General features: G+C 45.3%; 2 protein-coding genes, 1 long non-coding RNA gene and 1 pseudogene across 10 annotated transcripts in view; 3 read left to right on the forward strand and 1 right to left on the reverse strand.

Annotated features, from left to right (window-relative positions):
- LOC104679660 overlaps positions 1-6697 on the forward strand; it is a 16317-nt gene extending 9620 nt beyond the window's left edge. The window contains exons 2-3 of the long non-coding RNA XR_750353.2: positions 22-152; positions 6271-6697. This is a non-coding gene — a long non-coding RNA (uncharacterized LOC104679660). The remainder of the gene's footprint in view (positions 1-21; positions 153-6270) is intronic.
- Positions 6698-10089: 3392 nt separating this feature from the next.
- ERLIN2 (ER lipid raft associated 2) lies at positions 10090-31349 on the forward strand. Of its 7 annotated transcripts, none has more exons than XM_010385307.2 (12): positions 10111-10243; positions 11469-11590; positions 13865-13946; positions 15292-15338; positions 17882-17943; positions 18098-18223; positions 23087-23160; positions 23324-23382; positions 23946-24037; positions 25186-25275; positions 27001-27080; positions 27482-31289. In XM_010385307.2, exons 1-12 carry the CDS (start codon positions 10136-10138, stop codon positions 27680-27682), a joined length of 1143 nt encoding a protein of 380 aa, XP_010383609.2. In that variant the 5' UTR covers positions 10111-10135; the 3' UTR covers positions 27683-31289. The 7 variants fall into 7 exon arrangements, with proteins under 7 accessions (XP_010383610.2, XP_010383609.2, XP_030793432.1 ...); XM_030937569.1 differs by having other exon boundaries at positions 10199-10989; positions 27482-31349; XM_030937568.1 differs by having other exon boundaries at positions 10199-10572; positions 27482-31349.
- On the reverse strand, positions 20077-21585 carry LOC104679659 (annotated as a pseudogene). The gene has a single exon (XR_750352.2). The product of XR_750352.2 is annotated as a UPF0428 protein CXorf56 pseudogene (transcript).
- Positions 31350-36003: 4654 nt separating the features above from the next.
- PLPBP (pyridoxal phosphate binding protein) lies at positions 36004-58566 on the forward strand. The gene is made up of 8 exons (XM_010385305.2): positions 36004-36599; positions 39156-39263; positions 39341-39376; positions 39910-39985; positions 51976-52110; positions 54894-55036; positions 55818-55916; positions 57639-58566. Exons 1-8 carry the CDS (start codon positions 36396-36398, stop codon positions 57768-57770), a joined length of 933 nt encoding a protein of 310 aa, XP_010383607.2. The 5' UTR covers positions 36004-36395; the 3' UTR covers positions 57771-58566.
- Positions 58567-70796: the final 12230 nt, after the last annotated feature.

The raw sequence follows: 70796 nt of genomic DNA on the forward strand, positions 1-70796 counted from the left end.
TTTCATTTTCTTGCTCCCCAGTCTCTGTGCCCGGAATCACTGTCTGCCAGTCTCTGGCCAACCTGTAGCCTCTCCGTGCTGAAAACAACCCCCTAAAAAAGCCAAGGGGGAAGGACCCAGCACACAGCCGCGAACCACAGATACACTAAGAGGTAACTCTAAACTCCAGAGCTGGGCCCAGGAGGAGGGGAAGGGTGGAGGGGGGATGAGGTTTTTCCACTTCCATTCGCAACTGTCAGGCGGGTGATTAATGACCAACAGGTTTGGAATCGCCTCTATTGCCAGATCAGTATTGTTGCCCATGACAGCTAATGAGGTTGGACAGGCTTCTCCACACTGAGCTTTACGGGCCCGCTCCCTCCCCTGCAGAGCTCACAAGCCCTGCCAGCTTTTGTACACTGGAATGTTCAAGCCCCACCCCCCTTCATTCCTCCAACACCACCTCCCCCCAACTCTCTGAACCACCATCTCACCCCAGAATCTTGCCCATCCACCAAGGAAGCTGGGTAGTGAGGCTGCAAGCCCCAGCCTGCTCAGAGATACCCATCTGTTACACCCACACCCCCAAAAGCCCCTTTCCCATTCCCACTCAAGTTTGAGCAATGGGGCTGGAAGGAAGGAAAAAGAATGAAAGCGAACATTTCGGCCCTTGGGTTTAAGATGACAGAAGGATCTCTGAACACTTGCTTTGGACAGTCTGGCCAGCAAGTTTAACAAGGCCATTCCACAGCCAGCTGTAAAATTCAAGAAGTATTTTATACACTCACGGCTTCAATCTGGCAGATGTGCTAAGGGGGTGAGGATGGAGGAATGAGAGAACTTGGGAAAGGTGATTTAATAATAGTTAATAATGATTTTTAACCAACCACCTTACGCCTAGATACACAAAGCCAGGTGTCAGTGCAGAAATCAACGTGGTCCTAGGTCTAAGGGTAAGGAAATACTGGCTTTGTTTTCTGCTCTCTTACAAATAATATTTACCTTTGTGCTAGTTGACATCTTGATATGGTTAAGCACATGTTTGCCTGTGGTTTAATATTTGAAGGAATTGGAGCAACATAATAAGCAAACAGCATAAAAAGGCCAGAAAGACCCCCTCAGCTTAAAAATCTATTACTTTTCAGTGTGATATAAATGTATTTTGCTTCTGCTCAGAGCAATTTCCTAGTTTACTCTTATTAAACCAGAAGACGGCTTAGCAGAGTTCTTGATTTATGAAACACATACTAGATTCATTAAAACCTTAAAAGATTTAATACATTTTATCAAGACATTAAATCTGTGCAGGCTTTTTAAATTAAATACCTGCCATATTTCATCCCCCACACCCTGCACACTTACTTAAGAACACTAAAATGTGGACTGACAAACATTATGGGTGTTTCAGGCCTGATTTCTAAGTGGCAGTAAAGTCCTCCCCTCCAGGATTTATAGCCTGGCTTCTCCCCAGGTCTGGTCTTCCAAAGAACAACTGACTCTCCTCTTTAGAATTTGGTTGGGTAGGATGAGCTGAGATGTCGATCACACACACACACACACACAAACACACACACACTTCTTCCTCTCCCATTACAAAGCCAACGTTCCTATTCTCATGGGTTCTCTAGGACCCCACCCTTCAACACCACTCACCCATCTTCTTTCTTCTTCCAGAACTCCTTTTGGCCTCTGCTTCCATGCAGACATACTCCTACCATCTCCTTCTCTCCCTCCCCTACTCCCCTGACTCTTAGCCCATACAGAACTGCATCCATGTAACACCTGCCACACTTTGGGAAGCAAAGCTTGCCCTCTTATTCTTTTATTCTTTTTTTTTTTTTTTTTTTTTTTTTTTTTGAGACGGAGTCTCGCTCTGTCGCCCAGGCTGGAGTGCAGTGGTGCAATCTTGGCTCACTGCAACCTCCGCCTCCCAGGTTCACGCCATTCTCCTGCCTCAGCCTCCCGAGTAGCTGGGACTACAGGTGCCCGCCACCGTGCCCGGCTAATTTTTTTGTATTTTTAGTAGAGACGGGGTTTCACCGTGTTAGCCAGGATGGTCTCGATCTCCTGACCTTGTGATCCGCCCGCCTCAGCCTCCCAAAGTGCTGGGATTACAGGCGTGAGCCACTGCGCCCGGCCTGCCCTCTTATTCTTAATCCCCTCCTTTTTAAGTCTATCCACACCACAGTGGTTCTCAGCTAGGGGCAAATTTGTCTCACGCACACACGACTGGGGACATTTGGCAATGCCTGAAGACATATTTGGTTGTCACAATGAGGTGGGGGTGTTGCTACCAGCATCTAGGGATAGAGGCCAGAGAATCTGTTAAATGTCCTACAATGCACAAGCCAGCCCCTCTACTCCACAGCGTGGAAAAAAGAGAGAAAGAGAAAGAGAAAAAGAAAGAATGAAAGAAAAGAAGGAAGGGCCAGGCACGGTGGCTCACACCTATGATCTCCGCACTTTGGAAGGCCAAGGCAGGAGGATTGCTCAAGGCCAGGAGTTTGAGACCTGTCCTGGATAACACAGTGAGACCTCATCTCTACAGAAATACAGCCGGGCATGGTGGCGTGCATCTGTAATCCTAGCTACTCAGGAGGCCGAGACAGGATGATCACTTGAGCCGAGGAGTTCAAGGCTGCAGTGAGCTACGATTGTGTCACTGCACTCCAGCCTGAGTGACAGAGTCCCTGGATCTCAACTAAGTAAATAAAATAAAAGAGAGAGGGGGAATGAAGAAAGCGAGGGAGGGAGCAAGAGAGAGGGAGGAAGGAAAGAAGGAAGGGAGGGAGGAAGGGAGGGAGGAAGGGAGGGAGGGAGACTGTATCTAGAACCTTACCAGGCATAAGTGGTCTTCTCAACTCTCCTTCATTGCTTTCACACTTAGGATTGTGGCTCATAGATAATAGTTGTTTCAATAAATATTTACAGAGTCAAACTAAATCTCTGTCCTAACACACTGACATTTTCCAAAATCAGAAATGTAAGGGAAAAAAATACTGGATTTACAATCAGTTGATCTGCCTGTGACCTTGAGGAATCGTTGAAGCCCTCTCTCCTGTGTGTCCTTATCTGTGAAGTGGAGTTGTGGTGCTATTACCTTCATGGACTATTACGAGCATTCAATGAGCTGGTGTAACTGACAGCGCTTTTACATTCTAAAAGGTCATGGGATGTTTATTATTTTTGTTGACAAACACTTATTGAGTGCTTATTGTATGCCAGGAATTATGTTAGACCTTCGGGGGTGGGACGGGTACAAAAATGAATAGACAAAGCTCCTGCCCTCGCAGATCTTACAGTCTTGTAAGAAGCACAGACAAAAACTAGAATGTTTCAGTGTATTATAATCAGTGCTGTATGACAAGAATGCACAGGATATTGTGGACACAGATAAGATACACTTAGAAGGGTCTTCAAAGATGAATAAGGCCGGACATGGTGGCTCATGTCTGTAATCCCAGCACTTTGGGAGACCTAGGTGGCTGGATCACTTGAGGTCAAGAGCTCGAGACCAGACTGGCCAACATGGTGTAAACCCCGTCTCTACTAAAAATACAAAAATTAGGCAGGCATGGTGGCACACGCCTGTAATCCCAGCTACCCGGGGTGCTGAGGCAGGAAAATCGCGTGAACCCAGGAGGTGGAGGTTGCAGTGAGCCGAGATTGCACCACTACATTCCAGCCTGGTCTGGGCGACAGAGGGAAAAAAAAAAGAAAAAGAAAAAGAAAAAAGAAAGAAAGATAGATGAATAAGAGCTGGTCTAGCAAAATTTAAAAAAGACTGCAGAATAAGATCATAAAAGCTGCAGGTATAGGTAGGGGATCACATCATTAAAAATCTTATATGAAAAGTTAAGAGGATTTGAACTTTTTTCTATAGGAAACCTATTATGGTGTTTTTAAGCAGAAAAGGTATCCATCAAAGAACACATGGGGTACACTGTAGACAACACACTGATTTAAGGGCAAATGGAAGGTGGGGGTGAGGAGATGGCTAACATTAGATTATTACAATAATCCAGGTGATAAAGCCCTGAACTGCCTGGAGAGGAAAGTACAGGGTCAAGGAATAATTACGATGGATGGGACAGATTAAAGACAGTGGCTGAGTGTCTAGCCTGGATGGTTGAGTGAATGGTGGCGTCTTTAGTGGGAGGAAGATATTTGAAGGGAACTATGAGTTCCGTTTTAGAGATGATCCGTTTCTCCCTGTCCAAAATCCAAAAAAATGGTATTCTAGTATGTAGCTTGTGGTTATCAATATGCATTTAGGAGCATCACCAGTGACCACATAATTAGAATACGGAGAACACAAGAGGCCTTCCAGAAAGAGAAGATAGAGAAAAGAAGAGCAGTAGGGGCCGGGCACAGTGGCTCACCCCTGTAATCCCAGCACTTTGAGAGGTCGAGGTGGGTGGATCACTTGAGGTCAGGCGTTCAAGACCAGCCTGGCCAACAAGGCAAAATCTCATCTCTACTAAAAATACAAAAATTAGCCGGGCATGGTGGTTGACACCTGTAATTCCAGCTACTCAGGAGACTGAGGCAGGAGAATCACTTGAACCCAGGAGGCAGAGGTTGCAGTGAGCTGAGATTGCCCCCTTGTACTCCAGCTTGGGTGACAAGAGCAAAACCGTCACAAAAAAAAAAAAAAAGAAAAGAAAGAAGAACAGTAGGTCAAGGACAGAGTTCTGAGGAATAGTTGAAGATGAGTTCAAGCAGAGATTAAAAATAGGAACACTCAGACAAGTAGACAGAAACCCAGGAGGGAGGGAATCATTCACAGAGGCCAAGAGAGGAAGAGTCTAAGAATTCAGGGAACCAATCAACAGCACCACGTGCATCAGAGAAAGCGACTGAAGGGTTAAGAACAAGGGAATGGAAAGTGAGGAAGTAATGACATCAAGTGTAGACTACTTTTTCAAGAAACTTTGCTCAAAGAGAAGGAGACAAATCAGGTAAGAACTAGAGGCTTACATAGGATCAACGGAGAGGCTTAGAGGGAAGGGCGTGGAGAAATTGCACAAGATTATAGGCTGTGGCTAAAGAACTGGTAGAAAGAGGAGATAATTAAAGGCTCTAGGTCCCTGAGGAGAGAGGAGGGATGAGATTAAGAAACCAGGTGAAAAAAGATTGGCCTAGAATAAACATGGGTTACCTTATCCTCTGAGACTCACACCGCTGTATACAAGGTTTCTTTTATGTATAGCAAAAAAGAAGTCTATCAATGACATGGAGAGATGTGTAGATAAGTATATGTAGATAAAATTTCATACAATCTTTAAAAAAAAATTCCTAATGTTACTATAAATTCAGAGTTGGAGGGTTAGAGATGTCAAAGGAAAGGTCATCCCAGGCACATCAGGCCAAGCCAAAATGCAACTGCCAGGCTTGTTGGAACACAATCTCAGGGTCACAGGCTACTCTTCTCATCATCCTCCAAATGCAGTAGGAACCTTAGCCAAGCCCCCCTTCTGGAGACTTCTTCTCCTTAGACTTCTCTACAAGTAAAATAATTGGGTTGGATTAAAATCATAGGCAATAACCTATCTGTCTATCAACAGGTGAGTGGATAAACAAATTGTTGTATAGCTATACAACGAAACACTACACAGCAATAAAAAGGAATGAACTCTTGATAAACTCAACAACATGGATGAATCTCAAAATAATTATTCTGTGTTTCCAAAAAAGCCAGACCCTCCCCCCCTAAAAAGGGTACATACTGTACAATTCCATGCATATAAAACTCTACAAAATGCACACTAGAGTGGCAAAAGCAGATCAGTGGTCTTTTGAGAATCGAAAAGGGGGTGTCCCAAAGGGGTGTAAGAGGGAGAAATTACAAAGAGGCATGAGGAAATTTGGAGCCATGATGCATGTGTTCATCATACTGATTGTGGTAATGGCTTCACAGGTGTTTGCAAGTCAAAACTAAATTGTAGACTTTATGAACAGTTTATTATATGTGGATTATATCTCAATAAAGCTGTAAAAACATGTAATCACAAAATGACCTTTAGCTGACTTTGAACTCAATTTTTTTCCTGATGGCTCTTTGATCCCTTTACCCAATTGCCTTGAAGAAACATCATTGGCCCCAGGCAAATATGCTTTTGTTCTCAGAAGGCACCAATCCTGGGTTTTTGCAATTGAAAAAAAAGAAAAGAGGAAAAATTTCTGAGCCCCCTTAATAAGTAAGATACAGTTCATTCCTCTTCCCATAAGCTCACCAAAATCTTACTGGAATCAAACATTCTAAAAGATTATTTCTATTCCGTGTTTTAGAGCCTAAAGTAAAAAAGATAAACTTTAAATCAAACAGAAACTTTTTCCAGCAACTTCCACTCTTGTGATACTGAACTGAACTGAAGCAAAAGATTTTAAGAGTTGCCTGAATCCTTTGGAGTTAACCTGGTTATTGACTTAAAAAGTCTAATTGTGAAATTGACTTAAAAATCCCTAATTGTGAAAGAAGGGGTCTCTTCTCTCTTTGGAATGACATTCTCACTAACAATTTTCTTGATAAGAGGACCCAACAAACAGCAATAGAAATAGAAAACTATGGATTGCTAGGTGAGAGTATTTTTTAACCTGCTTCAACCTACAACTGCAAAATGAACTGGCCCAATTTAATTAGAAAAGTCTCACAATTTCTGACCACTGATCTACATTCCTGAAAGGTTCCATGTGAAATAAATGTGGTGTGTGTGTGTGTGTGTGTGTGTGTGTGTGAAATTGAATCATTTTCTAACTCATTCAGTATAAAAAAGAAGTAGACTTGGGATCATTTGAACTCTGCCTTTGCAATTTATCATCTTCGTGATCTTAGACAATCTCTTAATTTCTCTAAGCTTCACCTTTCTCCTCTAAAATGGAGTTGAACTCAAAGGGCTGACCTAAAGATTACATAAAATAAGAAAAAGTAAGGTACTGGGGCTGATACATAGACCGTATTCAATAAAGCTTTATGAAATCTGTATTGTAAATATCCATTGAGGTATAATTTCAGAAGCCTTTCTCTCTTCTTCTGATAAGCCTTCATTTGGTTATTATTTAATACCATACAACTTAAAGTTTATCATTCTCTCGCCCTGTGTCACATTAATAATCTGCAATAATAAGCCACAAACATGCAAGAACACATTAAGGGAATTTGCTATTTAAAACAGCAACAGCTAATACTTGGTGAACACTTAAAATGTACCAAATGTTGTGTATGCTTTTCACAACAGTCCTATAAGTTTCATACTGTTGTTACTTTTTTTTTTTTTTTTTTTTTTTTTTTTTTTTTTTTTTGAGACGGAGTCTCGCTCTGTCACCCAGGCTGGAGTGCTATGGCCGGATCTCAGCTCACTGCAAGCTCCGCCTCCCGGGTTCACGCCATTCTCCTGTCTCAGCCTCCCGAGTAGCTGGGACTACAGGCGCCGCCACGTCGCCCGGCTAGTTTTTTGTATTTTTTAGTAGAGACGGGGTTTCACCGTGTTAGCCAGGATGGTCTCGATCTCCTGACCTCGTGATCCGCCCGTCTCAGCCTCCCAAAGTGCTGGGATTACAGGCTTGAGCCACCGCGCCCGGCCTGTTGTTACTTTAATTTTACAGATGAAGAAACTAAGGCACAGATAATTTTTCCAATGTTACAGAACTAATAAGAGGCAGGCTCCAGGATTTAAACAAGGCAGGCTGACTGTGGAGTATCTGAGCTAAATCACTATACTGCAAGATTTTTAAAAAAATAAAATTTTAGCCAGGCGCGGTGGTTCACGCCTGTAATCCCAGCACTTTGGGAGCCCAAGGCATGTGGGTCACTTGATGTCAGGAGTTCAAGACCAGCCTGACCAACATGGTGAAACCCCATCTCTACTAAAAATACAAAAATTAGCCAGTCATGGTGGCATGCGTCTGCGGTCCCAGCTACTCGGCAGGCTGAGGCAGGAGAATCGCTTGAACCCGGGAGGCAAAGGTTGCAGAGCTGAGATCGTGCCATTGCACTCCAGCCTGGGTGACAGAGCGAGACAAAGAAGGAAGGAAGGAAGGAAGGAAGGAAGGAAGGAAGGAAGGAAGGAAGGGAGGGAGGGAGGGAGGGAGGGAGGGAGGGAGGGAGGGAGGGAGAGGGGGAGGGAAAGAAATTGTAAACATTTTTGTTAAACAAATCATGACAAATCCATCTGGTGGGTAACATAAAAATCACAGGTCTCTTAAGAAAGAGATTTTCAGAAGTACTAGATCATCATGTACTCGTACATCATGAAGTCTACCCCGCCACCTTTAGGCAGGTCCACAACTAAATAACTCAGGCCTGGTAAAATGACTCCTAAGAACAAAATCCCAAAACTTCTACCCACAATTCACTCCAAAGTTTAATATGAGGAAATTTTTATTATTTTTAATTGACACATAATAATAGTACATATTTATGGGAAGGGGAGGGGAGCCAGGGGTTGCCAGAGGTTGGTTAAAGGAAATTCTTAAATTACAAGTAATTCAAATACTTGATGCTGCAGGCTAGCCCCCATTTCATGGGTTAATGAACCCTAATATTTCCATTTTTCTTACTCAACTATCAAACATGTATTAAGTATGCCCAGCTGAGTTATATCACTGAACATGGTGAGAAAAAACTCAAGTTCTGATAGGATTGATCAAGAGATTGGCCAGCTGTGTCTGTTTGGAGTGAGGGATGCAGGAACAGAGTAGGGAGAGGAAAGTCTTCATTTATGGAGATGGGCACAGAGCTCCCAGACAGCACCATGTAACCCTCGTATGGGCTTCACTATGTAATGCTGAAACATCCCAACACCCAGAGCAAACCCAGGAAAGGTAAACGGGCCAATCCCAAGCAGGCATGCCTGGAAAAACCACACTTCCCTTTTCCTGAGTCTTAAATCTGTCTAACACCACCGGCTTGCCATCTTCCCGGTGTAAAAGTTTTTCTTTTACTGAAGGCTATAATTAAGTGGACTCTTTCTCTTCTGCAAACAAAATACTAATAACTTTAGTGGCTGAATTAGAAATGCCCCAATGTGATGCTGGTGAGTAGGGCAGGTTGAGGAAAACGTGAGGCCCTCAGCCTAGGAGACACAAAGTCTGGATTCCAGGCCTGGTCCCACGTTGCCTTCAGTCTGTATTTACTGGGCACCTAAGCCCCGGGGGTGTGGAAGGAAAGTCAGTCTCTGCTCTCCCGGGAACACACAGTTTATCTGCAAGACGAAGTGCACAAGCCCCTGTGCACTGTGGCAGGAGTTAAAAAAGCAGTGAACTCAAGATATTAAGCAAACACAAAGGAAGCTTTCCTTGGCTTTTACCCTTGAACCTCGCTGAACTTCTTAGATTCCGTTCACTAAAATTAGAATAATTCCTTGTTAATATACTTTGTGGTGTTGCAGGGTCGCAATGGCCAAAGCTCCCAGAAAAATATAAAGAACTCAAGGTAGGCATTTTTGATTAGTGAGGTAATGATGCTAATCTGTACACTGAAAAGATTGTTTCATTTCAGCTGTGCTCTAGGAAAACAAACAGTTACAACTCGCTAGTAGTTTATCAAGGCGGAAAAAAAAAAAAGGTAGCGCATGGTGGCTCACGCCTGTAATCTCAGCAGTTTGGGAGGCCGAGGCAGGAGGACTGCTTGAAGCTAGAGTTTGAGACCAGACATACCGAGACCTTGTCTTTACTAAAAATAAAATTATCAAGTGTCCTGGCGCGCACCAGTTGTCCCAGCTACTCAAGAGGCTGAGATGGGAGGATCGCTTGAGCCCAGTAGTTCGAGGCTGTAGTGAGCTATGATCGTGCCACTGCACTCCAGCCTGGGCAAAAGAGCGAGACCCTGTCTCTAAAAAAAAACAAAACGAACCAGGTTCGGCCTAATGCAGAGGGAAATCAGGAGCAATCCCCAAAGCCAACGCCTTGGAAAAGGACGCCCTGGGTCTCAGTACTCCGGGTCACGCGCGTCCTGCCGCTCCCTCTCGGGGCGCTCCCACCTACACCGCCCTCATCCCCAGCCCCAGGCCGGATACCCGAGACAGAGGTCCAGGACCGCAAGGACCAAGTCGCGGGCGATCCCTGGCGGCCAGCTGCGGCCATTGACCGCTGGAAGCGCGAGGGGCGGGGCGCAGAGCGAGCGCGGGGCGGGGGTGTGGTCTTCTCGCGTGAACTGATGGCGTCACCGAAGCGACGGCCCAGAAGGAAGTCGCGTGCTGAGGGGTGTGACGGTTTTCTTGCTCGTGGGCTCGGACGAGTACGGAGCGCCTGCAGGGACAGCCTGGTACGCGGCCCCCGCCCCTTCGTGCGCGCGCTGGGCCTAGCTGCAGCTCCGGGTCGGGGCTGACCCGTAACCCTCGGGAGCCTCAGTCCCAGCAGCTTCTCTCCCTCCGCCGGCCCGCTCCTGGAGAGACACAGAAACCCTTTTCTGTCGCGTCCCCTCCTTGAGAGCCGCAGGGGGACGGAGCGGAGGCTATTGGAGCCGCAGCCCCAGCCCAGGGCGCTTGACCCTCTCTTGGAACGGGGCGGGGAAGGGGCGCGGGTGACTTCGGGGAGGGAAGGGCACTGGCAGGAAAGGACGCAACTGCAGATCGGTAGCTGGAGGCCGCCACGGTAAAATAAGCGCCTCGCAGATGTCCGCGCCCGGGTTAAGTTAGACCTGGGAGGCAGAATCCACGCCCTGCGTTCACGGGCCCACGCACGCACAGCTAAACTTTGCAGTCGCCGTAGTTCCAGATCATTCAGTGTTCAGGATTCAACTCCTCCGCGTCCTGGTGTCTGAACGCGGTTGGACCCAGGAGCCAAGAAGCTCGCAGTTTGGGACATTGCCTTTCTCTCTGACCACGGGCTTGGGGATCTGTCAGGTGCAAAGTGCCAAAGTATGTCGGGGGGAGTGTGGCTTCAGGCTTGTTCAGAGCCCTGTCCTGTTTAGGGCCAAAGGAATAACTGAGAAGGTGGATGCGAGGCCAGCGAATCCTACCTTGAAACTCGGCTCGCCTGCTGGCTCTGCCACTCCAGCATCTGAAAGGAGTAAATAATGGTTTCCCTTGAAACTGCAGGCAATTAGGAGTGGGAGGCTCTGACCAGAATTACATAGCCACAACTGCCTGTCATTTGGCATCCTCTGTAATTTGGGCCAAAGTACTGCAGCTGCCTCTCTTCCCTACTACTAGTATGAAAGATTCAGTGACAGCACATTCGTGTTCACAGGAAGACAAGGCTGTGTTCTGATCCCTACCCAGCTGGCACGGGTTCTCCCTTGAGCAACGGCTATATCCGGAGCCAGTGCTTCCTCAGTGCGGTGGGGGCCCTGATTTCACAGTTGAGGAAAGGGGAACGTTGACTGAGAACGAGGAGGAAGCGAGTTGTAGATCTAGCCTTGTGTTCACACGACACCAGACTGAATATGAGTCACTCGCAGGGAGCTCAGCTTGGTGAGGTCCTCTCGCTGTTGCGGCCTTTTCTTCTGCACGTTGGACCACACACATTTTCCCGTGTCTTTTCCGTAGGATAAAGGCTCACTGATGGCTCAGTTGGGAGCAGTTGTGGCTGTGGCTTCCAGTTTCTTGTGTGCATCGCTCTTCTCAGCTGTGCACAAGATAGAAGAGGGACATATTGGGGTATATTACAGGTAAGGCAGAGACAGGGAGAAGTCGGCAACTTCTGTTAAATAGCTCCCTTTCCTGGTCACTGCTTTCCTAGCAGATACTGCTGAACATCTCTTTATATTTCCTTGAATAGGGGAGCCTTTTCAGATTGAGCTTTTTATGTCAGTAACCATGGGAAAGAGAATACACACACACACACATATATGTAAATTTAAAACTTCGCTTAGTAGTCCAAGATGATGCCATGGGTGGTGATTAATAAATGTTTATATAGATTTAGAGGCAAAATCTAAAGGAAACTGGTGCTCCTCACAGATCATCCCTAAAATACTGTTTTCTCCTACATCCGTCTGGCAGTCTTAGCTCTACACTGCTAGGTTACCTTTACAAAAGCCAGCTGAGTCCCAGTTCTTGATGGCAACTTGAGAAGGTAGCCTACTCTGCTAATTTAGGATACTCTTTTGAAATTAACATTTCAGCCAGCCTGGGTAACATAGTGAGACCCTATCTCTAAAAAATAAAAAAAATTAATTAGCCGACTACGTGTCACACACACGTAGTCCTAGTTACTCAGGAGGCTAAGGTGAGAGGATCACATGAGCCCAGGAGATTGAGACCAGCCTGAGCAACATAGTGAGCCCATCTCTACAAAAAGTAAAAAATTAGCCGAGCATGGTGGCATGTGCCTGTAATCCCCATTATTGGAGAGGCTGAGGTGGGAGGATCACTTGAGCCCAGGAGTTTGAGGCTGCAGTGAGCTATGATCACACCACTGCACTCCAGCCTGGGTGACAGAGCAAAGCCCTGTCTCTAAAACTAAATTAAAATAATATTAACATTTCACGAAAAATGAAAGAGCCTGCAGGTTGACTTATGTCAGTCAAAGCAAGCCTTAGGATAGTGGTTCCTACAATAAATTTAGGAGGCCATTATATCACTGTTTGTTTTATTGGCTTTTTTTAATTCTTTGCATAATATAAAGCAAAGCACTTATAAGTCAGGTTGCTTTCTTTTTAGTAATCTCCATGACCAAGTTTTTTGCTTTATGTCTTTGTGAACTCTTCTTATATGTGCTGTTGTGATGCTTGTTTCTGGATTACTAACAGCAAGTTCTAAAACTCTGGAATTCCTCTCTCCTTTAATTCTTTCTCCCCATGATCTGCTTACATGTTCCCCAAAAAGGCTTTTAACTTTATCATTTACATATAACTTGATTAGAAAGGTAACTCTATTGCCAAGACATATATTTCAATTACTTATAAAGTACTTCAAATTATTCTTTTGGTTGGTCATGTCAGTGGACTCTAGCATTAGTGCAGGTAGTTGATAACCATATTACTGGACTTAACTGCCCTAATGGATTGTCACAAGCCCAACAGATATGACAAAGTAAAACAGACTTCATCTTCTTTTTTTTTTTCTGAGACTCAGTCTTGCTCTGTTGCCCAGGCTAGAGTGCAGTGGCAAGATATCGGCTCACTGCAACCTCCGCCTCCTGGGTTCAAGCAATTCTCTGCCTCAGCCTCCCAAGTAGCTGGGATTACAGGCACCTGCCACCATGCCTGGCTAATTTTTGTATTTTTAGTAGAGACGGGGTTTCACCATGTTGGCCAGCCTGGCCTTGAACTCCTGACCTCCTAATCCACCCACCTCAGCCTCCCAAAGATTACAGGCGTGAGCCGCCGTGCCTGGCCAGACTTCCTGTTATCTAAGTATACCCATGGATTCCGCTGTCTTTTTTTTTTTTTTTTTTTTTTTAAGACAGAGTCTCACTTTGTTGCCTAAGCTGGAGTGCAGTGGCACAATTATGGCTCACTACAGCCTCAACCTCCCAGGCTCAAGCAGTTCTTACAACTCAGCCTCCCAAATAGCTGGGACTATAGGCATATAACCACCACACTCAGCTAATTTTTTCCTTTTCTTTTTTTGTAGAGACAGAGTCTCACTGTTTGAGACAGGTTGGTCTCAAACTCCTGAGCTTGTGCAATCCTCTCACCTCAGCCCCCCAAAGCGCTGGGACTGCACTAGCGGATTCTGCTGTCTTTATTCCATTTAGCCTGTGTGCCTGTTTTTCTCATTGCAAAAGCATGAACAGTGGTTTTATGTTTTACCATCAGGCTTCCTAGAATATTAGGATCTAGCTGAGAGGAAGAAAGGGATCTGTGGCCATGGCTCCAGCACATGTCACTCTCTATTATGTGTTTATAGGGCTGAAGGGAAAGTTGACCCTCCTGATATTGATCTAATAGAGCCTTCTTACCAAACTGAAGCTGCCTCTCTCTCCCCCTCCTCTGCAGAGGCGGTGCCCTGCTGACTTCGACCAGCGGCCCTGGTTTCCATCTCATGCTGCCTTTCATCACATCATATAAGTCTGTGCAGGTATGCTTGTCCTCTGTGGTATGATTGGATGACTGCAAATTTGGGATGTTAACTAATGCATGATTTGAAATTATTTAGCCATTGGATGAGTAAAATGCCATTCTAGAGAACGATATAAGGATAATTTATATATATATATGTTTTATATATAAATATATTTTTTATATGTTTTATATATAAATATATTTTTAATATATGATATATAGAGAGAGAGAGAGAAAGAGAGAGAGGCTGGGGAGTATTCCTTCAAGATAAAGCCAGAGAAGAACCTGTTTTGAGTATATGGAAGGAAAAGTCAGGGTGTATGTGTGTATGTTTTAAATCACAAACTACCATGTTAGATGGAAAGAAAATGTAGTAATTTTGCTGATTCTTATTTGAATTCAGAAATACGAACATAATTTTTGCAGTGAGTGGGGAGGAGTTGAACTAAGTGAGGGGAGGTGACATCTAAAATAGGAATGAGGTTAGTTGTGGCAGATCTAAGTTAGATTCGCCATCTCTGAAGTATGTCCAGCCAAGAAGAATAACAAGATTTTACACTTTACACTGATGCAGGAGAATGTCTTGGGATACCTGCTAGGCATTTTCCCTGTAAGTTTCATGTACTGTTTACCAGGCTTTGTGGCGTTCAAAGTGCATTCAGGTACATTGTCTCATTTGAGTCTTGTAGTAATCCTGAGAATGGGCTGGGCAGCTGTTAGGGTCTGAGACAGGTTAAGTAAGTAATCTGCTGTTTCAAAATTAGTACAGTAGCCCTCCCCCTTATCCACTATTTCACTTTCCACAGGCTCAGTTACCCACCATAAACCATGGTCTGAAAACAGGTGACTAGAGTACAATAAGATATTTTGAGAAAGAGACCACCTTCAAATAACTTTTATGACGGTATATTGTTATAATTGTTCTATTTATTATTGATCACTTACTGTATCTAATTTATAAATTAAACTTTATCATAGATATGTACTATAGGGTTTGGTACTCTTCCCAGTTTCAAGCATCCACTGGGGGTCTTGGAACATATCCCCGAGGATAGACGGTGCCTACCATAAATAGAAGAGGTAGAAGCAAGCATAAGTCTTAAGGTGCCCAATCCAGTGTCGTCTTCACTAAACCATTATTACTCAGCTTCTTCGTGTGGTGGTTTACTTACAGCTGGGGTAGGGGCCTTTGCTTGGCTTAGCAACCCTGTGAGGAAGGAGGATTAGGTGGGGTAATCATGTTTAATGAAGGCAATGCTCAACCCAAATGGTTATTCCAGGACAAAGGCATGTAGGATTCTGAAACGTAAGTTACTTTGTCACTGCCCATCTCTAGCACTTTATGTTTCCTCTGTTTCCAGACCACACTCCAGACAGATGAGGTGAAGAATGTACCTTGTGGGACTAGGTAAGGTACCCAGAATAAAGCTTTTAAGCCCAAATAAGTCAGAGAAAAGGCTATCTGGCTGGCTGCAGGAAGAGACAGTGAAAAGGGAGGCACCCTTTCTTGGTTAATTCCCTGTCTCGTAGCTCCCTATATTGATTTGACCAGGTGGTGGAGTGCAGTAGAAGAAATCACAGAAGGTTCGGGAGGGGCTAGAATGCCGTATGTAATAAGGAGTTTGCACTTATTCTATTATAAGTGAGGATTGGCCAGGCGCAGTGGCTCACACCTGTAATCCCAGCACTTTGGGAGGCCGAGGCAGGCGGATCACGAGGTCAGGAGATCGAGACCATCCTAGCCAACATGGTGAAACCCCGTCTCCACTAAAATACAAACATTTAGCCAGGTGTGGTGGTACATGCATGTAGTCCCAGCTACTAGGGAGGCTGAGGCAGGGGAATCACTTGAACCTGGGAGGCAGAGATTGCAGTGAGCCAAGATCATGCAGTTGCACTCCAGCCTGGCGATAGAGCAAGACTCTGTCTTTTAAAAAAAAAAAAAAAAAAAAAAAGAAGTGAGGATCACTATTCACAATAACAAAGACATGGAATCAACCCAAATGCCCATCAACGATAGACAGGATAAAGAAAATGTGATACATATACACTATGGAATACTATGCAGCCATAAAAGGGAACAAAATCATGTCCTTTGCAGGGACATGGATGGAGCTGGAAGTCATTATCCTCAGCAAACTAACGCAGGAACAGAAAACCAAACACCACATGTTCTCACTTATAAGTGGGAGCTGAATGATGAGAACACATAGACACATGGAGGGCAACAACACACACTGGGGCCTGTCAGTGGATAGGAGGTGGAGAGAGGGAGAACATCAGGAAGAATAGCTAATGGATGCTGAGCTTAATACTTAGGTAATGGGATGATCTGAGCAGCAAAACACCATGGCACACATTTACCTATGTAACAAACCTGCACATCCTGCACATGTACCTGTGAACTTAAACGTAGGAAAAAAAAATAAAATTTTAATGTTAAAAACAAAAAAAAGAAGTGAGGACGCACAAAGGTTTTTAGCAGATAAATGACCTGATACAAGAAGATAACTTTTGCATAACTAAGGAGAATGTCATAAAGTTAGGGGAGACCTTCAGGGCAAAGAGATCCGAAGAGAACACTACTACAGCGGTCCCACTGGAAAGCAAAGAGAGTTTAAACTGGGATAGAGTAACAAAGAATACCACAGAGAAACACTCTGACAAATCCGGAATTGGAACATCCCACAAGATCGCAGGCCTGATCTCTTCACAAAGTGGTCGTATTTAGAGGGATGCTGGATTGAACAGAGACTTACAAGAGACATAAACAGAAGCAAGGGTGAGCGTTGATTAAAAGCTTGTTCAAAATTAACAGCTATAAAAGATACAACGGGAACTGTGAGTCTACTCAGGCTGCCATGACAGAGGACCACACACCAAGGGACTAAAATAATAGATATTGTCTCACCATTCTGAAGGCCCAAAGTCCAAGATCAGGGTAATAGCAGGGGTAGTTTTGGTGAGACCTCTCTTCCTGGCTTGCAGGTGACCACCTTTTTGTCATGTCCTCACAAGGCCTTTCCTCTGTGTATGCAAGAAGAGAGAAAAAGGTCTCTGGTGGATACCAGACCTGCTGGATCAAGCCCACCCTTATAACCTGTTTAACCTTAATTACCTTCTTAAAGGTCTAATCTCCAAATACAGTCACATTGGGGGTTAGGTCTTCAACATATGAATCCGGGGACGAGGCATACACAGGTCAGTCCATAACACAAACTGTTCGGGAAATCTGAATAGGGACTGGGTATTAGGTGATATTACAGAATTACTGCTAATTTTCTTAGGCTTGGGAATGATATAATGAGTGTGTAGGAGAATGATCATTTTAGACCGTGCTCGCCAAAGTAAAGGAATAAAGTATCCTAACTGCAGCTTACTTTGAAATGTTCAGAAAAAAAAAAAAAGGTCAATAAATAAGGTAAAATGTTATCAGTGTTGAATTCAGGTGTCTGGATATGGATGTTAGTTGTACTATTCTTTCAGCTTCTCTATGTTTGAAATCTTTTTATAATAAATATTTGAGGGCAAAGGGAGTGTGACACTAAAGTAATAGTGAAGACAGTTTAAGAAACATTGACCATAACATTCCATAGTAACCTTGTAAGTTCTAAAAACTTCACCTTGACCCTCCTTAGTCTTTTCTGTGCAACTGATTAATCAAAAGGCATTGCTGATTCCAAAGATATGAGTTACTCTTTCATACTGTTCCCCAAAAGTCTCACTCGTGTCTTTGTAGAGATGTTCCTAGGCAGTGTGATTTCTCAGGAGAGTATGTTGTTGCCATGAGCCCTGCAGAACCTCCTGTTTGGAGATCCAAGCTGCCTTACAACCTCCCGTGAACTCTTCTACTCCTTTTCTGCCAAGCCCACATCTTACACCATCACCCTGGGGGACTGCACCATATCCCAGAGCTTCCCAGTGACTTCTTGTCCATTCTCCCTCCAATAGTGGTGGTGTGATGATCTACTTTGACAGAATTGAAGTGGTGAACTTCCTGGTCCCGAACGCAGGTACGTCTTAACAGTTTATTCCCACCACCAGCTCACTTTCCCCAGCATGCCACTCCCGTGTCTGTTGTAGCACCTCGGAAAAGGAGAGCTGCTGTGTCTGAGGGCATTTTGAGTCTTGCCTTTTCTTATGCCAAGCCCTCTCCTTCCCTCTCAGTGTATGATATAGTGAAGAACTATACTGCCGACTATGACAAGGCCCTCATCTTCAACAAGATCCACCACGAACTGAACCAGTTCTGCAGTGTGCACACACTTCAAGAGGTCTACATTGAGCTGTTTGGTAAGAAAGTCTCTCTTGAGCGTGCCATGCTTAAGCAGGGTTCCTGGAACCCCATTTGTCTCCACTGCCTAATGCCTGGCTGCCTGCACGGTGTGATGGGCACTTAGGGACAGGAAATGTTAAAGAATCTCGTGCTCAGGAGCTGGTCACAAAGGAGTTCCTGGAGAGTGCTGATGGCAACGCAACAAGATCCTTAGAGGGCTGGAACTTTGGGCACAGGGATCATAGTGGAATAGAGTATTCACTTCTGGCCTCAATCAGACGCTGGAGTGGAAATGTGTTTCCACTGTCCCTAAACTGTCATTCAGTAATGAAGACAAGATCCATTCTAGAAGAACTGCAGAGATTTTCCAGCCCAGCATCCTCATTTTAAGATGAGGGTACCATGACCCAAAGCAAGAAAGTCACAGAGCCAGGTGCCAGTTAGTAGTGGAGCTGAAATAGGAGCCTTCCTCTCCTGGCTCTTCAGCATTCCTCTCACCATGCCACACTGAATGGAGGGCCCCCAGGAATGGATGATGAAAAAGACATGATTCATAATTCTAGAAGTGAGATGAGAACCATAGTTCCTTCCAGTTCCCAGAACCTTTGTGATTATTATTTTTTTACTCTGTACCTGTAGCGACAAATAGAAAAATACTTTAAACAAAAAGACTCCAGGTGCCTAAGTAGAAATGTTTTGTCCTTTTTACCTTTTTCAAAGTGAAGGCAACCTGACTTAGCAGCAAAGGAAGGACACAGTTGGGTAACTGTTAAAACTTGTTTGCAGTCAAGTATTCTGTTTAAACTCACTGCCAGAAATTCTCTACTAGCCAATGCCAAAAGTAAATGAATTTTTAACCAACAGTATAACTGCTCTTGACACTAGGACTGGAAAATGATTTTTCCCAGGAATCTTCATAAAAGGGACCCTGAGCGAGAACATTTTTCAGAGCAGACAGGAGGAATCATCCACATCGCCAACAATCATAATTAAGCAAACCACCTTTTGCACCATTTAAGATTTAGGAAATCATCCAAATTACTTTTAATGTTTCTGCAGTAGAAAATGAATCTAAATTCATTTTATAGGGTTTGTAGTCTTTTATCGGTTTGGGATTCAGTGTGCTTTTAAGAAAAAGTTGGTAAATTTGCCATTGATTTTTTTTTTAACCTCAAACTAATAGAATTGTATAAAATATTAATTCTCTCTAGCCATTGTCTTAGGGCTTGTGCCATTACATGAACATTTCAAAGCACTGAAACAAAAGACAAAGGATCCCCAATGTCCCTGAAGAGAAAATTAAAATACAAAGTTGTTTTTCATTAGAAAACTTACTTTCTTACAGCTAAACTTGGTAGCTTAGTGAAGTACAGCTGCTTGTATGGAGAAGCTGGGGAAATATATTTGCTTTGAAACTTTTTTTTATTTTTACATCTCAGTCTTGCTAGCAGGCACTACTTGGCTTAGAATCTGTCATATCCATAAAGGAAGAGCTCATGTTTCTAGTCCTGGCCCTTCAACTCAGAAGGTTCTTCTATACTTTCCTTCTCTCAGGACTCTCCTGGCCCAGACTTTAAACATGAAGCTGCATAATTTTCATCACTTCTTACTCTGCTGCATCCTCTTTGCCCATGTTATTAAAGTATTATCTAATACTTACTCAGAAGTTTACCTGAAGAACCTCTTTGTGTGTTCTTAGTAATACAACTTTTTTCCCTATCCCAACACCTTTTAATACAGTTGGATAAAAACATGGATACAAACACGTGGATACAGGTATCACTGAAGCAGTCTGACATAAAATAATATCTATATATACAACACTCCTCTGCAAATAGCAAATGTAAAGTAAAAGATACCCAACAGATCATTTTGTTTACCTCACTATCATTTATTTATTAATCTATAACATCTCCCTCCCATGTGTCCATGCAAGGAAGCAGTACTAGCTGTCCGACTAGAGGGTAGCTCCTTTGGGTTACCTATTGAGACCCCATTTTCATTCGGATCTCAGCTGTCCTACCCCCTCACTGCAATCTGGCTTTTCCTTCTTTGAGTATAAAGTCTGAAATGGGATGGCTCACCTATAGCTTCAGTGTGTGAAGTAAAGAAAGCAGATTCTGGCTTTTAATGGGTCTCCTCTGATAGAAAGATTCAAACCACAGCCAATTCCAAGAACCCTTCTAAGAACAGAGACAGAGTCACTTCAAAGGATCTGACTTGCTATACCTAAATATAATTCATGCTGCTTTTCTCTATGACACACCATAATATTTTGTCCAAAAATCTTGAAACATATTATTAACTTTGAAGAAAGAATAAAACCAGCCACTTTAGAGACTGGAGACACTCAAGCACTGATCTATTCATAAAGTTTCTACACAGCTGAATAAGTTTGCATCAAATGGACAAAAAAAAATAGTACAGAAAACCTAAATAGAGAAAATAGAAAAAAAAGAAAAATATAGAGAAAATTCATCTCCTAGAAAGCAGGTCAAATGCACTCAGTTAAAAGACCTCACTGCATGTAGGAGAATCAGTGGGAAACAACATAAAGCCTTCTGCTAATACATAAATAGGAACCAGTCTATGTAATCAAGAAATTAGTTTGTCTCCTGATCTAAATGCTTGCCTCCAGTCTAGGGCTCAGAAAAAAGCCTGGTTATTTGAACTGGTTGTCAATCAAGGTCCCCTTCATTTTCGCTTTCTTGGCTTCCCGTTCAGCCAGCTCTTGCAGTCGTCTCTTGCTCATGCCTTTGCGCTCCAGCTGTTTTTCAATCACTTTGGCATTCTGTGCATACGAGTCAGCAACTTCCCTAGCCTCAATCTCCTCTTCCTCTTCATCAATGGTAGACACAGTGACAGAACTGAACTTGCCCATGTCTTTGGTCCGTTTGGTCATCATCACCTTCTTAGGAGGCTCTTGTTTCTGAGTATATATGTTCGTTTTCCCAAAGCCCTGGCCAAACTTGACTACTGTTCCATCCACAATGAAGGTAACGGGAGCATTCTTCGGCTGGAATTGGTAGAAGAGCGGCAGTCCACACTTTGCACATTTCTTTCTGTACTGTCGTTCAGTGCCTCCAGGTCTCCGCAGATACATAGTCTCTTCATCTTCTATGTTACAAAACTTATGGGCATGTTTGGCAGCATCAATCACACGGGACCGGTCCCGGGGCCTCATAGGCAATTTCTCTAACTGACAGTCCAGCACTAGGACCATCTGGCCGCACAAACAGTAGTACACATGGAGGGGCTTCTCACCATCGTCATATTCCTCCCGGTCCCGAGTGTCAGAGCAGACTACTGACCGAGACACTACTTTCGGCATGGTTTCCAAGAGCAACCTGAAAACACTACGCCAAGAAGAGGGTCGCGCCGAAATGACGTCACGAGCGCGCCGTTCGCCTTTTCCCTGCGGCTACCTTAATAATATAACTTAAATGGCATTTATCAACATTTCCATAACATATGAACATCAGTATTATTACTAAAACACCTTGAAAAGTATTTCTTTCACATTTGCCCGGTTAGCTACTAGCCCAGGGCCACAGGCTTCCACCTTGACTGAGATACAATTTGGTCTGATGAATGACGTTATTAGCTCATGGAGGACACGGGCCATTTAAAGTTTGATTGGTATTCTACTTAAAATTACTTAAAATGTGAAATGTAATATTTAGTTCTAGTTGTTAAATTGGTTGACCCCTAGCAGGTGGGAGGTGCCGACTTGATGGCATTTCTCCTTCGGTGCTCAGGCTTGTGAGAGCACATCCTATACGTAGAAACGTTACCGTCCCTTGTTTACTGATAGTACTGTCTTAAAATCCTAACAATCAAGGCCCGCCAATTAAACAAGCTTGTTATTTTTGCTACTAGCCAGCTTACATGGGCCTCCATTTTGGCATCAGTAAAAGGACGGAGACTTTCTCTTCTTCAGAGGCTATTGAGCGCAGGTGAGCACAAAAGGACCACTTAAAGCAGATGGCAGCTGACAGCAAAGGAGAGATGCGGTGTACAAGTCCCAGCCTGATTTCACTTGGTCTTTTTCTCTAAGCCCCTCTGGGATCTTATCAAGGATCTCATGGGCAGAAGGCAAGGAAGGGGATTCTAAAACCTGAGAAGCCCAGGCCAGAGAAGGCAGCTTTGGTGCTGCTTTTCTGAGATTACAGCTGGAAAGGAAGGCAGGGGGAGAGTCAGTTACAGCTGTTCCTACATTTGTCTGTGAAACAACTCATGTGGATTCCAGACAAAGAAATCAGGACCAACGCAAACAGCACATCAAAAGCCTGGGGCTCGTTTCCAGAACTGTACATTTTAATTTTCCCTTCCTGTTGTTTGATAGAGTTCCTAATAGAAACAGTCTTCCTTGGGGCTCTCCTTGATGTCAAAGTCTGTTTTTCTTTTAGAAACTTCTAAAATTACTAGATTTAATGTGCTCAGCTCTTTCCACAAAACCTAAATAACCATTCCACCTTCCTTCTTCATGGAAACTGAACCTTCCTTCTCTTTTGCTAGCTGTTGTCTAGGGAAAGGCTGCTGCCTCACGCAAGAAATGTGCTAGAATTGTTTGTTCTTTTTTTTTCTTTTTAAGCTCTCACCTGCTGTAGGGCATGGTTAGTATTTTCAGAACAAAGGTTGAGTTTTATCTTGAGGCACAGAAATAGGATGCCCTTGTGTTCGCCATGTAGAGGGCTGCCTACGTAGGCTGCTTCAGAAGTTGGGCAGGAGATCTTTAGATTTGTGGGCTTTGATAAGCACACTCCCTTGGGAGGGTACATTCTTGAGCTGGTGATTGAGCTTGCACTTTACCCTCATCCTGCCCTCCCTCATCTAGAAAGTGTAACAACTTCTTTTTCTCTGTCTTTTCTTTATTCCAGATCAGATTGATGAAAATCTCAAGCTGGCTTTGCAACAGGACCTGACCTCCATGGCCCCTGGGCTGGTCATTCAAGTAAGCATTGCTGCATGGGAGCAGCCCCTCTTCTCTCTGACACTGCATCCCTTCTCCCAAGGAATGTCCTTTTTGTGCAGGAAGATCAAGGCCCAGTGGGAACTGCGTGTGTCCCCTCACTACCCTCACTTTCCCATCAGCTGCTGTTTTAATCTCTCTCCAGGCTGTGCGGGTAACAAAGCCCAACATACCAGAGGCAATCCGCAGAAACTACGAGTTGATGTGAGTATACCCTCCGCCTGGGCTGTGACCACCACTGACTCCCACCTCCCACCTCCCACCTCATCCCATCCCAGAGGTAACTGAAGCTGCCAGGCTTCTCAGTTATCCCCTTGCTGGAGGATTTGCCACAGCCCACTGCACTGTAAGATTGGGCAGGCACGTCAGGGCCACCACTGGGGCTCCCTGCCTGTGATTGAGAACGGCAGGATAAGCCCTGTAGAGCAGCGATGTTTTGAAAAGGGCCAAGGGGCCTTGTTTGTGTTCAGTGACTCATGCCCAAGGGGTAGACAGGAGCAAGAGACCAGTAAGCGGACAGGCAGGTGTATTTTACTAAATTATGTTTTATTTCCCACAAATTAGTTACTTGGGAGGAGAAGAGCTATGTTACTGTAAGCTTTTACAGATCAGCTTTTACCTGGGCCATGGAACAGCCTTCCAGGCCCAGGAAATGGGAGTAGGAAATGGGAGTTTGCCTCTCTTCAGCAGAAGAATTCGACTTCTCCTGGGGACAATGAAGCTCCTGAGTTTTCCATAGCTGCCTCACAGCTTTTTTTCCTCTTCAGGGAAAGCGAGAAGACAAAGCTTCTTATTGCAGCCCAGAAACAGAAGGTGGTGGAAAAGGAAGCAGAGACAGAGCGGAAGAAGGCGCTCATTGGTCTGAATGTGGTTCTGTGATCCCCCTTTCCAGGCAGAAGGGCTGGGGGTGGTGGGAAGATGCAAGGAGGCTGAGGCCTGGTGAGACCCCATGGTCCTCCAAACCACTTCCACAGTGCAGGAGTGGCAGGTGGACTCCCAGAAACAAAGTAGAAATTGTCAGATCATGGCCAAGGGTAATGAGTTTTGAATTCCCACTTATCTCTTAAATGAAAGAAGCCCCGCCTATTTTTTTTTTTTTTTTTTTTTTTCTTTTTGAGATGGAGTCTTGCTCTGTCACCCAGGCTAGAGTGCAATGGCATGATCTCAGCTCACTGCAGCCTCCGCCTCCCAGGTTCAAGTGATTCTCCTGCCTCAGCCTCCTGAGTAGCTGGAATTATAGGCGCATGCCAGCACGCCTGGCTAATTTTTGTATTTTTAGTAGAGATGGGGTGTCACCATGTTGGCCAAGCTGGCCTCGAACACCTGACCTCATGATCTGCCCACCTCGGCCTCCCAAAGTGCTGGGATTACAGACGTGAGACACTGCGCCCAGGCTGTTAATTCTTCATAATAATGGCCAACACTTAATTAAGCACTTACTGTGAGCCACATACTTTTCTAACCACTTAATATGTGGGTTAAGTCAACCCTCACAACCACTGTGTGAGGTAGGTACTGTATTATCCTTAACCTCATTTTATCAAACCGAAGCACAGAGGGGTAAAATACTGTGCCCAAGGGCGTATGGCAAGTAAGGGGTGCAACTGGGGTTCAAACCAAGGACACTGGCTCTAGAAGGTATGGTCTTAGCCACTGCGCTGTATTATCAACAACCAACCTGAGCTCTGTCTACAGTGAAGGGCCAGGCAGAACCCTGCTAGAGTACTCCATTCTTATAGAATATTCCTTTGGAGAAGTTCCCTTGTGAAGTTAGGGCTCATGCTTCCTGCGTTGGGCCCAGGTCTCCTCGGTTACTGTCTCACGCCAATGGAAGGGGGCTGTGCTCACTGGCACATCCCACTCTGCCCATGTGTGCCCTCACAGCTGCCCTCTGGGGGCTCTCCAGCCACGCTGGCCCACCAGGACACTCAGCTCGGGTGAAAGGTGAAATTAGTCAAACTCTGAAATGCCAGAACCCTAAGTCTTTCCTCACTATCATTTATGCAGAGGCAGAAAAAGTGGCGCAGGTGGCTGAGATCACCTACGGGCAGAAGGTGATGGAGAAGGAGACTGAGAAGAAGATTTCAGAAATTGAAGGTAAGCAGAAGTGGCTGTCATGCCTGAGTCCTCCTCAGACCACGCCCTGGGGCCAGTGGGTGGGGGAGCCACTGCCTTTGCCCTTTAACTGTGCTCAAGGATGTCATGATCTCCGCACAACAGCAGCTTTTCTCCATGCAGAGATTTGAATTTTGAGGCGACTGTGGCCAGGCTAGCATCTGTTTTCTACTTCAGAGAGCATTTGTTCATTCAGCAAATGTGGCTTGAATACCAGTATGTGCCCAGCATTTTGTTAGGCATGAGAAAAAGGAAGTCCCGTAGACCTGCTGTCTTGGAGTTCCCAGGCTAGCGGGGCCTTGGAGCGGTGGGAGTGTACTCTCAGCAGTTGGCTCTCCCCACTGCCTTAGCTTCTTCTGCTCCAAAGTTGGTCGGCACCATGGTTTTGGGCTCCAAGTCTGTTCTCCAGGTCTATGCAGATATTAAGCCAGGTTTGAAGAAGATAGATTTTCAGCACCTGTCAGACAGGAGCTGGCGAGAAAGGTTTTCTTTGCTGGCTTTTCTGAATATCATTCACCTTCTGTTCCTGCTCCTAAGCCTGCACCTCCTTCCCACTGCCCACCTCTTCTTGGGGTGGCTTATTTCAAGCAAATTCCAAGGCAAAACTGGGACCTCAAGGCCCAGCTTCAGGCTACAAAGTGTTATGTCTAATTATACTCATTATTGGGCCTGTCAGGCTTTGCAGGGGCCCATAGAGGAGCCAGTTAGGATTTCACAGATCAGTGGCTCCTCATTAGGGAGCTCTTAGCAAAGCAACACGTTTTTTATTTCTCACAAATACATGTCATCAAGTGCTCAGGCCAGCTGAGGGGGCCCCATGACAGCCAGAACCCTGGCTGGACTGAGGCTCCTTCCACGAGGGGTCACACTGAGGGCACGCAGTGAGAACCCACCCACAGACTGACCTTTCTCTCAGACATGTTGCTACATATATTACTCACATGAGGCTGGCCCATTCCCAAGGCAAGGAGGTAAATATCAAAAATTTTCTATCAGCTTGACAGAAAGCTAGTCTCAGAGCTGATTAGGGAAGAGTATGGCTTACACAGTGGAATTAAATAGGTCTTAATCCAAACACATGTTGGTCTGGACCATGGCATGTAATTCTCTCTCAGAATCACGCCAGCTTAATCACTGTTAATTAGGACCTTTTTGAAATGATTGATGGAAATAAAAGGGAATTGAAGTGGGAGAGGAACTGAACTATGTTATGTTCATGGCATTCAGTTTTAGGGTGGATCCACCTCTGGCCATACTTAGAGCCACCTTTGAGCTTTCCTGCTTTTGCTATGTAGCATAAGAGGGAGGAGTGGAGAGCTCTGGCCTAGAGCTTGAGGCAGGGTCCCACTGCTGTGCTTCACAGACATGGATCTCCAAAAGAAGTAAGACAGGAAGCGCTTCTGGCTAATACTGCTTTCTTCCATAGCACTGTCAACATGTATTTTGGGCCATAGCCACAGACTTGCTGCCCCTGTCAAAGGGAGATGCTTTCAAAACACTTTTTCATCTTAGTTGATCCTTACAACAACTTGTACAATAGGGGAAAATGCATATAAAACAGAGGAAAAAGCAGTCTCCCCCAGGTCACAGAGGCAATCGGGGTGAAGTTCCAGGGACCAGAACAGAGTCTTCCCATAGCCTCTGCACTTCCTGCAAAGAACTCAGTTTTAGCACTTCACCAAGTTCACAGCACTCCTTCCCCCTCAGATGCTGCATTTCTGGCCCGGGAGAAGGCAAAGGCGGATGCTGAGTGCTACACTGCTATGAAAATAGCCGAAGCCAATAAGGTAAAGACCCCGCACAGCCTGATAAAGAGGAGTCTGGGTCTGGGTCTGTATTGTGGGAGAGTTTCCAGTGTTGAGTGCCTACCACCACCCAAAGCCCTTCATGGCCAGAACTAAGGACACCTGTGCTGTATGGTGCAAGTACTTTCCTTCTCCTTGGACATGGCTTGATAGAAGTTTAGTTTAATTTTGTGTTAAACATGGAAACTTTTAACTTTTGCAACTCTGCTCCAAGATCTGAGATGACTGTCTCTTACAGAAATGTAACAATGAGACCACAAAAAGTAGGTAGGGGCATAAATATTTGACAGAGAACCTCGTCATAGGAAAATTGAAGGGGCACCACCCCCATCTTCTCTAACATGGTTCCACCTAAGTCTTCCATACTTTTTTTTTTAAAACAGCTGAAGCTAACCCCTGAATATCTTCAGCTGATGAAGTACAAGGCCATTGCTTCCAACAGCAAGATTTACTTTGGCAAAGACATTCCTAACATGTTCATGGACTCTGCGGGCAGTGTGAGCAAGCAGTTTGAGGGGCTAGCTGACAAGCTAAGCTTTGGCTTAGAAGATGAGCCCTTGGAGACGGCCACTAAGGAGAATTGAAAAAAACTTGATACAACTGCAAATGACACTTAAGCAGATCTTTATTTTTTAAGATGAATCAGAATGTTCCTGCCTCCCCCACTACCTTCTCTGTCTTCCAATTACTGTGGTGAAAAAGAAGAAATGAACTTAAATCTACTCCCTTTCCAGGGAAGGGAGGGTGGGGACTGATGGGGGGTTTTATTTCAGGTAAGCAGTTTATATGACTTCCAATAAGATTTGTAAACCATGGGCTTGACCTTTGACCTCTAGACACTAATTTTATCCTTTGAGGCTGGCTTAATTAGGGATGCTATCATTAAGGAGGGGGAGAAATGTAGAGTGTTACCTCCAACTGATTTGATTTCCCTTATTTGGGAAAATGCAGTCCAGCCTTCTCACCTCTGCCTCCGAGATGGGAGATGTCTGTGGGTGAGGCTCAGCAACTGAGCAAATATGTGCCATGAGTTTGCCAGTAGAGCTGTGAAGAAACAGCTGCAGAGAACGTTCGACCTTCCTGGCATTCTTGTCCGCATGTGTGTGACTTATTTTAGAGGCGTGCTTTCTTGAGCCCTCATAAGGAAGTACTGGTGCTAGGTTTTGCAAGATTTTGTATACACTTTGCTCCTTGCCCTAGGGCTCAGAGTGGTGGTTTCTGACTATATTTCTAGAGTCAGAGCTTGATCACCACCACTCAATTATTTCTGCATCTTTTCACCTATCCTGTGATTTTTTTTTCTTCTCAAAAATTCCGTTCATTAGTTCCACTCAGTATCAAGAAGACAGGGACAAACAACTCAGGTGTCTTAACAGCTGCTGGAGTGGGATCCTTGTTATCTCTCAGCCACTGCAGGACCTGCCTGACAGGCTATGTGTGCACCTCGAGATGAAGTGTTTTTCTATTGTTGTAGAGATTCTGCAGTGAAGAGGTCTGACACCGTGTGTGCAGGAGGAGGAACGATCAGTCAAGAGATGTCCTGGTCTTAATGCCTGTGGCTTGTGCTGGGAGTGGGTCTGACTTAGTGATAAAAGGACGCTGTTCACTAAGTAGCCTGTGTTTTTAAATCCAGGGCTGCAGGCAGCAACACAAGTCAGGCTGAACATTCAGTCTCCAGAGACAGCTGTGTGGAGCAAGTCAGAGTTCATGCCCAAGTCCCCGGGTTGGAATAGCTGTGCCAAAATCCATTCAAAGGGTTTTCTTTTTCATTACTAGGTCAGAACATTTTGAGTCACCCTGGGAGATTCAGGATGGGGAGAGCAAATGTGAACAAAAAGTTTTTCTTATATCCTGAGATTGAGGGGCTGAGGGTGTCCGACCTGTATAGCCCATGGGTTGTGTCTAGAATTAAGTGGAGGGCAGCTATCGAGTTAACTTGCAAGCATATTGGTGCCCTCCATGACCACCTCTGGCTTAGGACTCAGCCCTGTTATGAGCTGACCGCCCCCCCCACCACACACCACCTCCTGTACCCCTCTTCCCTAGGTGAATCTATGAATGGTCCTTTCTGGCAGCAGTCCCTGCCTTCTTTTTGGGCCCATGCCCAGACTTCTGGTTTAAGGAATGGTCCCAGAGCTTGGGCCAGCTTGCTCAGGAGTTTTGGGAGCATTGAGCCTGCCTAGAAAGATACAGTGTTAGCTCCCCTTACTTCAAAGTTGCCCTTCTCTATTCTGACCTCTGGGACTTCATGTCCTGGGCACAGTTCTTGCAGGCAACAAAATGTGCCTGGGAGTGATGGATTTTAATGTGCTCCAGAGTCCTTTCAGAAGGTGGTCATTTCCCTTGGCCGGGCGTGGTGGCTCACGCCTGTAATCCCAGCACTTTGGGAGGCCAAGGCAGGTGGATCACCTGAGGTTAGGAGTTCGAGACCACCCTGGCCAACATGCAAAACCCCATCTCTACAAAAAATAGAAATATTAGCTGGGCTTGGTGGCAGGCACCTGTAATCCCAGCTACTTGGGAGGCTGAGGCAGGAGAATCGCTTGAATGCAGGAGGCAGAGGTTGCAGTGAGCCAAGATCACGCCACTGCACTCTAGCTTGGGCAACAGAGTGAGACTCCGTCTCAAAAAAAAAAAAGTGGTCATTTCCCAAGACCAGCATAGGGGGTATCCATTTAAAATACATCCATCTTCCTCCCAATTCTGTGCTATTAATCACTTATTAGAGCAACATGACATGCCCAGCATCCCCACTTCCCAAATATGTCTACTCCTTCTACCCTGAGCTCTTGTTGCCTAGGCCTCAGAAAACACCAATTCACCACAATAGAACCGGGAGCAGGGATAGCTCAGCTTCTCTGAATAGCACACTTTGCTCAGGTCTTAACTTGAGGGCCTCTCCGGTACTAACATCCTGCGATAGCTTGTCCCATGACCACAGAAGAGCCTCAGTAGAGTCAAGTCCTGCTGCAGCTGCCCCGCCCCAAGTTTCTATTATTTCCTCTTTAAACAAAAAATACGTTATCCTACACATTAGTGTCATTCCAATGGTTGTCTCTTATCTGTCTAAATAGCAAAATCATGGAAATCAGCTGTTTTCTTTACATAGGACAACTAACCCACCTGTCTGTATAACTTTGTTTTTAACTCTTACTAGAAAATCTAATCTTAAAACATTTGAATTCTAAACATGTAAAATGTGACAACCTGCAATTTTGTAGACAGTGAAGTCATGGCTGCTATTTATAAATGGAACATCTATCAAAATAAGTAACTGTTTATAAAATTCAGTTTTTGTAGGATTTTCCAAGGAGAAATCACCTTGGTTGAATGTTTCTCACTCATTAAACTTTGCAGAAGTGATTCATATTCAGTACTGTTTTTAATCACTTTTTAAAATACAAGGACCGAATGTTTGCAAGGAAACCAAAGTTTATTAATAATTTTTATATAAGTAAAATAAAATAGATGTAGAGGTATCTGTGATCATATAAAAAGGGAGGGTTACTGAAAGAATTTTAGCAATATATTGATTCAGGAAAAGGAGCTGTTTTATAAATGATCATTCACTGTTCCTGTGGTTCTATGTATCTTTCAAAACTGATACCTTTACTATTTAAAGAGAGTAAATAGTGAAAGTAAGATGGTCATACTTACCGACTTTATCTATTTAAGTTTGATGGAGATAAACTATATCTTGGCTAGTGGCTACTGTGTCTGTGAATGTAACCAGTACTTCTTTAAGCTCTATTCAGTAGGGTTCTAGCCACTGCTTTTTTGTTGTTTCTAGCCACTGTTTTTTTTTTTTTTTTCCTTGTTTCCTTATAAAAGAGGTAATAACCAATCATTTTGTGTTTGTATTTCTGCCTTTGTGTAGACTGGTGATTAAATAGTCAAACTACTTCTACTTTAAAAGAGCCCCAAGGGCTTAATGACCCCATTTGTAACTGAGAAATGATTCTTGTTTTAGTAATCATTCTATAAATGATACTGCTGGATTGATTGCCTTAGGTTGATAGCTGGAGGAATTGTTTTGGACAATACTAACAGCCACATGTGAATTTATGTCTTAGTTTTATTTGCAGTCTTGCTAAGTAAAATGAGTCTTTGTATCTACTTTTTTATTAAAGTGAAATTTAGCAATAGCTAATATTAGGTGATATAAAGAAATAAAACATCCCCAACTAGTGAGTTAAGTACAAGATCTCTCTAAAAATATACTCACATGAAAATCTATCCCCATTATCGATACAGAATTTGTGAACATGGCATAATTCTTGGTAGGTGCTATAGAGATTTATCATTTTAAACAGTTCACACACCACTGCAATTCAGCTCCAAAGGACAAAGATATTTTCAAGTGAACTAAAACTCATTTTGTTATCAGTTCAGTGGACGAACTCCCAGTCTTTACTCTGGAAAGCTGCCCAGCTTAGGGTAGCCAGATAAAACATAAGATACGTAGTTAAATATGAATTTCAACAACGTACAATTTTTAGTATAGGTACTATATGTCCTAAACACTGCATGAGACATACTCATACCAAAGGATTTGTTGTTTATGTGAAATTCATATAATTGGGTATTCTGTATTTTTACTTGTTAAGTCTGGCAACCCTAGCTCAGGCTTTCTCAGGTTTTTTTAACGGGGCTCCCAAGCTATTGGTTTGAGAGCCTGCTACACAAATAATATGATCTTAACAATTGAATAGGTACATTAAGAGTGTCGTTACTGGAGTTAGACTGCCAAAGTTCAAATCACTGCTCCACTACTTCTTAGGTGTGTGGTCTTGAATAAGTTTTTTGACCTCTCTAAGCTTCAGTTTCTTCATTAATAAAATGAGTGGCTTATATGAAATAATGCATACGAAGGGCTTTCACACTGTACCTTGCATGTATATATTCAAAAACAACTTATTTTCAATCTGGAGAAATGGGCTAAAAAACACACAGCTATTAAATGGGAACTACTAAGTAGAAAGCCAAACACATGTGAAAAAAAAAATGGAATAAGATTACAAATAGGATAGCACATAGAAGAAGGGAATGACATTGCAATGCAGCAAACACAGTATTGAGGATACACACTTCTACAAAAATGTTGTGTAGAAAATGACCTGGTTTAAAGAAAGAAAAGAACCCGGGTACAGTGGCTCACACCTGTAATCCCAGCACTTTGGGAGGCTGAGGCGGGTGGATCACCTGAGGTCAGGAGTTCCAGACCAGCCTGACCAACATAGAGAAACCCTATCTCTACTAAAAATACAAAATTAACTGGGCATGGTGGCGCTTGCCTGAAATCCCAGCTACTTGTGAGGCTGAGGCAGGAGAATCACTTGAACCTGGGAAGTGGAGGTTGCAGTGAGCCAAGATCACAGCACTGCACTCCAGCCTGGCAACAAGAGCAAAACTGTCTCAAAAAAAGAAAAGAACCTGATTTGGCCCTGTTGAGAGGAATTGTCCAGTTCTGGGCTCCAATTTTAAAAAGCAAAAAAATGAAGAAGCTAGAAAGAAAATATTAAAACCAAAAAGAAAAAAAAAAAAGAAATAAAGCTCATAGGTTGATCCCAGAAAAGGCAGAAGGGACATTTAATGACTTCACGATTATAAAAGTTACATAATGGTAGCTAAAAAGAGGAAATTTGCTTGAATAAAGGAGGATTTTTAAAGAATTTACTTAAGATCAGGCTTGCTAAGGCTGGGTGCGGTGGCTCACGCCTGTAATCCCAGCTCTTTGGGAGGCCGAGGTGGGCGGATCACGAGGTCAGGAGATTGAGACTATCCTGGCCAACATGGTGAAACCCCATCTCTACTAAAAATACAAAAAAATTAGCTGGGCGTGGTGGTGTGTGCTTGTAATCCCAGCTACTTGGGAGGCTGAGGTAGGAGAAATAGCTTGAACCAGGGAGTCGGAGGTTGCCGTGAGCCAAGATCGTGCCACCGCACTCCAGCCTGGCGACAGAGCAAGACTCCATCTCAAAAAAAAAACAAAACAAGATCAGGCTTGCTAAACTTTCACATGGGGAGGAGTAGTTACCTGCAAATAGAAAATAAATATTCTTCTCTGATGGTCTTCAGAAATTGTGCAGACTCTGTGCTGTTTGGGATGGTTTAAATGTCATTCTTTCTGTATGAAACCTCCCTAAGTCTTCCCTAGGTGTAGGGTTCTACTATCTATATAGACATTTCAAAGGCCAGATGTGATGGCATGTTTGCCAAGGGCTTGCTCTCATGGGCTACTCTACCTGAATTCATTTAAACTGGGATGGGACATGGGCATTATTTCCATTTCACTTTAGAGCTAAGTAACCAGGCAACAGCAATTTTCTATTTTACTTTTTTATCCCCCCAAAAGAATCACAGTAGGCTCAGAAGGAAATAATTTTTAAATCCATATATGTTTTTCTCCATAATTTGGTTTTATTCTAGAGCATGAGGGTGTTTTAAAAGCTTGATGGCATTGATGGTGAATAAGTATGCTGGATTTTAGATTGTTGATGACATCTGTTTCTCTGGGCATTTGCCTTTTTAATCTTTCTCTTTTCCCCTTTATCCTTGCAAATTATTGGAGCAATTTAAAGACAATTACTGGTGATGAAATGATTTTGGACTTGTATTTTTCAAGGATTAGGTTGTAGGGGAGGATGAAAGGTTAACTTGGATGGTTGATGTCCCAGGAGGAGGAAGAGAAGAAACTAAAAAAGAAAATAAGGGAAAAACAGGAAAAAGTGAAATGAAATTAATTCAAAAGTACAACTAAAAAGAAATTGGAATGTGAAACGACCATGGGACTGGGGGCACCATGATCTTTTTGTCTCCATTTCTATTTTCATAAGATCACAGAATGTCAGAGATGAAAAGCATATTGGAAGTAAATCGGCAATAAAGCCTGTCTTACTCAGCCTGGTCTCTCTTGGGGTTCCTTTACAGAGTAATGCCTCAATAAATGTTCACTGAATGGATAAGGGGGTGGGAGGATGACCTTGCCTTGTAATTCAAAGAATAGAGGCCCTTTGGCAGGGCACGGTGGCCCACGACTGTAATCCCAGCACTTTGGGAGGCTGAGGCGGGTGGATCATGAGGTCAGGAGTTCAAGACCAGCCTGCCCAACATAGTGAAACCCCATCTCTACTAAAAATACAAAAATTAGCCGGGTGTGGTGGTGGGCACCTGTAGTCCCAGCTACTCGGGAGGCTGAGGCAGAAGAAAGGCATGAAACCAGGAGGCAGAGGTTGCGGTGAGCCGAGATCACGCCACTGCACTCCATCTTGAGCAACACAGCAAGACTTCATCTCAAAAAATAAATAAATAAATAAATAAAAAGAATAGAAGCCCAATCTAGTAAATGAAGCTACAACTACTTGTCATAGTGACCTAATACCTGGATTATACATTCCCCAGATCTGTGAGGTATTTATGGTTTTAAAATGTTTTCCAAATAGCGCATCATTTGAAGTGTTTCATCTCACCCAATCCTTCCTCTACACATCCCGTCACTGTGATCCCCTGTCCTCCCCATCACTCACTGCTGACTCGCTCCTTCCCACCTGTGTCTCTACAGCAAGCATCTATTATGCTCACACCACAAAGGGCCATTCTGGTCATTTTAAATTTTTTATCATTTTGGTTGGAGTGCAAATGTATCAAGTCCAGAGACATTTTATTTGAACACAACTACTCCTAATGTCGGCAGTCCTAGTTTGAAGATAACTCAGTTAATGTCTACCAGGGTAAATGACCAGAGACTTCCCAAAAAGAAGTCCCTTATTTTAAGGACCTGAGGTTCTGCCTATTGTGATTTTCCCAGAGCAGATGTGAAATTCTATCTCTGTTCCTGGGAGTCTGGTGAAAACATGTGAGAGGAGAGAGTAAGAATATTGCCCTTCTTTCCGGAAAGCTCTAATAAACCCCATCACCTCAAGACAAGACCACCTGAAGAAAAAACATTAGCCATTTCTCTAATACAACAGCATCCCACTTCATTAAGTTGAATTAATGTTTGAGAATCTTTCAACAGAAATTGCAGGTAAGAGTGCTTTCCTTAACCAAATTGATCTCCTTCTCCTTGCCCATAGCACCTACTATTTCACCACCTGACTATGTAGCATTCTGTGTTAATCTTCTTATGGTCTGACTCCTCATCAAGTTTATAACCATATTGTCCACAGAAGGGGACTCAAGAATGAAACTCAGGGCGTTGTGGCCCGCGTCCGTAGTCCCAGCTACTCTGGAGGCGGAGGTGGGAGGATTGCTTGGGCCCAGGAGTCCCAGACTAGTCTGGGTAACATAGTGAGACTTCATCTCAAAAAAAGAATCCAACTGAATGTGCTGAGCTCCTGCGAGAGCATCTAAAGCTGCCGGTGGGCTGGGCGCGGTGGCTCCCACCTTTAGTCCCAGCTACTCGGGAGGCTGAAGCAGGAGAATCGTTTGAACCCAGGAGGTGGAGGTTGCAGTAAGCCCAGATCGGGCCAGTGCACTCCAGCCTAGGTGACAGAGCGAGGCTGTCTCAATAATAATAATAATAATAATAATAGTAATAATCATGCTGCCTGTGTCCCCTGATGAGGCAGCACTGGCCGCAGGTGGCCGCTAACCTCTTGAAATAGGGATGGTCCTAATTAAGGCACATGCAAGTCAACACTACACCGGATTTCAGAAACACGTACGATTTTCAAAAGAATCAAAATATTGCATTTAGTTTATTGATTGCATGTTGAAATCTTACTTTGGATATATTGGGTTAAATAAAGTATATCATTAAAATTTCTAAACTAATGTGTCTATGAGAAACCTCCAAATTACACAGGTGGATCGCGTTATATTTCTCTTGGACAGCACTGGTCTGAAGGATGACAAAAATAACGATACGTTTGAATCACGCCGTGTCTTTAGAGAAAATAAGAAAGAAGAGTTTCCTTTCGTGTCGCTTAGGGGTTCCTCGCAAGCACCATCTGACAGAGAAAAGCCCTGGCTCCCGCCCCAGTAGCTTCTAATCCTGGTCCCCGCGCCCAGAAAGCCCGGAACCGGCAAGCCTAGCAAGGCGTTTTGAAAGGGAACAGGACCCCCCGAGTACAGGATGCGTTTTTGCCTCACAAAAGTCCCTTGGAGGTGGGGGGACGGCAGCGACCTGAGGCGCAGGAAAAGGAAAGCACACGGCGAGCGGCCCTTGGAACCAGGAACGCAAAACCTCGGCCCCCAGGCTCCCATTTCCAGATTTGCGGGTGACCTCCTCAAGATGGCCGCCGCCTGGGGGCGGGCCGCCACGCTGCATGGGTGTTGATTGGGTGAGACGACTAGATGGTGAGCAATGATTGGTTTACACGGCGCGAGCTGGGCGGAACCGGAAGATGGTGTGTGCCAAGGGCTGCCGGGGGCCTGGGGCTCGGCGTCGGTTCCCGGGGGATGTGGAGAGCTGGCAGCATGTCGGCTGAACTGGGAGTCGGATGCGCATTGCGGGCGGTGAACGAGCGCGTGCAGCAGGCGGTGGCGCGGCGGCCGCGGGTGAGGAAGGAGGCTGCGTGGGGACGGTGGGCGGCCGCCTTGAGAAGAGGGACACCTGCGTGGGAATGGGTCGTCACGGTGACGCAGAGGGGTCTCCCGGAGAGGCGGGTCCGGTCGGCCGCCTAGGGCCAGGGAAAGGCTAGCGAACGTTTTCCCCAGCCTCCTTACCCAGAGTCTCTTAGGTTTTCTGGAGATTGGCTTCGTTGGAGCAGGGGGTACCGCTACCTCGGGAAAATGACTTAGTGTCCAGGTATCGTGGCCACTTGGGCACCGCGTCGTTTCGGGGTCGACAGCCTTGGCGGATGCGAGGGGGGCCAGGCTTGTGCCCACGGACGGTTAGGGGAGACGGGGGTACAAGAGCACCCCGCGGAGGCCAGACACGCCCGAGATCGCGTGTGTGGCAGCATCTCACCTGCTGAGTGCCCAAGAAATGCCAGGGCCGCCCGGAGGCCGAGGTGAGGGTGGACTGGCCGGACTTCGCTGGCACCAGAGCGGCACTTGTGTTGGGGGCAGGAGGGAGCAGTCCAATCCCAAGCTGGTTAAGGGGAAATTTCGTCTTTTGTATGTATATATTTTACCTTCTCTTGGACTTTGATTAGACCAAGAATCAAAATCTGCCCACCTCAGTGCAAGTTTAAGCTGAACGGTGGTGGAATGAGACTGACCTTTAACAGACAGTTCACGGGTTTCTCTGATCGAGCATTTACGCTGGCTGAAGACAAGACCTATATTATAGTCTTTCCTTCACTGTTCCTTAGACGTTACCTTGAACAAGTCAGGTAACTACTCCGGCCCTCAGCTCTGAAAGCTCTGAGCTCTCTTCAGATGTTAATATTCTGTGATTCTCGGTGATTCTCCAAGAAAAATCTAGGGCTTCCCCTAATAAACATCACCCTGGAGGTTCTCTCAGGGGAACTCTCAGGCAGATGGGCTGCCTGTTCGGGTAACTCTCTGGAAAACGTCAATCATCAGCATAATCCCAGTAGTCACGACTTGGACTCAGAAGAGGCTGATTACGTATCCCTGTGGAAGGAAGAAAAAGGAGACATTTTTTTAATTGATCTGACTCCTTCACGTCCTTGAGAACACTGTGATTCTGTGAAAACTTCAGGGGGTGATGGATACAAGAAGACTGAATCATGCAAGGATAAATGAATCTCTTCTCTTACTGTTTCTATGTGGATTGGGTGGCAGCAGAACGCATAGAACCCCTACTCTTTGTGTAGTGGTAGTGAGAGGATGTCACATAGATCTAATCCTGAATCCAGAATTTTTTATGTCACAGTGTTAGTTCTGCCACTAGTTCTTTTCTTTTCTTTCTTTTTTTTTTTTTTTTGTTGTTGTTGTTGTTGTTGTTTTGTTTTTTGTTTTATTTTGAGACGGAGTCTCACTGTCACCCAGGCTGGAGTGCAGTGGCGCAACCTCAGCTCACTGCAACCTCCGCCTCCCGGGTTCAAGGGATTCTCCTGCCTCAGCTTCCCAGATAGCTCGGATTACAGATGCCTGCAACCACACCTGGCTAAGTTTTTGTATTTTAATAGAGATGGGGTTTCACCATTTTGGCCAGACTGGTCTTGAACTCCTAACTTCAGGTGATCCACCCACCTCAGCCTCCCAAAGTACAGGGATTACAGGTGTGTGGCTCACCTGGCTGTGCCACTGGTTCTTAATTCACAGATTGAACAATCAATTACTTAGTTACCTAAGTGGGCCACTTTTAGAGTAAATGGGGCAGTGTTATTATTGTGTAATGATACACCAGGACCAGAATGAGTCGCCAGAACTGCTAATGTTTGGGTTTCAGAAGCGAGAAGTGACCTCTCTTTTACTCAGAGTGCAGCCTTCTATTAATGAAGTGATTCTTAAGCCTCCAACATTAGTATGTCTTAGAGTCATCTGGAGAGATTGTTAAAAAGGAAATTCTCCGCTGGGCGCAGTGGCTCACCCCTATAATCCCAGCACTTCAGGAGGCCGAGGCGGGCAGATCACCTGAGGTTGGGAGTTCCAGACCAGCCTGACCAACATGGAGCAACCCTGTCTTTACTAAAAATACAAAATTAGTCAGGCGTGGTGTTGCATGCCTGTAATCCCAGCTACTCAGGACGCTGAGGCAGGATAATCGCTTGAACCCTGGAGGCAGAGGTTGCGGTGAGCTGAGATGGCACCATTTTCCTCCAGCCTGGGCAGCAAGAGCGAAACTCTGTCTCAAAATAAAGAAAAAAAAAAAAAAGAAAATTCTCACCCAGGTGATGCCGATGCAGTTTATCAAAGACCATGCTTATAGGAAATACTGCTTTAACTTGCCCAGCTCTCCTGAGAGATAAATTTCTTCTGGTATATACTGATATCGCTAACATATTAGATTGAGATGCCATGCTCCTAAAAAACATTTGATCACCACTATTTGATATTGATCTGCGTACAGTGTTGCAAAAATAGATCTTACCTAATGCCAAGTTGAGATCAATGCCCGTCTATCCACAGGATCTGTCCTATGGGATTCATTGGGATACTGTTCCCAAACATTCACTCATATGGCTCTTTCCCTCTTGGCAGGATCTTCCAGCCATCCAGCCCCGGCTAGTGGCCGTCAGCAAAACCAAACCTGCAGACATGGTGATCGAGGCCTATGGACACGGGCAGCGCACTTTTGGCGAGAACTACGTAAGAGCCCTTTCCTGAAGCCCTTTGGAAGCATCATGATTGCCAGGCTTCTGACTTGTTCTGTTTTGACCTTTTAGGTTCAGGAACTGCTAGAAAAAGCATCAAATCCTAAGGTAAGTAGATAGCTGAATTCTTTAATTTATATCTGAATCTTGGTTCTTTAGTTGAAAATTAGACCCATCTTGGTGTTTGAGTTGTATGGCAATTTTAGGATGGCTGACTTTAGATTGGGCCAGGGATAGAAATGTCAACTTTCACCTTGAGCCCCAAGTAATTCTCAGCTAGATTTTTCTCTTTGTTCAGACTATCGTTTTCTCCTTGGTGGCTGTTTGGAAATGGTGGTTTCAGGAGCTTGCTGTAATCCTGGATCTTTTCAAGATTTGAAAGCTTAAATCAGTTCATCCCTGATGGGCGATATCTGAAAGATGGTGGGAATTGATGGGAACAAGGAAGGAAGACAAAACAGAAGCCTTAGATTTTTCTCTATCCTTTTACCGCATTAGGAGGCCAGGTGAAGATTGTGATAGTTTATTACATTTAAGGAACAGAGAGTGAATGTGAAAGGTGACAGGGAGTGCACGAGGCATTTGAGCCAGCAAGGCCTCTGTAAAATCTGAGTTACACATGGTTACCTTTTTCTCCTCAGATTCTGTCTTTGTGTCCTGAGATCAAATGGCACTTCATTGGCCACCTACAGAAACAAAATGTCAACAAACTGATGGGTAAGATAAAACTAAATATGAAGACAAAATTGCTCTGTCATTGTATTGCTTATACTACCCTTTGTGGAAGAGAGAGCAACTTTTAGAATAGCCCCAATTCACCATTTGTTTTTGGAATTTCTTTAGGAAAATCTGAGTTCTTAATAAAAAGAGAAGACATCATGCCAAGAACAGAATGAATTCACAATTGTCTGGGTTATATATACTTGGAAACCTACCCAACCTCATGTTTATTATTATTTGGTGGTCTTTCCGAAAAATTACAAAGAATCATAGCCCATAAATTTTTTTAACTAGCAAAAGAGATGTTTCTGTTCTTTTTCCTTTAAATAAAAGGCTACAGCAAATAAAATACAATACAGTAAAGTAAATATAGTAAAGTAAAATTAAGAATTATAGTAAAAGGCTGGGCGCGGTGGCTCAAGCCTGTAATCCCAGCACTTTGGGAGGCCGAGACGGGCGGATCACAAGGTCAGGAGATCGAGACCATCCTGGCTAACACGGTGAAACCCCGTCTCTACTAAAAAATACAAAAAACTAGCCGGGCGAGGTGGCAGGCGCCTGTAGTCCCAGCTACTCGGGAGGCTGAGGCAGGAGAATGGCGTGAACCCGGGAGGCGGAGCTTGCAGTGAGCTGAGATCGGGCCACTGCACTCCAGCCTAAGCCTGGGCGACAGAGCGAGACTCCGTCTCAAAAAAAAAAAAAAAAAAAAAAAAAAAAGAATTATAGTAAAGTAGGCCAGGCACAGTGGCTCACGCCTATAATCCCAGCACCTTGGGAGGCCGAGGTGGGCGGATCACCTGAGGTCAGGAGTTCAAGACCAGTCTGGCCAACATAGTGAAACACCAACTCTATTAAAAATGCAAAAAATAGCAGGGCGTGGTGGCACATGCCTGTAGTCCCAGCTACTCAGGAGGCTGAGGCAGGAGAATTGCATGAACCCAGGAAGCAGAGGTTGCAGTGATCTGAGATCACGCCACTGCGCTCCAGACTAGCTGACAGAGCAAGACTCCATCTCAGAAAAAATAAAACAAGAATCATAGTAAAATAAAATTAAGAAAGACATGGAGATCTTTAGTAACTGAACTTATTTCCCTGAAGGTATCAAAGTTTAAATAACCTGTATTTATTTTGTAACAGTTTTATTGGGGGTAATTGACTTACAGTAAATTGCACATATTTAAAGTATAGAATTCAACAAGTTGTGATGTATGTTTGCACCTGTGAAACCATCACGACAAACAGTGAGTATATCTATCACCCCAAAAAGTTTCCTCCTGTCCCTTGGTAATCCCTCTCTTACCCGTCCCACTTCTCTTCCTCAAGAACCACTTACCTGCGTTCTGTCACTGTTAAGGTGTATTAGTTTACATTTTTTAGAGTTTTATCCAAAGGGAATCGTGAAGTATATAACTCTTTTTGTCTGACTTCTTTCATTCAGTGTAGAGATTCATCATGTTCATATCTGTATCAAAGGTTCATTTCTTTTTATCATTCAATAGTAGTCCATTGTATAAATATATCACAATTTGTTTATCCATTCACCTGTTGATGAACGTTTGGATTGCTTCTCATTTTTGACTGTTGCAAATAAGTTGCCATGAATATTTGTGTACAGGTCTTTGTATGGACATATTTCCCTTTTTCTTGGAATAAATACATAGGAATAGAATGGCTGAGTCACAAGTTAAGTGTTTAACTTTTTATAACTCCAATAAAACAAAACATAAAATTTACTGTCTTGAGGTTTTTTTTATTTTTTTAATTTATTTATTTATTTATTTATTTATTTATTTATTTATTAAGACAGAGTCTCACTGTGTCACCCAGGCTAGGAGTGCAGCGGCATGATCTCGGCTCACTGCAAGCTCCGCCTCCCGGTTTCACGCCTTTCTTCTGCCTCAGCCTCCCAAGTAGCTGGGACTATAGGTGCCCACCACCAGGCCCAGCTAATTTTTTGCATTTTTAGTAGAGACAGGGTTTCACCATGTTAGCCGGGGTGGTCTCAATCTTCTGACCTTGTGATCCAGCTGCCTCGGCCTCCCAAAGTGCTGGGATTACAGCCGTGAGCCACTGTGCCCGGCCCATCTTGATGATTTTAAGCATACAGTTCAGTGGCATTTTGTGGTCACGTTGTTGTGTGACCATCACCACCATCTATCCACAGAATTCTTTTCATCTTGCAAAACTGAAACTGTGTACCCATTATGTATGCTTAATTTTTTAAGAAACTACCAAACTTTTCCAAAGTTATTGTACCATTTTACATTTCTACCCGTAGTGTTCAAGTTCCTCCACATCCTTGTCAACACTTAGTATGGTCAGTCTTTTAAAATTGTAGCCAGTCTTTTTTTTTTTTTTTTTTTTTGAGATGGAGTCTCACTCTGTCGCCCAAGCTATAGTGCAATGGTGCAATCTCGGTTCACTGCAACCTCTGCCTCCCAGGTTCAAGTGATTCTCCTGCCTCAGCCTCCCAAGTAGCTGGGATTACAGGCACACGTCACCACGCCTGCCTGATTTTTTTTTGTATTTTAGTAGAGATGGGGTTTCACCCTGTTGCCCAGGCTGGTGTTGAACTCCTGAGCTCAGATAATCTGCCTGCCTCAGCCTCCCAAAGTGCTGGGATTACAGGTGTGAGCCACTGCATCCAGCCCAATTTTAGCCATTCTAATAGATATATGGTAGTGTCCTTGCATTTCCCTAATGCCTAGTAATGTTGAACTTTTCATGTTTGCCATCTGTATATCTTCTTTGGTGAAGTATCTATTAAAAGTATTTTGCCTATTTTCTAATTGGATTATTTTCTTACTGTTGAGACAAGGGAGTTCTTTACATATTCAATTTACAATTCACACCCAACTAATTTTTTGTATTTTTAGTACAGATGGGGTTTTACCGTGTTAGCCAGGGTGGTCTCAGTCCCCTGACCTCGTGATCCACCCACCTCGGCCTCCCAAGGTGCTGGGATTACAGGCGTGAGCCACTGCACCAGGCCCGTCTTTATCAGATATGATATGAGTTCTTTATCAGATAGGTGCTTTGCACATATTTTTCCTCAGTCCATGGCTTGTCTTTTGAAAAGCGAAAGTTTTTAATTGGAATAGCCCAATTTATCAGTTGTTTTTGTTTTTGTTTTTTTTTAAAGAATGTGCTTTTGCCATCGTGTCTAAGAAATCTTTGCCTATCTTAAAGTCACAAAGATTTTCTCCTATGTTTTCTCCTGGCAGCTTTATAGTCTTAGGTCTTATTAGGGTTCATGATCCATTTTGAGTTAATTTTTGTATATGGTACAACATATGGATCCAGGTTCATTTTTTTGCACATGAATATCCAGTTGTTCCAGAACTGTTTGTTAGAAAGGCTATCCTTTTTCCATAGCATTGCCTTTGCATTTTTGTCAAAAATCAGATATCCTTTGATGTATTTCTGGACTGTCTGTTGATATTGATCTCCTCTGTTAATGAGTGATCTATTTGTCTACCTTTATACCAGCAGCTTACTACTTTGATTTACTGGAGCTTTAAAATTGTTATTGAAATCAGGTACTGTTAACCTCCAACTTTGTTCTTTTTCAAAGTGATGTTAGCTATTGTGGGTCTTCTACCTTTCCATACAAACCAGCTTTTCAATTTCTACAAGAAAAAAAGAAAAGCCTGCTCGATTGTATTGGATCTTAGATCAACTGGGGAACATTTTGACATACTAAAAAAATTGACTCTCTTAACACATTAACAAGGTATACCTTAGTACTTAGTTATATATTTAATTTCTCTTAGTAATATTTTATAGTTTTCATTGTATAGATTTTCCACATCTTTTCTCAGATTTATTCCAAAGTGTTTATATTTTTTATGCTATTGTAAATGTATTTTTCTATTTCAACTTCTGATTGTTGCTAGTACAGGTTATAAGCATCCTAATTTCAAATTTCTGAAAATCAAAATGCTCCAAAGTCTGAAACTTTTAAGCACTGACATGACACTTAAAAGAAATGCTCATTGGAGCCAAGCATGACGGTTCATGCTTGTAATCCGAGCACTTTGGGAGGCTGAGGCAAGCAGATCTTTTGAGCCCAAGAGTTAGAGACCAGCCTGGGCAACATGGCGAGACCCTGTCTCTTTTTTTTTTTTTTTTTTTTTTTTGAGATGGAGTCTTGCTCTGTCGCCCAGGCTGGAGTGCAGTGGCCGGATCTCAGCTCACTGCAAGCTCCGCCTCCCGGGTTCACGCCATTCTTCTGCCTCAGCCTCCCGAGTAGCTGGGACTACAGGCGCCTGCCAGGTCGCCCGGCTAGTTTTTTGTATTTTTAGTAGAGACGGGGTTTCACCATGTTAGCCAGGATGGTCTTGATCTCCTGACCTCGTGATCCGCCCGTCTCGGCCTCCCAAAGTGCTGGGATTACAGGCTTGAGCCACCGTGCCCGGCCGAGACCCTGTCTCTACAAATAATACCAAAAAATTAGCTGGGTGTGCTGGCACGCACCTGTGGTCCCAGCTACTTGGAAGGCCAAGGTGGCAGGATCGCTTGAGCCCAGGAGGTTGAGGCTGCAGTGAGCCAAGATCTCACCACTGCACTCCAGCCTGGGCAACAGAATGATACCTTGCCTCAAAATAAACAAAGAAAAGAGAAGAAAAGAAAAGAAATGTTCATTGGGCCAGATGCAGTTCCTCATGCCTGTAAGCCCAGCACTTTGGAAGGCCAAGGCAGGAGGATCACTGGAGCCCAGGAGTTCAAGACCAGCCTGAGCAACATGTCAAAACCCCATCTCTACAAAAAATAATAAAATTAGTCAGATATGATGGCTCGAACCTGTAGTCCCAACTACTCAGGAGGCTGAGGTGGAAGGATTGTTTGAGCCTGGAAGGTCGAGGCTGCAGTGAGCCATACCACTGCACACCAACCTGGATGACAGAGTGAGACCCTGTCTCAAAAAAAGATTTTGGATTTTAGATTTTTCACATTAGAGATGCTAAACTTGTTAAGTATATGCAAATATTTCAAAATCTGAAAAAATCCTAAATCTGAAACCGAAACATTTCTGGTCCCAAGCATTTCAGATAAGGGATACTCTACCTGTATATAGAAATATACTTGATTTTTGTATGTTGATCTTGTATCCTGCAACCTTGCTAAAATTACTTGTGTTCTATTTGCTTTTCTGTAGATTCCATTGAATTTTCCACATAAATAATCATGTCATCTATGAGTAAAGACAGTTTACTTCTTTGTATATTTCCCTATTCTTTTTTTTGTTTTGTTTTTTGTTTTTTGTTTTTTGTTTTTTTTTTTTTGAGACGGAGTCTTGCTCTGTCTCCCAGGCTGGAGTGCAGTGGCCGGATCTCAGCTCACTGCAAGCTCCTCCTCCCGGGTTTACGCCATTCTCTCGCCTCAGCCTCCCAAGTAGCTGGGACTACAGGCGCCCGCCACATCGCCCGGCTAAGTTTTTGTATTTCTTTAGTAGAGACGGGGTTTCACCGTGTTAGCCAGGATGGTCTCGATCTCCTGACCTCGTGATCCGCCCGTCTCGGCCTCCCAAAGTGCTGGGATTACAGGCTTGAGCCACCGCGCCTGGCCGATTTCCCTATTCTTTATGAATAGAAGTGCTGAGAGTGGGCACATAAGGAGGAATTTCCCTTCTAATTTTAGTTTGCTGAGAGATTTTGTCAAGAATAGATGTTGAATTTTGTCAGTTGCATTTAATGTATCAAAGTGATCGTACGGTTTTTTAGTTTCTTAGTGTGTTGAATCACATGTATTGATATTCTTTTTTTTTTTGAAATGGAGTCTCACTCTGTTACCCAGGCTGGAGTGCAGTGGCGTGATCTCGGCTCACTGCAAACTTCACCTCCCGAGTTCAAGCGATTCTCCTGCCTCAGCCTCCCAAGTAACTAGGATTACAGGCACGTGCCACCACACCTGGCTAATTTTTTACGTTTTTAGTAGAGACAGGGTTTCACCATATTGGCCAGGCTGGTCGTGAACTCCTGACCTTGTGATCTGCCGGCCTCAGCCTCCCAAAGTGCTAGGATTACAGGCGTAAGCCACCGTGCTCCAGCCTATTGATTTTCAAATGTTAAACCAACCCTGCATTCCTAGGATAAATCCTACCTGAAGGCTGGATCTCTATTATCTTATTACATGTTATATAAACAAAATAACTGTGTTATGGGATTTATAACTATGTAAAAGCAAAATGCATGACACCGATAACAGAAAGGAGGGGATAAACAGAAGCACACTAGTGTAAAGTTCTTAAACTGTGTAAAGTAGTATAACACACCTTGAAGGTGGACTGTTGTAAGTTAAACCCCAAAGCAATCAATAAAATAACACAATAAGGAGTTATAGCTAATAAGTCAACAAAGGAGATATATTGGACTCAAAAAATATGTAAAATGGTATCTCCTTGATTTTCTTTTTTTTTTTTTCTTTTTTTGAGACAGAGTCTCACTCTGTTGCCCAGGCTGGAGGGCAGTGGTGCGATCTTGGCTCTCTGCAACCTCCACTTCCCAGGTTCACGCGAGTCTTCTGCCTCAGCCTCCCAAGTAGCAGGAACTACAGGCACGTACCACCACGCGCAGCTAATGTTTTTGTATTTTTAGTAGAGACGGGGTTTCACCATCTTGGCTAGGCTGGTCTCAAACTCCTGACCTCATGATCCACCAGCCTTGGCCTTCCGAAGTGCTGGGATTACAGGCGTGAGCCACTGCGCCTGGCGGTTTTGATTTTCATTAATAACAAATGACGTTGAGCATCTCTTCATAGGCTTATTGGCCATTTTTAGGTCTTCTTTGGAAAAATGTCTAGTCAGTCCTCTGCATGTTTTTTAAATTAAGTTGTCTTTTCATTATTGAGTTGTAAATTCCACCTAGATTAAATAATCTAACTTGAAAATAAAGCTATAAAAGTATTAGGATAGGCCGGGCGCGGTGGCTCAAGCCTATAATCCCAGCACTTTGGGAGGCCGAGACGGGTGGATCACGAGGTCAGGAGATCGAGACCACCCTGGCTAACATGGTGAAACCCCATCTCTACTAAAAAAAATACAAAAAAAAACTAGCCGGGCGACATGGCGGGCGCCTGTAGTCCCAGCTACTCGGGAGGCTGAGGCAGGAGAATGGCGGGAACCCGGGAGGCGGAGCTTGCAGTGAGCTGAGATCTGGCCACTGCACTCCAGCCTGGGCGGCAGAGCGAGACTCCGTCTCAAAAAAAAAAAAAAAAGTATTAGGATAAAATACAGGAAAATACTTTTATTTTCTTGGGCTTTTCTAAGCAAGACATAAAATCTGGAAACCATAAAAAAACAACTAGGCCAGGTGCAGTGGCTCATGCCTGTAAATCTAGCACTTCGGGAGGCCAAGGCAGGCAGATCACTTTAGCCCAAGAGTTTAAGACCAGCCTGGGCAACGTGGCAAAACCCTGTCTCTACTAAAAATACAAAAAATTAGCTGGGCATGGTGGTGTGTGACTGTAGTCCCAGCTACCTGGGAGGCTGAGGTAGGAGGATCACCTGAGCCAAGAGGTTAAGCCTGCAGTGAGCTGTGATTGTGCCACTGCAGTCCAGCCTGGGTGACAGAGGAGACCCTATCTAATAATAATAATAATAATAATAATAATAATAATAATAATAAATTCAAAAGGAAGAACTAGCAGATTTGATCACACAAAAAGTAAAGCTTTCTGCATGTCAAAGCAGAAGGGAGGCACAGAGTGGGAGAAAAATAATATTTTTGAAGTGGGAAGAGGTTAATATCCAGAATACATAAAGAGCTACAAATCTTTTTGTTTAATCTATAGGAAAAAAAAAATAGGCAAAAACTGAGGCAGTTTACAAGTGGTAAAAATACAAAAGGCCAGTAATCAAATGAAAAATATTCATCCTCAAACAGAGAAATACAAAATCACTAAAGACTGCTAAGATCCAGTGATTTGAGGGAGTAAGTAAATGAGTACTTCTTCATCTTACCAGGAGATTCTAAAACTGTAGAGTCTTGGAAAAACCTAAAGATTCCACCAAAAAACTATTATAACTGAAAAACAAATTCAGTAACATTGCAGGATACAAAATAAATATACAAAAATCAGTAGCATTTCTGTATGCCAACAGTGAATGATCTGGAAAAGAAATCAAAAAAGTAGCCGGGCGCGGTGGCTCACGCCTGTAATCCCAGCACCTTGGGAGGCCGAGGCGGGTGGATCATGAGGTCAGGAGATTGAGACCATCCTGGCTAACACTGTGAAACCCCGTCTCTACTAAAAATACAAAAAATTAGCCAGGCGGGGTGGCGGGCGCCTGTAATCCCAGCTACTCGAGAGACTGAGGCAGGAGAATGGCATGAACCTGGGAGGCGGAGCTTGCAGTGAGCCAAGATCACGCCACTGCACTCCAGCCTGGGCGACAGAGCGAGACTCCGTCTCAAAAAAAAAAAAAAAATTAACAAAAAAAAAGAAATCAAGAAAGTAATCCCATTTACAGTGGCTACAAATGAAATACCTAAGAATAAACTTAACCAAAGAAGTGAAAGATTTCTACAATGAAATCTATAAAACATTGATGCAAGAATTTGAAGAGGACATGAAAAAATGGAAAGATATTGGCCGGGCGCGGTGGCTCAAGCCTGTAATCCCAGCACTTTGGGAGGCCGAGACGGGCGGATCACGAGGTCAGGAGATCGAGACCATCCTGGCTAACACGGTGAAACCCCGTCTCTACTAAAAATACAAAAAACTAGCCGGGCGATGTGGCGGGCGCCTGTAGTCCCAGCTACTCGGGAGGCTGAGGCAGGAGAATGGCGTGAACCCGGGAGGCGGAGCTTGCAGTGAGCTGAGATCTGGCCACTGCACTCCAGCCTGGGCGGCAGAGCGAGACTCCGCCTCAAAAAAAAAAAAAAAAAAAAAAAAAGGAAAGATATTCCATGTTTATGAATTGGAAAAATCACTATTGTCAAAATGACCTTATTACCCAAAGCAGTCTGCAGATTCAGTGCAGTCCCTATCAGAATACCAGTGATATTCTTCACAGAAATAGAAAAACATAATCCTGAAATTTATATGGAACCACAAAAGACCCATAATAGCCAAAGCCATCCTGAGCAAAAAGAACAGAACTGGAGGAATCACATTACCTGACTTCAGATTATACTGCAGAGCTATAGTAACCAAAACAGTATGATACTGGCATAAAAACAGACACATAGACCAGTGAAACAGAATAGAGAACTCAAAAATAAATTTGTACATCTACAGAGAACTTATTTTTAACACAGGTGCCAAGAACATACACTGGGGAAAGGACAATCTCTTCAATAAATGCTGCTGGGAAAACTGGATATCCATATGAAGAAGAATAAAACTAGACTCCTTGGCCGGGCACGGTGGCTCAAGCCTGTAATCCCAGCACTTTGGGAGGCCGAGACGGGCAGATCACGAGGTCAGGAGATCGAGACCATCCTGGCTAACACGGTGAAACCCCGTCTCTACTAAAAATACAAAAACTAGCCGGGCGAGGTGGCGGGCGCCTGTAGTCCCAGCTACTCGGGAGGCTGAGGCAGGAGAATGGCGTAAACCCGGGAGGCGGAGCTCGCAGTGAGCTGAGATCTGGCCACTGCACTCCAGTCCGGGCGACAGAGCGAGACTCCGCCTCAAAAAAAAAAAAAAAAAAAAAAAAAACTAGACTCCTATCTTTCACCATGTACAAAAATCAAATCAAAATGGATTAAAGACTTAAATCTAAATCTAAGACCTGAAACTACTAAAAGAAAACATTGGGGAAACTCTCCAAGACATTAGTCTGGACAAATTTGTTTTGTTTTGTTTTGTTTTTTGAGACAGGCTCTCACTCTGCACCCAGGCTGGAATGCAGTGGCATGATCTCGGCTCTCTGCAACCTCTGCCTCATGGGTTCAAGCAATTCTCCTGCCTCAGCTTCCCAAGTAGCTAGGATTACAGGTGTGCCCCACCATGCTGACTAATTTTTGTGTTTTTAGTAGAGACGGGGTTTCGCCATGTTGGCCAGGCTGGTCTTGAACTCCTGACGTCAGGTGATCCGCCCGCCTAAGCCTCCCAAGGTGCTGAGATCACAGGTGTGAGCCACTGCACCGGACCATGTTGGAAATATGTAAAGGTGATGGGAGGAGGGAGGGAGGAAGGAGCCAGCAGGCGTAGAAGGGGCAGGAAAGCCTAACAGAACTGTTGTTTTAGTGCTATTTTCCTTTCTGGATGATCCATTATACTCACTCAACCTCACCACTCAATTCATTTCCATAAAGGCTTCTTGAGGCCAGATGCAGTGACTCACACCAGTAATCCCAACACTTTAGGAGGCCAAGGTGGGAGGATCACTTGAGGCCAAATATATATGTATATTTTCTTTCTTTCTATTTTAGTCTTTCTAGTCTTGCTCTGTCACCCAGGCTGGAGCGCAGTGGCATGATCCCTGGCTTACTGCAACCTCTGCCTCCCAGGTTCAAGGAATTCTGCCTCAGCCTCAAGTAGCTGGGATTACAGGCATGTGCCACCATGCCTGGCTAATTTTTTTTGTATTTTTAATAGAGACAGGGTTTCACCGTGTTGGCCAAACAGATCTCAAACTCCTGGCCTCAAGTGATTCGACCACCTCGGCCTCCCTAAGTGCTGGGATTACAGGCGTGAGCCACAATGCCCAGCCACATTGGCTAATTTTTGTATTTTTTGGTAGAGACAGGGCTTCACTGTGTCAGGCTGGTCCCGAACTCCTGGCCTCAAGTGATTTGCCCTCCTCAGTCTCCCAAAGTGTGGGGATTACAGGTACGAGCCATCACACCCGACCTTGACAAAGATTTATTGAGTAAATACCCCAAAAGCACAGGCAACCAGCACAAAAATGGACAAATGGGATCACATCGCGTTAAAAAGCTCTTGCAGGCTGGGTGCAGTGACTCACGCCTGTAATCCCAGCACTTTGGGAGGCCAAGGCCAGCAGATCACGAGGTCAAGAGTTCAAGAACAGCCTGGCCAACATGGCAAAACCCCATCTCTACTAAAAATACAAAAATTAGCCAGGTGTGGTGGGCACCTGTAATCTCAGCTACTTGGGAGGCTGAGGCAGAAGAATCACTTGAACCCGGGAGGCAGAGGTTGCAGTGAGCCAAGATTGTGCCACTGCACTCTAGCCTGGGCAACACAGCAAGACTGTCTCAAAAAAAAAAAAAGAAAGAAAGAAAGAAAAAAAAGCTCTTGCAGAGCAAAGGAAACAACAAAGTGAAGAGACAACTCAGAATGGGAGAAAATATTTGCAAACTACCCATCTGAAATACTTGTACATAGCACCAACTTCTATATCCAAGCTTTGTTTTTGTAATAAAAAATAAGAAACAATCTAATGTCCATTAACAAGAGGAATAGTTATGTAAACTGTGGTAATCTGTCCTGTGGATTGCTGCAGTTTTTTAGTAGAGATGGGGTTTCACCATGTTGGCCAGACTGGTCTCAAACTCCTGACCTCAGGTGATCCACCCGCCTGGGATTACAAGTGTGAGCCACTGTACCCGGCCAGTGTTGGGGTCATTGTGATGTCTTTGTTGGATAAGAATACCCTCATCCCAGAAAGTTGAAGAATGTGGTGATATGCTGGGGAAGCATCTTGGCTTCCACTGGTTATCCTTTCTTCGCTGTCATCCTGACCTGTTTCTCTCTGTTGGAACTAAGACATAGATCAAGCCTTTTACTAGGAATCTGTCCGTTACCAGCTTCTTGAAGCATACGGATATATATGCTGCCCGATCATGTACGTCAGTGTTTCCCTTATTTACCTTTGCTGATTAGCCAGGGATGGTCTGACATTTGAATTTGTATCTAGTAAAACTGTCACATTTGTCGTCTTAGAGGAACTGAGATTTAACTGTGTTTTTCTTTTCCTGGCATATTTTTTCCTCTAACAAGTCAGAGATTTGTTGCATGTTACTTGCTGCAATAGAGCAAATAAGGAATACTACCTTGCCTCTGTCTCATTACAGCTGTCCCCAATCTCTTCATGCTGGAAACAGTGGATTCTGTGAAGTTGGCAGACAAAGTGAACAGTTCCTGGCAGAAAAAAGGTTCTCCTGAAAGGTTAAAGGTTATGGTCCAGATTAACACCAGCGGAGAAGAGAGTAAGTGACCAGACCTGAATTGTAGATTTTTCTTCCCTTAGGATGGGTGAAGCTCAGGGAGAATGGGTGGCCCCAAGTGTCCGATGGATAAGGTTATGGAAACAAATCACAGGATCACAGGCCTCTAAGTAGGCTGTTTTATGTGTGATCTAGGTAGCATAATGACATGCAAACCAGTCTGTATATCATTCTTTACTACATCATGGTTCATTATATCTTAATTTTAGGGGAAGAAGAATGGATGGGGAATCAAGAAGGGGATTGTGACTTTGTTTTGTATTTTGTTTTTTTCTGATTTTTTTTTTTTGAGATGGGGTCTTGCTCTGTCGCCCAGGCTGGAGTGCAATGGTGTGATCTCGGCTTACTGCAACGTCTGCCTCCCAGGTTGAAGCAATTCTCCCACCTCAGCCTTCCAAGTAGCTGGGACTACAGGCATACGCCACCACACCTGGCTAATTTTTGTATTTGTAGTAGAGACTGGGTTTTCACCACATTGGCCAGACTGCTCTCGAACTCATGACCTCTCAAGTGATCCACCTGTCTCGGCCTCCCAAAGTGCTGGGATTACAGGCATGAGCCACTGTACTAGGCCTTTTTTTTTTTTTTTTTTTTTTTTTTTTTTTTTTTTTTTTTGAGATGGAACCTCACTCTGTTGCTCAGACTGGAGTGCAGTGGCGCAATCTCAGCTCACTGCAACCTCCACCTCCTGGGTTCAAGCAGTTCCCCTGCCTCAGCCTCCCGAGTAGCTGGGATTACAGGCAGATGCTACCACACCCAGCTAATATTTGTATTTTTAGTAGAGATGGAGTTTCACCATATTGGCCAGGCTGGTCTTGAACTCCTGACCTCAGGTGATCCACCCACCTCAGCCTCCCAAAGTGCTGAGGTTAAAGACATCAGCCACTGCACCCGGCCTGGAATTGTGACTTTCATCTGAAAATCCCCAAAGGTCACCATCACTCCTGCAAGGAGTATTTTAAATTTTTAAGACCTAAGAGTATATAAATACTCTTAGATCTTAAAAAAATTACTTAATGTTGCATTGGGAAAGAATGGAAGATAATTACTGTGAGTGGGCCGGGTGCGGTGGCTAACACCTGTAATCCCAGCACTTGGGAAGACTGAAGCAGGTGGATCACCTGAGGTCAGAAATTCGAGACCAGCCTAGCCAACATGGTGAAACTTCATCTCTACTATACATACAAAAATTAGCCAGGCACGGTGGCGTGCGCCCATAGTCCCAGCTGCTTGGGATGCTGAGGCAAGAGGATCCCTTGAACCCAGGAGGTGAAGATTGCAGTGATCTGAGATCACGCCACTGTACTCCAGCCTGGGTGACAGAATGAGACTCCATCTCAAAAAAAAAAAAATTACTGTGAGCACCAGTCAATGAATATCTTTATGGGGCTTGGATTAACAGTGTAACATAGTGTGAATAGAAGGATGGACTTTGAAATCAGACAGACCTTGGGTTTGAGCTACACTTCCTTCCAGTATTGTAACCTTGGATAAGTTACCCAATTTCTCTGTACCTCAGTTTCCTTTTCTGGCAGTGATATCATGCTAATGCTTACTTCAGAGGGTGTGGTTAGGATTGAATATGATAATCCAGGCAACGCTGTTAGCACAGAGCCCTACACATGTTGTTAGCTATTCGTTAAGAATAAATGTATACAGATCAGGTATTCGATTGCAGCCATCAAAGCACCAGTATTCACCAAATCTTAGTATGCAGGAACACAGTAGAGGCATCTGTTTTCTAGATAATGTCCTAGAGTCAGACTGCCTGGGTTTAAATCCCAATTATCAATAGAAATCCGAAATCAACTATAGATCAGGTATTTATTGTATCATTTCTTGATAATTAGCTATAATATGCCCTAAAGACTGAAGTAAATGTTACTGGCATCTCCACCTAATAAATGGGAGCAAGACAATATCAATAGCTCTTTTCTTTTTTGAGACGGAGTCTTACTCTGTCAGCCAGGCTGGAGTACGGTGGCACAATCTCGGCTCACTGCAAGCTCCGCCTCCCAGGTTTACACCATTCTCCTGCCTCAGCCTCCTGAGTAGCTGGGACTACAGGCACCCGCCACCACACCTGGCTAATTTTTTTTTTTTTTTTTTTTTTTTTTTAGTAGAAACGGGGTTTCACCACATTAGCCAGAATGGTCTTGATCTCCTGACGTCGTGATCAGCCCACCTCGGCCTCCCAAAGTGCTGGGATTACAGGCGTGAGCCACCGCACCCAGCCTCAATAGCTCTTATAACTGTGTAACAAATAATTGCTTGCCGCAGATTTCTCCTCCAGTTGTTAATTAGAAAGTTCAGTTAAACTTTGCAAATATATAGCCAAAAATGTTTAACATGTACTTTATTTTAAATTTTTTGCAACTCCATTAAATTAATAAAACTATAAAAATTCTTGATTTAGAAAAGTAATTCTCAGGTTGCATTTGCATTTTGGCAATGCAAATCTTCCTGGTATCCCAAAAAAGCAAGGTTTTTTCTTTTCCATGTCTCCTAGCTGTTTTCAGCTGAAATCTTGAGATGGAGGAAAGAGAATCCAACTGATAGCTCTTCTTGAGAAATTTAGAACCTGACCAGAAGCAGAGCAACATAGAAAACCCCAAGTATAAAGTTACTCTTTAGGACTTGAGGCTCTTTCAAGAGGTTCTCTTGTTGGGGGTCACCTCTTCTGTCATAAGGAAGGGAGGAAAATGGAGCCTTCCTCTGGCCATTTACCCTTGCAGTATACCTGTTTTCCGTCTCTTTTCGTGAAGGTAAACATGGCCTCCCACCTTCAGAGACCATAGCCGTCGTGGAGCACATAAATGCCAAGTGTCCTAGCCTGGAGTTTGTGGGGCTGATGACCATAGGAAGCTTTGGGCATGATCTTAGTCAAGGACCAAATCCAGACTTCCAGGTACTGGGGGGTCGGGGAGATTGCTCATGTGCTGAAGAAGCAGGGGGCTGGAGTGCTATTGCAGGGCTGGCTGCAGTGGGGACTGCAGAGACATCCCAGACACTGCCTGTCCGAGTGTTCTAGCCCTCTTCTGAACTCTTCTCAGAAGGAAAAGGGAAGAACAGGTTCCCAAAGCCCTGCAAACCTTTCTCAACTCAACTTGAATTTGGCTAAAACATAGTCTTTAGACAATATAAGCTTTCTTCCTCTCCAGTGACTAATAGTTTCCTCAAAAGTGGGACAGTTTGCAAAAATCCCTTTCAGTAACTTCTGGCAATTTTGACAGGCCTTGAAATCATAAGGAATACATAACTGGCCGGGCGCGGTGGCTCACACCTGTAATCCCAGCACTTTGGGAGGCCGAGGCGGGCGGATCACGAGATCAGGAGATTGAGGTCATCCTGGCCAACATGGTGAAACCCCATCTCTACTGGAAAAAAAAAAAAAATACAAAAAAATACAAAAAATTAGCCAGGCATGTTGGCGGGCGCCTGTAGTCCCAGCTACTCGGGAGGCTGAGGCAGGAGAATGGCATGAAACCGGAATGCAGAGCTTGCAGTAAGCCAAGATCACGCCACTGTACTCCAGCCTGGGAGACAGAGCAAGACTCTGTCTCAAAAAATAAAAAAAATAAAAAATAAAAAAGGAATACATAACCGTTGTCAGAGAAGTCCAGATTCAGCCACTTTTGGGCATCATTAGAGAAGGCAGGAGTAAAATAGGTGTTGTCTCTTTCTGTCAGCTGTTACTGGCCCTCCGGGAGGAGCTGTGTAAAAAGCTGAACATCCCTGCTGACCAGGTTGAGCTGAGCATGGGCATGTCCGTGGATTTCCAGCACGCGGTAAGTGTCCAGCCAGTGCCCTGTCTGCCTCGAGGGGTGGGAGTAGGGTGTCTGAGAGGCTGACACAAGAGCAGATCTTTGCTGTAGAAGCCTTGGAAATGCCTTGAGATGGCAATAGGGTACCCAGTCTCAGGGTCTCAGCTATTCCAGCATCTCCCATTCCCCATGCCCTTTCTTTTTTGAAAAGAGCTAGGCGCACGCCTGTAATCCCTGCACCGTGGGAGGTGGAGCCGGGTGGATCACAAGGTCAGGAGTTCGAGACAAGCCTGACCAACATGGTGAAACCCCCTCTCTACTAAAACTACAAAAATTAGCTGGACATGGTGACGCACACCTGTAATCCAAGCTACTCGGGAGACTGAGGCAGGAGAATTGCTTGAACCCGGGAGACGGAGATTGCAGTGAGCCAAGGTCACACCACTGCACTCCAGGCTGGCTGACAGAGCGAGACTCCATCTCAAAAAAAATAAAAAATAAAATAAAAGTAAAAGAAATGTATAGAAATTATAGCCTGACATCTGAACTTTTAAAACAAAATATAATTCCATAAGTGTAATCTAAAGGAAATAAAAAATTAAATATAATTCCATAAATTATAAACATAATTCCATAAGTGTAGTCTAAAGGAAAATAAGAAATTAAGCTATAATTTTTGGAAAGACATATCATTACATATTAATTATAAACATAATTCCATAAGTGTAGTCTAAAGGAAAATAAGAAATTAAGCTATAATTTTTGGAAAGACATATCATTACATAAGTGCGTGGGCCTGGCTGTATCACAGCAAATCACAATGAAGCAGCCTAAGGCTTCATTTTTTTTTTTTTTTTTGGAAACTGAGTCTTGCTCTATTGTCCAGGCTAGGAGTGCAGTGGCACGATCTCAGCCCACTGCAACTTCCACCTCCCAGGTTCAAGCGATTCTCCTGCCTCAGCCTCTGAAGTAGCTGGGATTGCAGGTGCCTGCTACCATGCCCGGCTAATTTTTGTATTTTTAGTTGAGACGGGGTTTCACCATGTTGGCCAGGCTGGTCTCGAACTCCTGACCTCAGGTAACCCACCCACCTCGGCCTCCCAAAGAGATGGGATTACAGGCATGAACCACCGCACCCATCCAAAGCTTACTCTGAAGTGTAGATTCACCAACAATCTTATGTGTACATCAACAGCTGTAAATATCAACTGATACAAGTGCGCTAGATTGGCAATGCAAATACATGATTTTCTGAAATAGCAAATAACTTGATAAAGTTTCAAAAATCAAAATATAAACTTGCATTCCTGGAAAATTGTATTTCTTAAAACAGTGCAAAAATACATTGCATTGGTAAGTAAAATGGAATTTGATCAGATAATTATAAGGATTTTTTTTTCATCTACTGACCGTGGCACATTGGAAAGGTGGGTGTGCTGTGCTATGCGGCTGCATCCCACACTGGACGTCTAATGTCCTTGACCTGCACCTAGCTGAGTGCCAGCCACACTCCCCAACCACTGGAAATCTAGAGAAACCCAACTTGTTTCCTATATACGCCCTCAGAGGTCAAATCTCTGGGGAGAACCATCACCCCCCCCCCCCCCTCCCCCCGAAGCCATCTTCGGCTGTGTTATTATTCTTCATAGATGGCTCTTGAGAGCCAGAATGGGAGCACAGCTTCAGCACTGGCTCCATTTTATTATTTTAAACCTGATCCTCGATACCTTCTCTTCTTTCCTACAGATTGAAGTAGGATCTACAAATGTCCGAATAGGAAGCACCATTTTTGGAGAGCGGGATTACTCAAAGAAACCCGCCCCGGAGAAGTGCGCAGCAGACGTGAAGGCCCCGCTGGAGGTGGCACAGGAGCACTGAGCCAGGGAATACTGAGAGCACTAACTATGCACTAACCTAGATTTTCATTTCGATATTCCCTGTGTCCCAGCACAGTCCTGCTCTCCTATGACCTGTGGAGAGCACTAATGATCACGTGTGTTGATGGAAACCATCTGTGCTTAGTCTCTGACATAGGAAGCTTGTCTCAAGCAGTGACTTTGGATTGAGTTTGAGAAATTCAAACATTTCTGCAGAACAGATACCAAATCAATAGCTAGGAATCGTGTTCAATATTGAATTCTGCCCAGGAGCATGAACTGATCCATGAATGCCTTTTCCAGGTTAAAATTTGGTCACTGATGCCTCTAATCGTGGAATTCAGAGGGATTCCCCTTTTTCATCTCATTTTAATAGGAAATTCCTTATGGTTAACTACTCCCTACAAACTCCTACTACATTGTCTAGATTGCTGCTCTGGAATAAGGTGATTTCTGCCCCCAGATTCTTCCCTAGCCGATAGATATGGGAAGATATTCCCAACTGTGGAATGGCAGTACAGGCAACTTCAGGAAATGGCTCGGGTTAATTCTCAAAACACAAATTGTTGCTGGCCAGGCACGGTGACTTATGCCTGTAATCCCAGCAATTTGGGAGGCAGAGGCGGAAGGATCGTCTGAGCCTAGGAGTTCAAGACCAGCCTCAGCAACATCAGGAGACCCCATTTCTACAAAAAATTTAAAAATTAACTGGGCATGGTGGCTGAGGTGGAAGAATCACTTGAGCCCAGAAGTTTGAGGCTGCAGTGAGGTATGATTGCACCACTGTACTCCTACCTAAAAAAATAAAATCTCCCAATAGTCCATCAAGGCTTTGAACCCTTGGGGAGTTCTTCATAGATGCTGTCACATTTCTTTTTTTTTTTTTTTTTTTTTTTTTTTGAGGCGGAGTCTCGCTCTGTCGCCCGGACTGGAGTGCAGTGGCCGGATCTCAGCTCACTGCAAGCTCCGCCTCCCGGGTTCACGCCATTCTCCTGCCTCAGCCTCCTGAGTAGGTGGGACTACAGGCGCCCGCCACCTCGCCCGGCTAGTTTTTGTATTTTTAGTAGAGACAGGGTTTCACTGTGTTAGCCAGGATGGTCTCGATCTCCTGACCTCGTGATCCGCCCGTCTCGGCCTCCCAAAGTGCTGGGATTACAGGCTTGAGCCACCGCGCCCGGCCGATGCTGTCACATTTCTTAAAGCAACCTTTTAATATGCAGAGAATCCCCCCCCCCCACCTTTTTTAGAGACAGCCTGTCTCTTAAAAAAAAAAATTAATTTGGTAGTGAGAGCTTGTGTCACTGCCAGTCTGTGGTATCCCTGAAATCAAGGGATAACATAAGCAGGACTTGGTCCTTTCTGACATCCTGAAGAGACAGGACTTTTTGATTTTTTCCTCTGGGACCTACAGTAATGGGAGTTTAATGATTATCTCCTCCACTATAATCTCTTTGGGATGATTTTTTAAATCAAAAACCAGTGAATCTCATTACTCCTAAGAAACGAAAGATTCCTTCAAAGCCTGTTCAGGCACATGGTTTCAACAAAGCCTGACTTTGACGTTCCTTGTCCTGAGGAGCACTTTCCAGGCACAGTTACAGCTTCCCCGCTGTATTTACAAGCCAGAATTGTGCAACTCTTCTGGATCATTTAATAAAGTAACAAGATCTTAAACCCAAAACACCATTCTCCAATAGTCATGACAGATGGCTTCAGTATGGCTTGTTTTTATTTTCCAGATGGCTTTTTCTCTTATTTTTTCAAGCCCCAGTCTGATATTACAAGTAACTTTCAAACATGATGCTGCTGCCGAATGTACTTTTGTAAACCTAAAAATTGATTCCTGTATTATTTCAGTGAGAGCTACAGTGTGATATTTCAGAGTCTATTAAATAAAAATGTGAGTTTGAATTATACCATCTGTGCCAATTACAAAGCAATTAAAAGATTTATTTTTTATGATCTGGTGTAGTGAGTGAATGTAACAGGAGGGGGCATTGGAACCCACAGGAAGCAGCTGTGCTGGTGCCTTGGCATCGTGCCTGCTGGGCTTTGGAGGAGGGCTTCCCCACAGTCACAGATGCAGCCAATGCTACACCGTGGGTGAGAGGGATTCTAAACTTCTAAGGGCAGGAAAAAAGACATTTCAGGAATTACAGAAATAGACATTACCCCTTGCTGCAAGAGACTTTTGAATTGCCTCTAGATGGCGACATTGGCTAACCGGAGGGACAAGCACTGGCTCTCCACTGTCAGCAATTTACCCTGAGAGGGACTCCTGGTTTACTCAGTCTCGTGGAGGCCAAAGAGGACATGACTCAAGTGATAGGGTGACTTGCAGAGCCTCAGGGGTTCAATACCAGCCAGCCTGGGCAACATGGTGAAATCCTGTCTGTACCAAAAATACCCTCACCCAAAATTAGCTGGGCATGGTGGCGCATGCCTGTGGTCCCAGCTACTCTGGGGGCTGAGGTGGGAGGATCAGTTGAGCCTGGGAGGCAGAAGTCACAGTAAGCTGAGATCGCACCACTGCACTCCAGCCTGGGCAACAAGGTGAGACCCCATCTCAAAAAAAAAAAAAAAAAGTGAATAAGGAGGAAAGCCAGGGAAGGCTCAATCAGATCTACATAAGGGAAAGACACCAAAGTGTGTCCAGAGTGTCCCCAGCAAGATGGGATCTTTTGCAGAGAGAAAATTGAGCCAGGTTGTGAGTTTGTCTTTCGTTAACACGTGATGGGTGGCAGGTTGGGTTTCTTCCAGATTTTCATGAAAGCCAGTTCCTGGAGTTTGGACGGCTTGCTCTCCTGGATTGGACCCACCTGTGCAGCCTTGCAGTCTCTGAGGGCGCCGGGCCCTTGTCTGCCCTGAAGCCAGCCTCAGAAGGCTTGAGATGCCACAAAACCTCCCAACAGTCCATCAAGGCTTTGATTTCTTGGGGAGCTCCTCACAGAATCTATCACAGTTCTCAAAGCAACCTCTTAATACTCAAACGGTACCCCCCTCCCTCTTGTTTAACATTGATGGCATATGCAGCACTATTCTCTATATTCTCTCATTTCACCATCACAACAGCTGGTAGACTTGTATAGGCTGATAGGCAATGTCCCTTTGTGGACGGGGAACTGGGGCCCAGAGAAGGTTCCGTGTTCTCCTTGTCTGAGGTCAGAGTGAGTTGGTGGCCGGACAAGAAATAAACTCAGGACTTGACTTTCTGGCCCAGAACATGGTCACTACTCCACACTGGTATCTTCTATCTCTACCTTTAATAATTGATGTGGCATATTCTTAGATGTGCAGCTTTCATTTAAATGAGCCTTATTACTATAAAATAAGTGTGTGTTTCTATTCCAGTGGAACAGTTGAGAATTGATGCATCTTAATGCAGAACAAACTTTGAAACCACAGCCAGTGGGGGTGAGAAGGAAGGAGAGCATTAAACCCAGCCATGAGTGGGATTGGCCTCCCCTCTCATCATCCCATCTCCCTCCCAAGCTCATTCCTCATGATTCAAGCTAATCTCACAGGCTGCAGGGCTCAGAGTGTGCAACCCTGTGCCTTCCCCCTGAAGCTGGGCCAGCAGTGAATTCTGTTCCTTAAGGCTAAACACACAGGAATGAGGTCAGACAGGACATTCTTAAAATCCAGGACATCTTCATCCTTCAGAAAACAAGTGGCCCTGTGCATTCCACCAAAGCTTTGAAGGAGGAAGGACTCGCTTACCAATTCCTGAAGGGCTGCAGTAGGAGTGGAATGTCTTCAGTGGTGCAAGGGGAAACGATTTTTCTGGGAACTGTGACTGTCTTTACCATGAAATCAGTTGGATGCTATTACATCAGCCTCATGACTAAGGACAAAAGAATCCAGACCGTCTACCAAAATGTTTTACTAATCTGTCCTCCCTCCCCTTACGGAACACATAGGTAAAGAGCTTCCTTTTCCACCCAGTTTGCACCAACATGTGTAAACTATGGTTCTGTGTGGTTGAGCAGCTACTTACAAGGTAAGGGTCCTTAAACTTAAGTTCCTCTTCTATAATCACATTGAAGCCTCAAGGGACCGCAGAGCTAACACTTTTTTTTTTCCTCTAAAGTCCAGCACAGATCAGCTGAAACGGCACACGGTGGGGACAGCAGGAGGGGCTTTTGACACTTTTCTTGTATTTAAAATAAATTTTACAAGCCCACACTCCTGAGCCTTGAGATCACAGGGAGCAGAGGCCACTCTGAGTGCCGGAGTGCCTTCTCGAATGGTCCCATCAGCACCAGCTGCCTGGAGACACCGCCTGCTAGCTCTGTGCTATCCCAGGCTAGCATCTCCAGCACCCGCCCTCCAGCAGCCGTGTGGCTCTCCAGTCTCAGAGCTAAGCCTGACCCGGCTGCCAATCTCCAAAATAAAATCAATGTGTGACCTTATTCACCAGATGTACCTAAGAAACAAGCCCAAATGAAGGCCAACTTTGAAGCCAAAAAGGGAAGATGAGAAGTGGGAGAGAGAGAGAAAGAGGAGGGGAAAGAAACTTGGCTAGACATGAAAGCTGTCTTGTCTGTCTGTTCCCTATTAGGCGCAATTCTCTTGCAATCTGCAGCCTCCACATAATTCTCTTGACCAGAAACTCTCTGGAGAGATAGTGTCAGAGGAAAACAAACAGAATAGCATCTTCTGACAGCAAAGTCACTTAAAAACCTATTTGGGAGGGAAGAAGAGAGATGTCAGCACCTCAGGGGAGGGTACTCCTTCGCAGCAGGCCACATGTGGAGTTACATTTGCCCTGGGATTGGACAAGGACAGGCAGGGGCCCAGGAGAGGGTTGATGTGCGAGGGCAAGGCAGTCCTAGGAAGCAAAAGCCCAAGGCCTCTACCCTCCCAGCGCCTCTGATGCCCAAGATCTACCTCTCTGTGGACACCACACTAAATCCCACAGTGTGGGGCTTTCTACAGCCCTATGGCACACTCAGAGGAATTCAGAAGAACTACCTTAGAGAAAAGGGGTTCCTTGGCCAGACATGGCGGCCCCATGCCTATAATCCCAGCATTTGGGGAGGCTGAGGCAGGAGGATTGCTTGAGGTCAGTAGTTCAAGACCAGCCTGGGAAACGTAGCAAGACCCTGTCTCTAAAAACAATTTAAAAATTAGCTGGGTATGGTGGTGCACACCTGCAGTCCCAGTGACTCAGGAGGCAGAGGCGGGAGGATCACTTGAGCACAGGAGAGTGAGGCTGCAGTGACTGTGATCACACCAGCTGTGATGCACTCTAGCCTGGGTCACAGAGGGAGACGGTCTCTTAAAAAAAAAAAAAAAAGAGCCCGGCGCGGTGGCTCAAGCCTGTAATCCCAGCACTTTGGGAGGCCGAGACGGGCGGATCACGAGGTCAGGAGATCGAGACCATCCTGGCTAACACGGTGAAACCCCGTCTCTACTAAAAAATACAAAAAACTAGCCGGGCAAGGTGGCGGGTGCCTGTAGTCCCAGCTACTCAGGAGGCTGAGGCAGGAGAATGGCGTAAACCCGGGAGGCAGAGCTTGCAGTGAGCTGAGATCCGGCCACTGCACTCCAGCCTGGGCGACAGAGCAAGACTCCGTCTCAAAAAAGAAAGAAAGAAAGAAAGGAAGAAAAAGAAAAAAAGGGGGAGTTCCATTTTGTCAAAACTCCGCCTTCCCACTGCCGCCGGCCACCAGCCAGAGGCTGAGAAGTCAGCTATTGCTGTAAGACTGTGAGCCAGCAGCCAACTCCCCAGGCAGCAAAGGCCTCTTCTCCCCAGCCCCTTTGACCTGCCTTTGAGCTAAGCAGTCTAGTCCTGGGGAAGCCAAGCCCCAACCCCCACCCCACAGGAGCCCAGTGGGGAAGGTTCTGGAGGAGTGAGGGAAGCAGGGCAGGAGAGGGCAGCCTTCTGTGCTCAAGTTTCTGGGGCAGGCATCCTGTTATGGGAGAAAGTTTTTTTTTTTTGTAAGGAGGAAAGACTAATCAGAAGAAAGAAGCAAGCAAGAGCTTTTCCCTGCCTTTCGGACTTGTTTATTACCAAGATATCTGATTTCAGCAAAGGAAACCAGCACTGGAGCAAGGTTTTTATTGGCCGCGAGCAAGAGGAATTCATGGTTTGCCTTTGATTTGGCTTCCCTAGAACATGAGGTACTGAGGGGTGCTCGCTGCTTTGATGGAGCAGCCCAGGACTTTGGGGCCCCTCAAATTCCCTGTTTTCTGCAGCATTGACTCAAAGTCCCGCTGGAGGCTGAGGGTGGAGCAAGCGGCAAGAGTGGAAGGCAGCCTCGTAAATGTTTCAGAGAGATCAGAATAAAGGACAGTAGTTGCAAAGTTCTGAAACTACAGCCTGAGCAAGGGCCCTGGCCCACCCCCCTTCCCCAGGGGTAAGGGGCTGGAGGAGGCCAGGTCTGGTTTGCATGAAAGCACCATGTTCCAGACTTGTCTCTGACCCATGGAGCTAGGCAAGCTGCAGTCACAGGGCCGAAGCCTGATAGTTGCAATGTGTGGGGAGGATAAAGCCAGAGATTCGCAGGGTCGGCCTCTGACAGCAGCGCTCCTCAGCGGAAAGGGGCGAGGGCTCTGGGGAGGGGTGAGCAGCTGGGCCACTGGCTCACAGAACTGCAGCTGATCCTGCAGGGCCCCCACACACACCATCGTGCAGAGAGAGCCGCTGTGCAGGGCCTGGAACCCCGGCCAGCCCATCTCTCCCTTGGCTGCATTTCCCCTGGGAGCATCTCCTGCATGGAGGAAAGGGGAAGGTGTCCTCCTATTTGGGACGCCTTGGGTGAGCCTCTCTCTCATTCTCTCTTTTTTCCTCTTTGTATCCTGTCTCTGTCTACTTTTGCTCTCATCGCCCTTCTCATCCATCTCCCACAAACCACTGGTGAAAGGAAGATCCCCAAACCAGAGCTCTAGGTGGCCCTGCCTTGCTTTACTGCTGTGACCAGCCAGGAGTGTGAGGCAAGAGCTGCCTGCACCCTAAGGCGGCCAGGACAAGGGGCTGGGACTTTGGGGCTGGTGCCATTGTAGAGGGCAGCCCCTTGGCAGAACCCTCTGGTGGGGGACAGTGATGCCTGCGTACAGCTCTCGTCCTGCTCCAGGTTGGTGACTGGGAGGCCAGGCCTGAAAGAAACACCTCTTCCCCTCCCAGGGTGTGGGGCTTCGCAGGTGGCTCTGTGTGCCCCCTCATGACCGATCATGGGCCCGTCTCCAAGACTGTGCACAGGCCCCAGCAGCGGAGTGTGCTATCCCCAGCAGGGCTGGGCTCAACCGTGAGGCCCAGGCCCATGCTGGCAGCCAGGGTGCTGGTTGGGCCTCTGAGCTGAGGCCCAGGGCCTGGGGCAGGGGTAGGGATGGGGAACAGGGCTCTCACTGTGTCCGTGTCAAGGAACCAGTCATCAAAAGGGCTTTATGCAGTCACTTGGAGAACACGTTTACAAGAATAAGGGCTGCAGGAGTAAGGAGGTAGCCTGTGAGGGGTGTGGGGAGCTGCTACACACACACACACACACACACACACAGATATACACATAGATACAGATACACACAGATATAAAGATCCAGATACACACACAGAGATACACACACACATATACACAGATACAGATACACACAGATACAGATACACAGATACAGATACACACACAGAGGTACACACACAGATACACACACACAGATACACACACACAGATACACAGATACACACAGATACAAAGATCCAGATACACAGAGATACACACACACAGATACAGACACACACACAGATACACAGAGATACACAGATCCGGATACACAATACACAGATACACACAGATATACACAAATATACGCAGACACACACAGATATACACAGATATACACAGATACAGATACACACACAGAGATACACAGAGATACAGACACATAGACACAGATATACACACAGATACATATATACACAGAGACACATATACTCACAAAAGCACACATACACACATACACACACACATACACATACACATATACATATACACACACATACACAAATATACACACAGAGACAAACATACACAGACACCTATTTACACACTCACACATATACACACATGTACACAAATACACATACAGCCACACACATATACAAATATACACATGTATACACACATACATATACATGTAGGCACATATATACACACAGAGACACATACAGCCATATACATACACAAGGCACACATATACATATACATGCAAACATATACACACATGCGCACACATATCCACACGCACAGACACACACAGACATAGTAGTTGCTCTAAGACTCTGGCACTGGTTTGTCCAGCTTTGAATCTCAAATCTGTTCTTTATCAAACTATCTTAGGTCAAATACTTAGCCCCTTTGGTGCCTCAGTTTCCTCCTTTGTGAATGGGAGTGACCTTAAGGGTAACTACTCATGGCATCACTGTGAAGATTAAATGTGGCCATACATGTAAAGTGCCTCACACAAAGCCTGGCACTGGTGAAAGTTCAGGTCGGCTGTTCTGCTGCCTCCAGCTGTGTTGGGCTTTGCAGTCAGCTTGAACCTCCCTGGAGAAACAGGGTGGAGCTCTGATGGCCCAAACAGATAAGGACTGTCGGAAACACTGCCGGCCTACGGACATGAAACCTGATCTTCTAAGGCTGGGAAGGAAGGAGGACCCTCCACGAGGCAAATGAAACTCCAAGTCCTCAAGCCAAGCTCCCTTCATGGCACTCACAGAGCCCAGCTGACATAACCAGCCTGGACGCGGAGAGGGGAAGGCCCCGCTTCCCCTTAATGCTACCCAAACATGGACATCCAAGCCTTCCCGAGTGTTCCCCAGCTTTCAACTAAAGACCAAACTAAAGACTGAGGCCTAAAAGCAGCAAAATCAGCCCAGAGTGAAACCAAAACCAAATACTCTGGCTCACACGCCCTGGGCATCCAAACTCCAGCATACACCCAAACTCCTCAAAGTGCAGGCACAGGACAGGGGCCTAGACAGAGGGGCTCCTCTTCCCATATCTCTCCTGACCTCAACCCAGGCCTTCCAGGGGCACAGGGCAGCTGACAGGGCTTAGGAAATAGAGCCCACAACTGCCTGCACAGAAGCCTGGCCTTCTCCATCCAGGTGAAGACCCAGGGCCCCTGAGGCCAGAGAGAGAGAGAAAGAGAGAGAGAGAGGGCAGGAGAGGAAAGGACGAAGGAAAGCACCAAGCAAGGTGGAGGAGCTGGGCGTGGTGTCTCAGGCCTGCAATCCCAGCACCTTGGGAGGCTGAGGTGGGCGGATCACCTGAGGTCAGGAGTTTGACAACAGCCTGGCCAACATGATGAAACGCTGTCTCTACTAAAAATACAAAAAATTAGCTGGGCATGGTAGCGGGCACGTGTAATCCCAGCTACTGGGGAGGCAGAGGCAGGAACCCAGGAGGTGGAGGTTGCAGTGAGCCTAGATAGCGCCACTGCACTCCAGCCTTATGACAGAGCGAGACTCCATCTCAAAAAAAAAAGGTAGAGGAGAAAGGGAAAAAGCAGAGGGAGATGACAAGAGAGACACACACAAAAGGACCAGCGTGTCCCACACGGTGGCTTACGCCTGTCATTCCAGTGTTTGGGAGGCTGAGGCAGGAGGATTGCTTGAGCCCAGGAGTTCAAGACCAGCCTGGGCAACATAGCAAGACCCCTGTCTCTACACAAATTTAAAAATTAGCCAGGATTGGTGGCACATGCCTGTAATCCCAGCTACTCTAGAGGCTAAGGCAGGAGGATCGCTTTAGTCCAGGAATTGGGGGCTGCAGTGAGATATGATGGTGCCACTGCACTACAGACTAGGTGACAGAATGAGACCCTGTCCCTAAAAAACAAAAAAAAAGTCAGCCCCAGCGAGCCATCAAGAGTCCAGCTGCTGCTAGGAATTGAGGTTCCATGCATAGATGGACTTTTCCAGCAAATTAAAAATCCAAGCTGCCATTGGCCTGGGTTGTGTGCTAATGAGGGCACTTCTCAGGCTGCAGCGTGACGGGGGTTGGGGTCTGAGTGCTCCGGGGTGGGTGGAGTGGTCTGTGGAAAGAAGACAACAGTGACTCCGAGAAGCTGGTGGCAAATCTGAGGAGAGCCACAGCTCTGAAAACCAGGAGGCCTGGTGGGCAGCTCCTAAATGCTGGATTGGAAAACCCACCCTCAGACAGGGTCGATCTCTCAGGGCACTAAGCCCATTCTGTGACTGCTTCAACAAAGAGCAGAGAACTCAAAGCAGAAACTGTCCAACTCCACGCCTCTGGGGAGCAGGACTGGGAGGGCCCGCGGCCTTTTCATCACGAGCTCTTCCAGGCTGGTCCACTTCTTAGCCACATGTGTGTGTCGCTTCGATAAAAACGAGTTTCTTAAACAGTGGTGAGAGCTGGAGGCAGGCACACTTTTGAGGTTGGCCTCAACCTCAGGCTCCCCGCCACATGCCTGGGAGGGGGCTCCCACCCTTCACTCGCACCAGCCCCCACCTGGCCCAGTGCCCCGGGGATGACCCCAAACGCTCCAAGCTGCCCGGGGTGTTCCCTACCCCTCCTCCTGCCTGGAAGAATGCCTGCGACTTTCTCCACCAGCCGGCTCTGCGCTCCTCTCCGATTCCCTTCCATGGTGGTTCAGGCCTCCTGCGGGGTATGGGGGTGCAGACGGGTCAGGGGAGCAGTGATCCGCACCTGCCGACACTCACTCACCGCAGGGCACCACAGCAGGGGGTGTGAGCACGGTCATTAGGGAGCAGCAGCCATCAGGGAGCCCAGGCTCCACCCCATCTCCTCCATCAAGTGACCCCATTCCATCACAGAAAGGAGTGAGACCAAATGAAGCCCCCACATGTGCACTAACGCAGGCACACATGCACACGCCCTCTCTCCCCACCCCAACACATGCACATGCACTCATGCACACACCCTCTCTCCCCACCCCAACACACATGCACACACGCACAGATGCACATACCCTCTCTGAGTGCCAACGTCCTCATCTGTGAAAGGCAATAACCACATATGGCATGGTGTGAGGGTTAAACCAGACACTGCACGTGACGGGCCTTAGTGCCTCCCCCTCATCCTCTGTTTTCTTTTCTACAAAGTGAAAGCCACACGTCCACAAACCTGTGCAAAAATGCTAGCCTCGTAACCCCTTCTCACCCCTCTGTCACCCCCTCTCTCCACCCCATCCCCGGTGCTCGCACGCACCCTTCTCTTGGCCAGAGCTGCCTCCATCCTTCTGAGTCCTGAATGTCTAACCCCATGGGGCTCAGGGAAAGGGGTGCTGGCCTGCGGCAGGGCTTCATCATCTTGGCTGCCTCTGGGGAAAAAAGGCTGGTGATGGAGTAGCCCCTTGCATGGGCCTGGAACAGGTTACAGACCATGCCTCCAGGATCCCTGAAATCAGATGGGAAGCCAGGCCTGGATGGGCACGGCCCCCCCAACCCCCTGAAAAGACCCTCCCTGTTGTGGCCTGGTAAGGCTGCAGATGGGAAAGCCTCCCAAGTCCTGACCATCCATAAGACCCTGGGCAAGAGAAAGCCACACTTTCCCCTGAGCTCCAAGGAGCCTGGGAGCTACCAGGGGAGGAACAGGAGGAGGAGGGGAGGGTGGAGGCCAGGCCTGTAGCCCTCACTGGCTCTCTTCCTCCTTCTCCCCTCTACTCCCTCCAGCAAGGCAGATCTCACCTGTCTAAGGTGCCAAGCTCTTCGCTGCCTGGAATTAGGGAAGGCTCCCTGCTGCCCTCTTTACCTGGCTAACACCTGTTGATCCTTCAGGTGAGCTTAGCCATTACATCCTCAGAGTGGCCTTTCCTGATCCTCATGGAAACTGAGGGCTTCTGCCCCGATCCTCTCTAATGCCCCCTTCCCCTTCACAGCACTGACACAATGTCGAATTATAGTCATGTGTGTCCGTGTTTGCTCAATAACTGCCTCTCAGGGCCAGGCGCAGTGGCTCATGCCTGTAATGCCAACAGTTTGGGAGGCCGAGGTGGGAGGATTGCTTGAGGCCGGGAGTTTGAGACCAGCCTGGGCAACATAGCGAGACCCCATTTCCACATACAAAAATTTTTTAATTAACTGGGTGTGGTAGGGTGTGCTTATACTCCAGCTACTTAGGAGGCTGAGGCAGGAGGATCACTTAAGCCCAGGAGTTTGAGGTTACAGTGAGCCATGATCACACCACTGCCCTCTAGCCTATGAGACAGAGCAAGACCTTGTCTCTAAAAAAAATATTAATAATAGCTACCTCTCCTGGATTGTCAACTCCATGAGGGCAGTGACTATCTCTTTCTTGTTTACCATGAAATCCGCAGCACCTAGAAGAGGGACAAGTCAAACTCTTTGATTTCCTCCCCAAATCTTATCCTTCCAGAGTCTTCTCCAGCTTAGGAAGAGGTCATTCCATTCTTCTCATGGCTGACGCCAAACACCTAAGAGGACATTCTTGACCAATGCTTCTGACACCCCTCTTCCCATGTGTTGGAAAATCCTATGGGACTCGACCTGCAGACTACACCAGGATCCAGCCCCTTTTCACCTCCTTCCTCATCCCCTTTGTCCAAGAGGCCTCCACTGGCCTGTGGGCCTGGCCTCCTCACTGTCTCCTGTTCCCCCACTGGTCCCACCACTCTTGATCCTCCACAGAGACAGCACAGAGGCCATTTATTTATGTATTTATTTGAGATGGACTCGCTCTGCCACCCAGGCTGGAATGCAACGGCACAATCTCCGCTTACCGCAACCTCTGCCTTCTTGGTTCAAGCGGTTCTCCTGCCTCAGCCTCTTAGTCACTATGGTCATCATGCAGGAAGTAGTCCTCATCTGCAGGACTGTGAGTAGATTTCATTTAAAGGATAGATTGGACTTTAATAGCGACAGAGATTATGACCCTTTCCTGCAGGAATGTCTGAATTATGCTTAGGTACCTTGTATGTGGTGGAATCAGATCACCAAAGAGAAGCCCTCACAGGCCTAAATATTTATCTGCATAGCATCCAATGGTTCTGATTCATTCCTTCATGAGCTGTTCTCCATCATGAA

This window comes from Rhinopithecus roxellana, chromosome 9, assembly GCF_007565055.1.
Source record: "Rhinopithecus roxellana isolate Shanxi Qingling chromosome 9, ASM756505v1, whole genome shotgun sequence".
Lineage (NCBI taxonomy): Eukaryota > Metazoa > Chordata > Mammalia > Primates > Cercopithecidae > Rhinopithecus > Rhinopithecus roxellana.

Excerpts from the sequence above, each read along its gene's own strand:
- ERLIN2 (XM_010385307.2), top strand. The coding sequence starts at position 10,136 with ATGGCGTCACCGAAGCGACGGCCCAGAAGGAAGTCGCGTGCTGAGGGG. Across the intron at positions 18,224-23,086 it reads GGTCTACATTGAGCTGTTTG|ATCAGATTGATGAAAATCTC; the intron begins GTAAGAAAGTCT and ends TCTTTATTCCAG. Across the intron at positions 25,276-27,000 it reads GAAGATTTCAGAAATTGAAG|ATGCTGCATTTCTGGCCCGG; the intron begins GTAAGCAGAAGT and ends CTTCCCCCTCAG.
- PLPBP (XM_010385305.2), top strand. The coding sequence starts at position 36,396 with ATGGTGAGCAATGATTGGTTTACACGGCGCGAGCTGGGCGGAACCGGA. Across the intron at positions 55,037-55,817 it reads GACCAAATCCAGACTTCCAG|CTGTTACTGGCCCTCCGGGA; the intron begins GTACTGGGGGGT and ends TCTTTCTGTCAG. Across the intron at positions 55,917-57,638 it reads CCGTGGATTTCCAGCACGCG|ATTGAAGTAGGATCTACAAA; the intron begins GTAAGTGTCCAG and ends TCTTTCCTACAG.